Below are 71259 nucleotides of genomic sequence, written 5' to 3' on the forward strand. Positions count from 1 at the left end.
TTCATGAAAGTATCTAATAGCAAAATTGAGCAAGAAAACAGAAGCAGCCATGATTGAGGCATATACCACCTTCCTACACCAGTATGGGTGGTAAGAAAGCTTGGCAATTCCTTACCTGCAAGCCCCAAATGTTTTAAGATGGGTACACAGTGGCCTTGACAATTTCTGGTATTCTTCATCTTTTAGCACCTTGGCAGTCAAACCAGGCAGTTCTGGGGGAACTTCAGCTTCTGCCTGCTGCAAATAGCGGAGGATCCCAAGTGCATCACACTCGTTGTTTTCTCTTAACAGAACGACTGACTTTGCCTTTGTGATCTCTTGGTCTACAGAAGAATCCTAAAACAAATACACACGTATTTTTAACAGCTTCTGTGTATCCACTACTTTGTGATCAAATGCACTATTAACCTGGCAACGCTTTGTCAAACCTTTATCGCATTACAGAAGTTGTCAGGCATGCTGTGTACACGATGAGCAAAGATTCTTGGAGAAGGAAAACTGAAATGTGTCACAGAAGTGGCATCTGTAGCTTCCAAAGACTGCATGCATTCATCTGTTAAAGCTAAGCACACGGTTTATACACACTTGTAAGTGTACTACTCGAAGCATATGAAGTGTGACATCACTTTAACAGTGGCTGTTTCCATCTCTCCATCCACTGATTTAAGAAGCAAGAAAAAAGGTCCTTCCCAAACCACTTTGTCATGGTTTGCCATGACAGCCTTTTCTGGTGAGGGGGAAGGGGCTGTAAAGATGACTCCTGGAAGAAGCTGCTCGCAGCTCTCCCCAGCTCTGAGCCAGACCCACTGCTGGGGCTGAGCCAATGAGACACCTCCACCATCACTTTGTAACAAGAAGCCTGAAGAGGAGGTTTCTTCCTCCATTCTTCTTTCTTCTGCCCTTTCTTCTTCTGGCTGGTGGTGGTGCAAGGAGTAGGAACAGTGGGAGAAACAACCATGTGGACTCCAAGGTCGGTGATGAAAGAGAGGAGGAGGTGTGCTGGAACAGAGACCTCCCTGCATTCTATGGAGAGAACTGGGGAAGCTGAGATTTGTTTGCATTTCTTTAAAGACCCTACAGCAGCGGTAGAGACTCATTTTGCTAAAGCTGGCCCCAGTCCAGGGGCAGCGATTCACTTCATTAATGGCCCCGAGCCAGGGGCAGTGATTTCCTTCTTTATCACTATGGCCAGAGCAGGCCGTGTCCCGAAGGAGGGACCCAATATCCACAGCTGTAACTGTGGGGAGGAACCATATTGGGATTTATCAAAATGAGACAGAACATAGTTAAAAATGTCATCATGAATGCATTCTGTGTCAGACATTCCTGTCAGCCTTTCTTCTAGCTGGCAGAAGGGCAGGGTTTGGGCTATTTTTAGCAGAAGTAGTTAAATTACAAATTCACAAACCTCCTTTATTCTTAGAAGTCAAGATATTTTAGTTTGTTATATCTTAATAATTAAAAACCCCACTTACCTGTGTAAAATGACGCTCACCTGATGAACCATTTCTGCCTCATCTCCTGAATTAGTGAATGTCAGCACCTTCTGAAGATTACTGTGGGTAAAAGCCAGTATTTTGAGTAACACAGCGGTTCTTTCACTGCCCATACAAGGCTGTACAACCTAAAGGTGGATACAAACCAGAGGGCTGGTAATTCATGTAATCTAGACATGCTTTACTGTGTATTTCTTTTTTTAAGAAGCACGAAGCATTGTTATATGCCAAAGAACATTGGTAAATCGTAAATCTTCTGTTAAACTTATAATGTACAATATAAGGGTGTGAATTTCTGACAGCTTCCAGAAGCAAAATTAAAACCCATCACAATCAAAATCTCACATCAGTATTTTCTTATACGTGTGATTTTTGATGATTTGTCAGTGTTGAAGTTTCTCATTGAAGTACCACTGAAGAAGTTTCACACTCCATAAGCACAGTGCACTACCTCAGATAGTCTTAAACAAAAGCCCCAAAACATGGACATTTGCAGTGCTGCCAAATCACTAGACTTTTCACAAAAAGTGATGTTTTTCCAGTTTCATTTCATGCTCAGAATGTCTGGTCTTAGAGACTTCCCAGCATTCTCAATCCCCAAATGATTATGTTTTGAGTCATTGAAGAATTCAGATCATACTTGTAACATTTTATAAAATTGTTCAGCTCTATACCACACTGACTGGAAGTTCCATGAGAAGACACCTCAGGATATACAGTAGCTTTCTCAAAATATTAGGTCAAATTAATTTCTGCACTGCGTGGCACAGAGCATTTTACTAGCTCTGTCTTTGGAAAACTCACTTGTAGTTCTGCCACTCAATCAACAACCACAAAAACATTCTGAACATTCTGGTCACAAACAATAGCATTTGCAAGTACTTGATACCAAACTCAGACTCATTTGCACTAACAATAAAATACTGGAGAGTGCACCTTCATCTCAGGCTTAAACAAGACCTTCAGCTGGTTCAGTGATTAACTGACACAGGTCTTCCAAGAGTTCCCTCGCTGCACTTGTGGGACGTACAACTGGACAGTCCATTCAGCCCTATAGCACTGCTCATGTATACTGACCTCAATCAGTGCAAACAGCAAAACAGTGTCATGAACAAAGAGTGACACCATCCCCAAACTCTTACCTGTTGCACATTTCCGTAGATGGAAGCTTCTTCAATGGCTGTTACCACATCGCAAGGATCGTTCATGAGCTCCTTTATCTAGTGTGCTGTACGTTTATTCCAATGAGTTCCAACAGCAATAATTTGCTGTGAATACTTCCATTCTTCAGCAATAACGGGTTTCTTGTAACAATCTCATTTAGTAAACACCTATCAAGAAAAAGCAGAAGTCAGTTTCTATCCTCTTATCCTGTTCCAACGAGCACGTAGCAGCAGTAAAAAGCAAACTGTTTCAGCACACTGTTCTTTCCAGTCACAAAAGATGGAAGTCTCAGGAAAAGGAGCAGTTCAAATCTGAAAAAAAAAACCAAACTAAGCCTAGGCAAAAGCAAATCCAAGAGGTCAGAGGCAGACAGCAGACTTGTCAAAAAAAAACCAAACCCAAGTGCACAAATGGTGTGTGTGCAGCATTAAATTACTTCTAACAAGTGAAACCCACTAAGACAGAGCTCACACATTCCTGGTGTACTGCTTACCTAAGTGACGTGCAGTTCAGCTGTGGAACAACAGCAGGATTTTTGGCAAAGCTCTACCACACTTTAAAGTAATATAGAGCTCTGGCACAGTTCTGAGAGATCTTTCTCAACCTGCCACTAAACTTACCCCTAGCTGCAATAACATACCCTTTCTGCAACAATGCTTTAGAAGAGCTACAATCAAATCTTTATCAAATAGCTCAAACATTTTCAAATGACCATTTTCCACTGAAAGAGCATCTTTGTTTTTCCTATTCAAGACAGATGTTTTTGAGAAACTGAGAACTACCTCTCCCACAAGTTTAATGTTATATCCACACTCCATCTCAGTGAGTCCAATAGCAAAACAGAAAGAGCAGTCTGAAGAGAAAACAGCAATAGCCCACTGGATAAAGAAGACATATCATCTAATTTATGACTTGATATTTGCTGCTACAAAGGCACATTTAACAGCTTCACATACAGCAAATTGGGCAACCTATTTCCACTAAGGAATTTCTCTAGCTTATCACAGCTAGAAGCACAGCCCTTTAGTCTTATCACCAATTTTTTAACAGATAATTTTAGAAGGTTAATGATTTAAAAAAAATCTGATACTGATACATCCTGGTCAACATGGAACTTGATGCTGTTCCTCTTATAAGACTGTGATCAGCTCCTTCTTTTATCTGCACTATCATTAAGACCCAAGAACCCAAGCATATGCTTCCAAGACTATTTGATCATTCACTTCTGCCTTTCATTCTACTGTTTAAACAGTGCTGGTAAGAGGAAAAATTAAGTTCCTTACAGACAAGACCTTAAAGCAGATTAAAGACCCCTACACTGAAATCACCGCTACCAAATGGAACAAAAAGAAAAGTCAACTGCTTTGGAAACCATCCACAGTAAAAGACAACAGCATATGGAGCAGTAGCTTAGACCAGGGCAAGACAGGGCTCACTGATTAAAGAAAAAAACAAGGTAAAGTCTGCTTTGACTGATTACAACTCCACTTCTCCAATACTTCATTCTGCCAGAAGTATAAAAATGTGGGGTTTTCAAACTTCATTTTCTTTTCAACTCTCCCACTGGGGTTCAGGAAGGTGTTTGTTTTCAGTGGGTGACACTTGCTTTCAAGACACTTGCACAATTGAATAGTATTTTACCATCTGAACATGTAAGCTATTTACCTGTTCAGGAGCATCAGAGAACAGCACCTCAACCTCATCAAGAACAAGATGGCAAAGATTACGAAACAGCGTGTGACGTTCAGACAGTCTCAGGAGGCAATATGGTGCAGGCACTATTACCTCACCTACAAGTCGGTAAAGGACAACTGTTAACATTAATTTACATTCCACATCATGACACACTAGTTTTATGAAGAAGGTCTCAACTGCATTTCAGATGCATCATCTTGAAGTTATGGGAAGGGTTTTTTTGGTTGGTTTTGGTGGTAAGGTGTTTTTGTTTGGATATTTGTGTGTGTTTGGATTTTTGGTTGGGGTTTTTTGTTTTGTTTTGTTTTAAATAGGGACCATATAACTCCATGTTCTGACTTCTAGTCAACAGTCACTTTCAGTTCGCTTCTATTTCTTTACCCCTGTGTGTCCTTAAGATCTGAGTAGGCAAAACTGTGTTTCTGAAACACTGAAAAGTCTTTGTTAACAGGTTTACAGAGCAGGATGTCATTTCATTTCCCAACAGGACCATGGTAGAACCAGATCGACAGAAGGTAAATATTTAAACACATTCAAGCATAGCCTTTAGAAGTTTGGTTTTAACAACAAAATAAAGCCAATATTGTATCTTCCATATCTACACATGTATGTAAAAATACACACATGTAAAAATAAAACCACTATTGTAAAACCTGCCTCTAAATCAGGAACATCTATGATGAATCTTCATTCAGCACGAACCTCAGCAAACCCCTCCCACTCATTTGACTCAAAAAAGTGGTTATGAGACTTGCAAAAACACAGATCATTTTAACAGCTTTAATACTATTTACTGTTCAATAGCATTAATGAACTTTCATGCATCACTAGAGTTACAGCATCTAAGAAACAAAATGATCACTTGATAGGAAAAAGTAAAACTTCATTTCTTACAGTTTTGTGCAACTAAGACAGCCTACATTGCTTTCAAGTGTCATTCAGACGACAGAAGTATTCTTACATCCTCGGATTTTCACACTTTTAGCTGCTTCTTTGTTCTGCCCAAGTATTAACAACATTGGATGAAGCTGTCTGGAGCATCTCTGGTATGTTTTCAGTAGCTCAAAAACAAGTTGTGCCTTCTTCCACCCAGGACACAAGATAAGTGCTAGTGGCTAGGTGTGCATGTACAAAACAGTTACAGTAGAGCATGAGACAACTGTTTAGAATCTTAGTCATTGTACTATTTCAGAATTTAGGGCAAAACTAAAATCCGCAAAACAGGCCTTTCAATGCTTCAAACAGAAGCTTTTAACACCATATCACCTCTTCAATGCAGATGGTACAGGCCCGAGGAACCGTGCACCAAGCTGGAGACAAATGGATGTGCAGCAACACACGGTGAAAGGTCCAAAAGTTTCATAGAAGCAGAAACATCTTGTCTTACTTGGAGCTGTGTGAGCCATTTTCAGTGCTCCCTTACAGCCTCAGTAAGTCTATGTTTCTGTGATCTAATGCATTAGAAAATGAATGACAATGTTTTAAAAATCAAACCAGACATTTCCATTTCACTATGTAACAGCCCCTTAAAAATCAAGCTTCATTGAGTATCAAAGTGATGTGACATTAACCACTTGTTAGATATTACTTGATAAATAAGTTACAGACTCCCACACTCATGCAGTCCATCTCTGTCAATGTCTAAGCACATGGCCTAAATAACCTGGGAAGCATCATGAAGATATTCTAAGACTACATCAGATGCACCCATTCTCAACATGCACTACCTTTTGGATCATTCATTGACATTTGCACCTTAGAACACAAAACCTGCAGTACTCTAATATATACATCCTCCACTCCTGTTTCTCAAGGTTTGTAGCAACTGCTCGACTGCAAAAGTGTAAGAATTGGTGGAATATACAAGAAAGGACTATTTCCCTGATATGAGATGGCAACTACATCACATCCTTGAGCTATTGGTGGCCAACAGTAAGATTCAGTGGAGTTAGGGCCTAAAACTTTTTTCCCAAGTTCCTCCAGAAAGAGAAATAAAGAGTTCTACCTGAAAATCGTGTGCTTGAAACACCAACAAGGCAACACAAAGCACTGAGCAATTTAAAAGCCTTTGACCCACTGCATAATACATTTCCTTAACACACAATATGATAAGAGTTCTTCTGGGATGAGGACTTAAATTCTTACATCTAATTCAAATGCCATCATTTGTAGCAGTGGTTGATGGATCAGATGAAACTGTACAATTCTACAGTCTCTCTGAAGCATAATTTACTCAACCGTATGAACAACCTCCTACACATTCCTCAATCAAAATTAGCTACTATAGTATTTAGTATCTGAAAGTTAAGGTATGATACTAGTCTTAAAAATACTAAATGTAATGTATTACGTTAGCATTACCCTTTCCAGATCTTCAAGAAGTGGTGCTGTTTCCAGAATTGATGGTGGCTTCATTTTCTTGCCAAGAAAGACAAAGTTTCTTTCTTCAAGATTTTGAAAACTCTGAAACCATATGAAATAGATGACAAAGGCAATACTTAGTAGATGGGTTTGAGCTTACATCCAACTTAAAAACTATTTTTTTTGAGAAGAATTAGCCAAAGAAATGTAAACACAAATGAAGTACAACTCACACACACGTCACACAGAACAGTGCTGAGACTCCTACTGTCCCCTGACTTGGCCATTGCCTCTGTTTCTTGCTTTTTTTCTTTTTGTCTCTTCCCCTGCATTTTTTTTTGCCCTTCATATTTTCACAGAGGCACCATCAACTTTGCTGGCTTGCTGACCTTTGGTCTGGTCTTGTTGCTGATGTGGCTGCATTCAGTCCCTGATGTCCCTCCACAGAGTCCCTCCACAAAGACCACTCTTGTAGCCTCGACACTACCCACATCTTCCACATATATGACACACGTTTGCAGAGGTTAAATGGAAGTTATATCCTGGAATTACCTGTTGCTCATTTTCAGTTCTATGTGTCTTCAAAGGATCAGAATTTAAGCACTGCTGAAGCCTGAGAAATATACAAATATTAAATTCAATGTAAATGCAAAAGGAAAGTGTAATCGATAAATATCACCAATATTTCTAAAATGGCACGAAACAGTTCACCTACAAAATATCTCTGATGTATCACCTGTGCCAACAAAACCCCTCAAATATGAAAGAAGAAATCAAAAAGTACCATTTTGGATGTAAAATTTACTATTAATTTTTAGGTATCTGAAAATAACCCGAAGGTTTTTTTAACCAAGACAATTGGTGGGTTCCTCAACTTCAGAAGAAAATCAGATGGGACTGCTGGAAAAAGGTTTCTTAAAGTTGCAAAAACATAAAACAATGTATCTTTGCAACAGTTAAAACTTGAATTAAAAACACCCCTCAGGTTGTTTACATATGCAGCAAGTGATTTGCAGCATAATAAAAGCCTTGCACAAGTCAACTCAGTCAGATTTCATTCAGCTGGAAAACTTTATTAATCACACTAAGAATAAAAGAAGGCAACTGAATATGCTGAGTGTGCAGAAATGTACTGCCTCATCACAGCCTTGTTTAGAAAGAATTGCTATTTTTACTGTGGTCTGGATAAGTATCAGCAGCTTCTAATTGCCTCCTTCCCCAATACCATGTGCACATATCTTGTCTTACCCTCTGCCCTTTTAGCTGTCTAAGAAGAGTAACTGGAAACATACTGCAGCTCCTAATTATCTGGCTACACAATTGTTTCAAATATGTAACATATTGTACCATACCTGTCTGTGTGAACTGCTGGATTTTCCTTGAAAGGCAATCCTGGGATTGTTTTGACAATCTCTCAAGAAAAGACAAACCCTTTTCTGGCAGTAAAATACTGTTTAAGAGCAACATTTCAGAAAAAAAAGATTACTGAGATCAAGGTGGTTTTCTTACCTAACCGAATTTTCTTCATTAAGAATCAAGCATGCAACAAGAACATCAACCACACAGGAGAATCAGTTCATGTTCACAGCTCAAGCTATAGCTTCTGGCAGCTCTTTCTTTGAAGAATCTGCCCCTGTATTCCCCCAACAACTACCAAAAGCTGGCCACACAAAACCACTACACATCTTCACAGCACTAGAGCAAGTGAGCACAAAAGGAGACACAACCTGTTCAAAGTCCATCGTTGCAATCTAAAAGACCAAAACCACCAGAACCACAAACTTGAAGGACAACGTTCAACTAGATCAAGAGTTAGTCCCAGATTTGTTACAGAAAAGGACGTGATAGCTGACTACAGTATTCCTAATCTGCCTTACAGATGCTTAACTTAATTCATTCTGACATTTGAATAGAAAATCTAACACTTACAGATGTGGTAGTTTCACTGTCATCTGTGTTGGAGCTTTGTCATGTCTTTTCATGAACAGAACCAGATACAGCAAGATCTAGAAAGACAATTTTAAAAGATGCAGAAACACGTTTGTGATTATCTGAATCTATGAAAGGCCAGTGTTTTTACAGTTGGTTGCAACTGACTTCTTTCTCTGCTTGTCTCATTTTCTAATGGCAAAGAGAACAACCAAAAGACAGTTGTATTTACATAAAGATATGCAAATGAACCGAGTGAACAAGGACAGAGGATATTTATAGTGATTCAAGTCTGTTTTAAACAAGACAACTCACAGAAAACATTCAAGTTACCTCTGTGTAGAGAAATCCCTCTAAACTCAAATCAAACAGTAAGGTATCACTGATCAATGCTACAAGTTATTTCAACAGTATCTAATGCTTTTCAGCATATCAACAAATGACCCTGCAACTCACCCTTTGTCTTATCAAGCACAAAATGCTTTAGAATATTCCTGCATCTGCTGATTTGATTGCTCTTTGTACAGTCTGATACATAGGCATTGTTTGTTAGGATACCTTTTGTTCCACTTGTTGGATTCCAACTGATACAGTAGTTCAATATATCCAGTTAAAGACAAATGATGCACTGCATGAATGATTGCTGCCAACACACACGGTTCCCACTTGTTTCAGGATCTGTTGATACCTTCTGCTGGAGCAGCACTGTCCTCAAATCAAGTGCAGGATTAACAACTTTCATTGGAAGAGAGTCAAGATTTAATGATGTTTGGGTCTCCTGATAATCTGCTGAACTCACTGCATTCTCTTCAGCTTGCTCAAAATGACCAAAGCTGCTTAAGACGAGATCATCATTAATGCATACCTAAAAAAGCCAAGTCTTTGACTGACCAGAATCAACAAGCAAGTCACCATCACATACTGCTTTAGAATTTACTTGAAGCTGGAGACAACAGGAAGACATATGCAGTATGTACAAATGCTTTCTGAAGAGTACTCATTCCAGGGCAGGAAAGTTGGTCATATCTTCCTCTATGTTCTCCAAACAGGTGTTACTTACCAGTTTCATGCTTTTGCCTAAAATTCTGTGCTCAGTTTTCTATCAGCTTTAAACATTTTTAGAAAAACTATCTTAGTTTTATGTCCCTTTGATTCAGAGTGCATCCAAACCTGGCAGGAAAAAACAATATTCAACTTCAAAGTTCTTACTGGCTCAGAGAGAAGTGACACTTGCCAACTGTGATTCTGAACAGAGAAGGTATTCAAATTAAGATGTAATCCAAGTTATTGTCTACAGTGAAGACCACAGCTCTAATGTTAAAAGTCTTGGTAAAATACTCCAAATGGCAGCAGTTTTCAAACACATTTATTTTTGTCTACTACGCAGCTGCTTAAGTCTGACAGTAGCTGCAGCAGAGATTTAGCAGGAGTTACGCACTTTGGTAAGTGCAACGAGCTTTCTTCCTTTCTCCCAACTGTTTGGGAACTCAGCCTTATGCACATATGAACTTGTATTTATTTTCATAACACCATGCAACTGCCTTCTTGAAATATCTTTAAGTGTATCACAAAGAAGGACAAGAGTACAGTAAATTCACATAGTTGTTCATCTGAAGTACTTGGGGGACTTCATTTGCTTGTCAATACCTTCCAAAGCGGTTCACAAGTTTCCACCTCACAGAATTCATTCCAAAGTTCACAAACAACAGATTTAGAAAATAAATCTTCTAATAAGTTCATGATTGCACTTCTACTGTATATGGCAAATTACAAAATTCACTTGCAAATAACACTCTTCGGTCTTAAATTTGTCACAAAGTTATAACTTCTATAGCAGAGTGCACAAAGAGGTTTGTAGAGATAAAAATATCTTACCTTTTCAGCTTTTATTGTCACATAAAGGAAAACATCAGATGTGGTATCTTCTACAGCACATACTTTGGCTGTCGTCTGGGTAGCTGCTAAACAGAGTTATAAATACAGGAACAAGGAAAAAGATTAAACCCATACAAAATTATCAGTATTTGTCACTTCCACCTTTTGACACAGACAGAAACAGAAATCACAATTAGATGTGTACATGATCTCTTTAGAGAAGCTACTACAACTGTCGTAACTTTTAAATGAAATATGAAAGTAACAGGGCAATAAGAAGGGTTACAAAAATATTCTCCTTAGTCTTTGAAGGAAAATTGAGAGACAAAACAGATTAATGACTTCCACACACAAACTAGTCCTAGTTCTACACTAAAAATCTTTGTCAGAGTCTAAAAGATGAGCTATTCTGTAGTACAAATGCATACTTCCCAAGCTTGACCTTTACCCTTCTTGAAAGAAGTTTTATTTGTACATGTGTATAGCTTAGTTAGGCTCTTCATCCAAGCAAACACAGCTGATGAAGTCCACGAGTCAACTGTGAAGCACTGCTTCTGCAGACACTAAGGATGTGCCAGCAATGAAAAAAAATTATCACTGCTTACGGTACAGTCTGGGAAAGGAAATTCAGTGTTATTACTGCTTCTATAGGAACCTTTCCCTTTACTCTGCATGGTGACACACAGCTGGGTGTGGGGAAAAAATAAGTAAATCACGAGAAGCATTGCTTACTGGTTACCTTGGGGAGTTGATCAGCCTAAAGACCCTTTCTCATTTTCATAAACTCATCCTCTCCTCCCCAAATACAAGTATAGAAAACTCCACATAAAAGGTAAGTAAATGGGCAGGCAGTTTTTCAGGCAGAAGAATATAACTCAAGATTAGGATACCTCAGTGAAGAGCTGCTTTTCTAGTAAGACCAAAAGCTATCACAGAAAGACTGGATGACCCACTGAAACTTCAAGTATGGGAAAAGACAAGAAGAGATTAAAGAGAAAGCAGTTCTGGACAATAAAGTGACTGCTTAGAGCTCAATCTATTTTTTAACTTGTGTAACAAAGATACTCCTCTTCTGAGCTGCTGCTTACATCCTCGTCAAACAACAACTGACAGGGTAAATCCGTAAGCCAGATTGTGACGTCTCCATACAAAACTACAACAATACATTTGTGATGCTGAATCAAAGATTCAGGTCAAATAGACAGAAAGGCTTCATTGTTCAAAACAACTGTCACATGAGTCCTACGTTATTTAGCCCATCCAAGAGCCAGATACCCTCTAGTCAACTGTCAAAATTGATGCAGCATGGAAGCCCACAGTACTCAACATGCAGCTCCACAAGTGTTTTTGCCTTAGTCCACACAGAAACCACTAATGTAGCTTCTTTCTGTATTTTTAACATACAACATTCTTAAATAAATACAAAATACAAGTACTACAATTCTCCAACGGTTTCTTTTTCCCAAAACAGAAATACCAATGGCCATTTTGGCAGCACGTTTTATTTACCTTTGAGAAGGTTTAGAAAATACTGAGTAGCAGCATTATCCCATCTTTTAGCTGCTCTAGGAAAATAAACACAACCAACCATCCTACCTCAACAAAAACTAACAACTTTGGAAAAAGCTTTGGATACATGTCAAGAGATTACTTCAAGTCATGATAAATCTTAAGAAAGGCACCAATGAGACATAACAAAGGATTAAAACAGGTCAATAATAAAACTGGAATCACTAAGGAAGAAACATTCATTAATCACTAATCAGTTCTGTTTAAGAACTGCTCTTCTGAAACAGGTTTTGTAACCCCATTTCCTACCTTCTTCTTGAAACACAGTCTCTTCTAAAAATAAATGATGTAACTAGACTTCATGCTTAGGAAACTTACTAACACATTTATTAAACTCTACTTACACTGTTCCTGCAGTACTTCCACAGAAGTTGACATGCAGTGTCACTGGCTGTGTGCGATACAGTCTACATTTCTTTGCTCTATATGGGATCCACATGAATGCTTCCAGTGCCACCTGAATGCTTAAAAACAAAGCAGAAATAATCTCCTGTTACAAAGTAGATTTTATTCTTCAAAAGTCATTGGTCTCATATACATTCTTCCATTGTCTGGTGTCTGACAATACAGTTCTTCCAGAAGTTTAGCTCCCACTGTCATACATCCTGGAACCATCATTTTTCTCTCCAAGAGAGGTGCTACCAGGAACAATTAATCTATAGATTCGCTCCAGGTATGAACATACTTCCTATTTAGAATTGTAGAATCATAGAGTGGCAGGGTTGGAAGGGACCTTTAGACATCATCTAGTCCAACCCCCCTGCAGAAGCAGCTTCACCTAGATCAGACTAGACTTTACCTAGGCTTTACTTAGACTTTTTATGGTATCCTAGTCTTCTTAGACTAGACTTTACTTAAAGTCTTTCTGATCTTTTGCCATAAAATCTGAAGCATTTTCATGGCATTTAGCCCTCATACTACTACTACATATAGCACCTGGCACCATTTATTCCCCTCTACAATAATTACTGCTGTGAGAAACCAGGTATCATTAATACCAGCAAGAAGCAATCCTGATAAATACACTAATGTGCATTTGTACTCACTTTCCCAGAAATAACTTATTCTTTGTAAAGCTATCACCAGAGTGTTAATTTACCTTTTACACTTGATTTCACCTGAGACATTTCACAACCAGCAAAACACCTTGTGCAGCAAGATTTTAAGATCCAGATATCTATCAATTCTGTTTAAATCTTTCTTTCGCAATTAAAAAACCCCTCAGATTTACTTCTGGTTGAACATATTTTAAACTTGGGGCATTGTCAACCTGGTTTCCAATACATCCAATTTAAAAAACATTGTTTAACTTGAGATTTATTTTAAAATAAGCTTCATTTTGCAGAACATCGAAAAAAATGGTAAAGCTTCTTGTACTCACAGTTGCATACTTTATTAGAGGAACTAACTTTAAATGTAGCTAAAAACTCAGAACAGTTATTCTGCAAACCGTATTTCTCAAGATTTCAGAAACTGCAGGTTCACAGTGGTTTTATTTACAACTAGGAACCTGTAAAAACTCTTTTTCTTTGCAGTATGTCAAGACAGACTGACAGCTCTTAGCAAACAAGCCAGTAAACTGCAGTGGGGAAAAGATCCACAGAACAAGACTGGTTTGCATGCACACTTGCAATGGCCTGTTACATGGCTAGAAGTTTCTCGTGGACTCGAGCCACACCTCAATTAAACCAAAGCCTTGCTACTACCAATCTTAAGAAGCCTTCAGCAGTATTTGTATGCATCAACTAATGAAAAACTGTCAAAATAATCCAAACACACACTTATCTGACTTAACAAAAATATATTTGGCATAATCCACAAGGAAACATTGTGTTTGACAATGATCTGTACAGCGTGTGATTGACTTAACTGCTCTACACCAGCACTTGTGCTCTCCACTGAAAACCACACAAACCTGAAAGAGAAAGAACAAGACCGTACGTTCTTCTAAATGGAGTGAATTACACTCAGGTTTGTTTAGAAGCGAGACTACAGTACTGATTATACGGCCTCAACTTGCTTTTAAAACACAGGCATTACAACTTATGCAGTTCTGAAGGTTACAGATAGGAAGACACAACTCACACTGATACCATGAGCTGGTTTTATACATGACAATTTTGTTTTGTAAAAGCATCCTGGATCCTTCAGCCCCAAACCAATGCAAAGACTCTTGCTATCTACACAACAGAACGGTGCTTTTACCTGTCCTTCTTCTACCGTGACTGGTTTTACCTCATCCACATCTTTGTAAGGTGTGTGGTAGAGCTGATTCATTGCAGCAGTCAGGTTTTTATATTCTATTTCATCGACTCTGTAAGGCTCACATCCTTCCATAGGAACCCAGAAGCAACCCGGACTTTCAACCTAGGGCAAGGAGTAGATAACAAAACCAGGTAATATTAGACTTAAAAACATCCCTTTATTTGAGCAGAAGCTATCTGAGCAGCAAATCTAAAACCGAAACTTAATCTTTTAGTGAGGCCCGTTAAAAAGTACTGGGGCTGGATACTGAGCATACAGAATGTCAACAAGCAAAACAGCTTTCAACTTCAAGTCATTAGGTCATTAAATGACTTCTCAGCTTTCGAGTTTCTTCAGCACTGTAATTAATGGCACATACAATCTAAAAGGTATTGCTATTATCTAAACAGTTTGTTAAACCAAACACTGTGTAAAGTTCAGAGACATAAGGCTTCCCTATTGTTTTCAAGAACTATGTATGAAAACACAGAACACACAACAAACCCCATCAATGGGCTTTTCTTCATGCTCAAGAGTCTACAGGACAGTTGCTTTCTTTATAATAGAGTCATAGCTTTCTGCTTAGCCTTTGTAACCAGTTTTATCCCAGTCTCTCCTCTGATCTGGGTCTCCTGCTCTTAGGGGTTAATCCCAGTTCAACACCACACAGCTGCTTCCTAACTCTCCTGCAGTGGGATGATTAACAGAACTGGAAGGATTAAAGTGAGAAAACTCCTAGGTTGATGGGTGAAATAGGTAAACAAGGGGCAAAACAAAAGCTAGGTGTAGAAGCAAAGCAAAATGAGGAATACATCGTTTCCCATTGGTTGCCAGATGTTTATGCATCTCCTGGAAGGCTTCAGGGTGTATTAACACTGACTTGGGAACGTCTCTACTTATTGAATTTGGCTTCCCCTTTTCTCCTCCTTCCCCACAGGTTTTATTGCTGAGAACAACATCCTATGGTACGGAACGTCCCTTGGGCAGTTGGGGTTAGCTATCCTAGCTATATTCTGGGAAAGGGACTTTTCCCTGATGCCTTGTGGAACTGAGTAGAATCTAGCACTATACTGCACTGTATTTAAGATTACGTTGCACAGCTTCCAGTTTCGATTTTAGCTGCATCCCTACTGACCACTGTTGAGATTAAACAAGTATAAACACCTCTAACACATAAAAAGAGATACCAGCACATCTATGTGAGAAACAAAACAAGCTTCCTCGTGAAAGACTCGGGTCAGACTCTGCAGGGAAGCACTTGTATGAAGCGTTCTTGCAAGAGCGGTGTCCTAGCCAGCAGCACACCTGACAGGTACAACATTCGGCTCCTTATTCCCTATCCAGGGGCCCTCCCTTGTTTCCCCACTGATCAGGTACTCCAAGGTTTACAACTTCTCCAGGCACCTACAATCCCCTCAGGGGATGGCTGGTTTTTGTACATTATGACCCATTCCCCACAGGCCTGAGATTTAAAACTCTAGTTAACACTACAAACAAGCAGGTAACTGTCCTATGGCCAGTGCACTGATTTACACCACACAGACACAGACAGCAGTCGAAACTCCTTGTCTTAAGTTCTAATTCTGCAAAAGCAACATCAATATCTTACACCTGGGGCATCATGGCAAGGGGACGTCTCCTCCCCCCCCAAAAAACACCACCCCCCAAGCCACGAGGCAAAAAGCAAAGGGCACAAACCTCCCCAAATGACCCAAGACGCCCCCAAATGAACCCCAACCCCTCCAAATGAGCCTAAAATCCCCCCAAATGAGCCCAAAACCCGCCTAAATGAACCTGAAACCTCCTCAAATGACCCAAAACCCCCCGAAATGGCCCCAAAAGCCCCCACGAGCCCAAAACCTCCCCAAATGATCCCAAAACTCCCCTAAATGGCCCCATACTCCCCCCAAATAACCCAAAACTCCCCCAAATGAGCCCAAGACCCCCCTAAATGAGTCTGAAACCTCCTCAAATAACCCAAAACCCCCCAAAATGGCCCCAAAAGCCCCCCACATGAGCCCAAAACCTCCCCAAATGACCCCAACTCCCTCCAAATGAGCCCCAAAACCCCCCAAATGATCCCAAAACCCCTCAAAATGGCCCCAGCTCCCTCCAAATGACTCAAAACTCCCCCAAATGAGCCCAAGACCCCCCCAAATGAGCCCAAAATCCCCCCAAATGAGGCCCAAACCCCCCTAAATGAACCTGAAACCTTATCAAATGACCCAAAACCCCCCAAAATGGTCCCAAAAGCCCCCCACATGAGCCCAAAACCTCCCCACATGACCCCAACTCCCACCAAATGAGACCCAAAACTCCCCAAATGATCCCAAAACCCCTCAAAATGGCCCCAACCCCCTCCAAATGACCCAAAACACCCCCAAATGAGCCCAAGACCCCCCCCAAATGAGGCCCAAACCTCCCTAAATGAGCTTGAAACCTCCTCAAATGGCCCAAAACCCCCCAAAATGGTCCCAAAAGCCACCCACATGAGCCCAAAACCTCCCCAAATGACCCCAACTACCACCAAATGAGACCCAAAACTCCCCAAATGATCCCAAAACCCCTCAAAATGGCCCCAACTCCCTCCAAGACTCAAATTCCCCCAAATGAGCCTAAGACCCCTCCAAATGAGCCCAAGACCCCCCCAAATGAGATCAAGACCCCCCCAAATGAGATCAAGACCCCCCCAAATCCCCCCAAATGAGGCCCAAACCCCCCTAAATGAACCTTAAACGTCCTATGATGACCCAAAACACCCCAAAATTGTCCCAAAACCCGCCCACATGAGAACAAAACCTCCCCAAATGACCCCAGCTCCCTCCAAATGAGCCCCAAAAGCCCCCAAATGATCCCAAAACCCCTCAAAATGGCCCCAACTCCCTCCAAATGACCCAAAACTCCCCCAAATGAGCCCAAGACCCCCCCAAATGAGCCCCATACCCCCCCAAATGAGCCCAAATGAGGCCCAAACCCCCCTAAATGAACCTGAAACCTCCTCAAATGACCCAAAACACCCCAAAACGGTCCCAAAAGCCCCCCACGAGTCCAAAACCTCCCCAAATGACCCCAACTCCCTCCAAATGAGCCCCAAAACCCCCCAAATGATCCCAAAACCCCTCAAAATGGCCCCAACCCCCTCCAAATGACGCAAAACTACTGCAAATGAGCCCAAAATGCCCCAAATGACCCCAGAGCCCCCACATGGACCAAAACTCCCCCAAATCAACCTAAATGAGCCCAAAACCCCCCATAATAACCCCAAACTGCCTCAAACGACTCCAAATCCCCACAAACGACCCACACTCCCCCCTAACCTCCCCCAAATAATCCCCAACCCCCCAAACGACCCCAAATCCCCCCAGGCCCCCCAAGTGACCCCATATCCCCCCAAACCACCCCAAGCCCTCCCAAATGACCCCAAAACCCCTCCAAATGATCCCAAAGCCCCCTAAATAACCTCAATCCCCCCCAAAGGACTCCAACCCCCCAAGTGACCCCATATCCCCTCAATCGACCCTAAAACCCCCCAAACCCCCACAGACCCCCTCAAACGTCCCCAGACCACCCCAAACAACCCCAGATCACCCCCCAAACGCCCCCAAGACCGCCCCAACTCACCTCCCCCCTCTCTCCATGAGTTTCTGCTTCCCTGTGGCACCTCAGACCCCGCCCCGGATGATGGGGGGCTGTCCCTGATACCCCCCAAAGACGTAGGGAGGGTGGAGGAGGGGAAAAGAGCGTGGGGGATGGTCAAGCCGAAGCCCACCCACTTTTTGGGGGGGTAGGTGGGGTTTAGGGGGGCTCCATCCCCCTGATGGTGCAATAACTCCCCCTCCCGCCCCCAAAATGTCCCTCGGGGTAAGCTGGGAGGGGAATTGGGGCGGGGAGGGTCTCCCCATGATCTCAGACCCCCCTCAAATGACCTCAAAATCCCCCAAAATAAGCCCAAAACCCACCCAAATGGACGCCGCCCTGTTGTACGGACGCCGTTACGGTGAAGGGGGCGGGTGCTGTGAGGGCGCCGCCATGTTGGGTGAGGACAGAGGCGGCCGCCATTTTGTGCCGAGCGCGCGTTTTCCCGCTTCCGCCCGGCTGAGGGGAGGGAGGAGGCGGAGAAAAAGCGGCTTTTGACGCCAAAAGCGAGGGCGAGGAACAGCGGGGAGGGGCACGGGGAGGAGGAGGGACGCGAGAGGGAGTCGGAGAAACGTGTTGGGAGCCGCGGCGCTGGCAGGATCGCGGAGAGAATGCTTTAAATTGCTCCATTTTACCCCAAAAAGCGGCGGGTTGTTGACCTTAGAGGGACCGTTTTGCCCTCAGAGATTAAATTTCCCCTCACACCTTCGTTTTATACCTCAAATGATTCCCATTTTCGCCCTCAAAGCGGCGGTTTTGCCCTAAACCCGTGGTTTTTGCCTCAGAAAGGCGCTTTTCCCGCCTCAAAGGGATTTTTCCGCTCTCAGATTAACTTAATTTGCCTCAAAGCAGCTATTTTCCAAAAAAAAAGCTGTTTTTCCCCATAGAACAGCGATTTTCCTGCCTTAAAGGGATTTTTTTCCCCCCTCAGATGAACTCAGTTTTCCTCAAAGCAGCGATTTTCACCCAAAAAAGCGGTTTTTCCCCTCAAAGAGGCACTTTTCCCACCTCAAAAGGATTCCTCCCCCCTCAGATGAACTTAATTTGTCTCAAGACTGTGATTTTTACCCTAAAAGATAGGTTTTTTTCCCCTCAAAATGTGACTTTTCCCCCACATAAAGTGGCTTTTTCCCTCACACAAAGCCTGGGATCAACTTCATTTGCCTCAAAACAGGGATTTTCACCACAAAAAGCAGTTTTTCCCCTCAGGCAATTTTCCCTCCTTAAAGGGACTTTTCTCCCCTCATATTAACTCAGTTTGCCTCAAAGCAGTGATTTCCCCGGTAAAAAACTGATTTTAACCTTAAAAGGCACTTTTCCCCCTCAGATGAGCTAATTTTGCCTCAAAGCAGTAATTCCCCCCCACCAAAAAGCAGTTTTTACCCTCAAAAAGGCAATTTTCCCGCCTCAAAAGGATTTCTCTCCCCTCGGATGAACTTAATTTGCCTCAAAGCAGTGATTTTTACCCTAAACCAGAGTTTTTTTCCCCTCAAAATGTGACTTTCCCCCACACAAACTGGATTTTTTTTTTCTCACACAAAGCCTGGGATCAACTTCATTTGCCTCAAATCAGCTATTTTCACCCCAAAAAGCAGATTTTTTCGTCAGAAAGGTGCTTTTCCGGCTTCAAAGGGATTTTTCCCTCCTCAGGTGAGTCTAATCTGCCTCAAAGCAGCAATTTTCACCCCAAAAATCATTTTTCCCCCCTCAGAAAGGAACTTTTCCTCCTCAGATGAGCCTAATTTGCCTCAAAGCAGCGATTTTCACCCCAGAAAAGCAGTTTATCCCTTCAGAATTGTGCTTTTCCCGTCTCAAAGGGACTTTTCACCCTTGAGATGAACTTAATTTACCTCAAAGCAACGTTTTTTACCCTTAAACAGAGCTTTTTCCCCTCAAAATGTGACTTTCCCTTACATAAAGTGTCTTTTTCCTTCCTATAAAGCCTGGGATCAACTTCATTTGCCACAAAGCAGCAATTTTCACCCCAAAAAAGCAATTTTTCCCCTCAAAAAGGTGCTTTTCCTGCCTCAAAGGGATTTCTCCCCCCGTCAGATGAACTTAATTTACCTCAAAGCAGTGATTTTTCCCCCAAAAAGCACTTCTCCCCCTCAAAACATGACTGCCCCCCTCACAAAGTGGCTTTTTCCCCTCACACAAAGCCTCGGATCAACTCAGTTTTCCTCAAAGCAGCGATTTTCACCCAAAAAGCGGTTTTCCCTCTCAGAAAGGCGCTTTTCCTGCCTCAGAGGGATTTTTCCCCTCTCAGATCAACTTAGTTTACCTCAAAGAAGTGATTCTTACCCCAAAACAGTTTTTTCCCCTCAAAAAATGTGAGGCAGCCGGAGCCTGGCAACCAGCTGGGCCTGTGGGGTTTGGCCTCACAGGGGGCTGCGGCCTGAGGGAGCCTCTGGGTCAGGCACAAGCAGCTCTGTCCATGTCCTGTCTGTTCTCTGCCTGGGAGCTGTGTGTTGTCTCGGTGCCCCACAGAGAGCACAGACACACTGAGGCACAGACAGTGCTGCTGGGTGGGGGAAATGAGCCATCAGTGCCCTTGGCTGGCCGTGGGGGGCTGAGAGCTTGAGCAAGGGCGAGACACGGAGTGGTGTGAGGGGGATCCCTCTGCTCTCAGCAGGGGCTGGGGCTGTGCAGGCTCACAGGGGACGGGCAGAAAGGGGCAGGAACAGGGCACTGGGCACCAGGCAGGGGCACAGCCCGGCTGCCCTGGCTCTGCTCTCACCCACAGCCCATCCTCTGGCCTCGCAGCCCTCGCTCTGTGCTCCCTCAGGGCAGCAGAAATGCTGAGGGCTTCTGACATCCAAGAACACTCCCTGTTGTGGTGACGGGAAGGAGCTGGACAAAGCCCAGAACCCCAGAAGTGCCCCATGCCCAGAGGCAGCAGATGTCCAACAGCATCTCCATCACCCGCTTCCTCCTCCTGCCCTTTGCAGACAGGCGGCAGCTGCAGCTCTGCACTTTGGGCTCTTGCTGAGCATCTCCCTGGGCATCTCCTTGTGCATCACCCTGGCTGCCCTCCTGGCCAACGGCCTCATCATCAGCGCTGTGGCCCGTGACCACCACCTCCACAGCTCCATCTGCTTTACCAACAGCAAGGCCAGTTAGGCTGGTGCATTCAGTAGCCTTAATTCCCGCTGAACAGCATTCTCAACAGTGTGTTTTAAAGAGGCCATCGATACATCATAGTGGGGGGCAGACTTCTCCTCTGCCGTATCTGCAACTGACGCAACGGCAGCCACAACTTCACACGGGACACTTTGTGATGGAAAAGCTTCTCTAACGTTCCCTTGGCTTCCAGGGGTGTTTTTGGACAATGTCTGACCTACAGGGAGGTGAGAAAAAAGCACATCAGAACACCAGCAGGAAACGTCAGCAAGTTCCTCATGAACAGGAGAAAGCCCCTAATCCTGGACGCTGACAGAGCTGCGGCAGTGGGCATGTCGCACACGTACCTCATCTCCCGTCAAGCTCCACAGCTGAATCAGGGGCAGCCCCATGGTGATGTGAAACACAGGGAAACATCAGCATGAGGCCGTTCTGGTCTGAGTCATGGAGAATGTAAGGCTGAACATTCCCTACAGTTCAGCTACTCCATCTTGGGGCGGGCTGGAGCGAATGTCGCTACTGCCAGCAGGCAGCTGGGACACCGCGCAGGCCACTTTGCTCTAGTCGCCGCAGCCCGTGCCCTGGCTGGGATTAGTGATGCCCTTGAGCGCTGCATCAAACCAAAGGAAGCTGACAGACTGTCCCAGGTGAGCCCTGGGTCTGCTGGACAAGCGGACACCGTGGGCTCTCAGCCCAGGCAGGGGCCCTTCCTCCCTGCCCACATCAGGAACAGGAGGGAGCGCTCATCCCTTCCCAGCCACAGTCCTGAGCGGTGCTGGGGCTACAGCAGGAAGATCTCAGGACCCAGATGTCTCCACGGGATCCAGGCAATCAGCCCTGCCTCTGGGCTCGGGGCTGCCCCGGGGCTCAGGGCCTGAGGGCTCCTGTGGCCACAGCAGGCGGGTGGGACCCTCAGCATGGGGCTGCTGGGCCTCAGGCGCAGGCTGTGTGCAGGGGCAGGAGGGGCTGGGTGCTGCCCGTGGCGCTTTGGGCCCTGAGCGCAGGGGCAGCTCCCGGCTGCGCTCGCAGCTGCCGCCGCTGCCCCGTCCCTCTCCCGCCCCAGCGCCCGCCCGCACCGATGGAGCCCGAGGCCACGCACGGGCTGCAGCATGAGGGACACTGTGTGTGGCTGTGGGCACAGTCCCTGCTGTGACCAGCACTCCCGAGTGTGCTGAGCTTGGAGAGAAGCTCCACACTCAGCCCAGAGCTGGGGGAGGCCATTGGAAGTGTGCAGGGGGTGTAGGTTGGTGCTTTAACTGGGGCACCAAGCCCATTTCTAACGCCAGCAGAGCCAGCTGCAGCTGCCCCAGGGTGTGAAATCCTGGTCCAACATCCATCCCGAGTTCTGCTTTGATGGTGATGGGGTGTAGCAAGAAACATTTTTGCCCCAGTGCAAAGACTGGTGGTGATCTGCAAAGTAGCCACTGTGATGGGGGCCCAGTCAGCTGGTGTCTGGGAATTCAGGTTCTGGTTAGTCCCACCAGTGAGTGGTGGATGGTGGCACGTAGTGAGAAATCACGCTGAAGTGCAGTTTCTCACCAAAGAAAAAAGGGGTAACTCTTCTCTTGCTCCTTTTCCAATCTACTGAGTTATGTTGTGCTGCTGGCAGCAGTGAAGCTGACACTAATAAAACACACCAGAAAGACACTGGAATCCTTGCTTATTATGTCTCCAGTTGTTGAAAACCAGAAGGAAATGTCACGGTGTAAACTGAACAGCTCCCCTCAGTGACTCACTAGATGGCTCAGGAGATGAAAATCAGTCCTTGCTAAAAGCCGTTGTCCATTCTTACCCACAGTGGAAGGATTCCAGCAGGCTCTGGGGATAAACTGTCTCCATGCAGAAGGTGATTCCTATTCCTAGTTCTGTGCATAAGGAAGTGGGATCAAGTCTTTTGAAGCTTCATGCTCTGTAGACCCCTCACTCAGCACCCGGGAGCCGACCCGACCAATCACTCCGGACCGGCAGCCGAAAAGTGGGACCCCATCAGAGAGCTCCTTCGGCTGCTCCCCAGCTGGGTACTGGGCATGACGTCAGGATGGGATCGAATTCCTGCTGGCCAGCCTGGGTCAGCTGCCCAGGCTGTCGCCCTTCCTGGCTCCCCACGGGAATTCACTCTCTCCCAGCCCAAACCAGGGCACTTTCACACGTGGAAAAACAGGCTGTTATAAATAAAGTCGTGTTTTTGAGTCAATCAATCAATTTTATTAAAGTCAACAAATTAAAGCAAGCTGTAATTAGGCAAAACAGCGCTGGGTGACCGGGGGAAGCTCAGCTCCGCCAGCGGCACACCGCTCAACTTTCCGTATGTGCTTGTATATGTTATCCACTCGTTCACGCGCTGGGACACCCTGACGAGTTGGCTCCTGGTTGGCCAGTCGACAGTGTCCACGCGCTGTCCACACGCATCTGCCAGCTCCAGGTTGGTGGAAGATGTTACTGGGTGTCGCTGGGCGTTCCTGCCTCTGGAGTTCTGTTATCTGTTGCACCATCCGGGCGCTGGCTTAACTACTATTACAAGGTTTTACCAAACATAATCAAACTTGCACAAACGCAGTTACTGCTTACAACAATATGCATAATAGAATTGAATCCTACTCCATTTGTTCAACAAGAACAATTTTGACCACCACTTATTACAGGGCTTTTTGCTTTTTCTTTTGCATTTAATTTTGATGAACACTGTCAGTAACTCTCCATTTCAAAGGTTCTGCACTTCTGCAGCACGGGTGCAGAGGCCAATGAACTGTCAAACACAACAGGAAACACATAAAATCTTACAAAGTCCAACAACACTGTGTCCAAAGACACTGCTACAGCTACAGCATCTACTGACTACTGCCTAAGCACTACTGCTGAGAACCTCCAGTGAAGGAGAGGGGCAGGACCCAGCCGTGCTCAGAGTCCTGCTGCTTAAGCCACTTTTCCCTGCAGAGACTGCAGGAGCTGCTGGATCCAATTAACGAAATCCAGCAGCTTCTGGAGTGGGAATGAGCAGGACTCAGTCACTGCTGCTGTTGCCAGGGCTGAGCCTTGTGATGGCCTCTTTGGCCGGGCGAGTGTCGCAGCACTTCCTCCTGAGCGAATCCGTGACTGCACCCAGTTGAAGAAGTGCTGGGTGGAGGTGTAGACCCCAGGCTGCTTTGGTCTGGCACAGCCTTTCCCCCAGCTGGTCAGGCCCACGAGCCAGAAGAAGTTGTCGTGTGGAGCTCTGCAGACAAGCGGGCCCCCGCTGTCACCCTGCAGCACAGGACAGAGGATGTGGGGGGTGCTGGGAAGCCCCAGAAGGGTAAGGGGGGTGTTGGGGAGCCCCAGCAGGGTCAGGGGGGTGTTGGGGAGCCCCAGCAGTGTGAGAGGGGTGTTGGGAAGCCCCAGCAGCATCAGGGGGGTGTTGGGGAGCCCCAGCAGTGTGAGGGGGGTGTTGGGGAGCCCCAGCAGCATCAGGGGGGTGTTGGGAAGCCCCAGCATAGTGAGGGTGGTGTTGGGGAGCCCCAGCAGTGTGAGGGGGGTGTTGGGAAGCCCCAGCATAGTGAGGGTGGTGTTGGGGAGTCCCAGCATAGTGAGGAGGGTCTTGGGAAACCCCAGCAGTCTGAGGGGGTGTTGGGGAGTCCCGGCATGGTGAGGGGGGTGTTGGGGAGCCCCAGCAGGGTCAGGGGGGTGTTGGGGAGCCCCAGCAGTGTGAGGGGGGTGTTGGGGAGCCCCAGAAGTGTGAGGGGGTGTTGGGGAGCCTCAGCAAGGTCAGGAGGGTGTTGGGGAGCCCCAGCAGGGTCAGGGGGGTGTTGGGGAGCCCCAGCAGTGTGAGGGGGGTGTTGGGGAGCCCCAGAAGTGTGAGGGGGGTGTTGGGGAGCCCCAGCAGGGTCAGGGGGGTGTTGGGGAGCCCCAGCAGCCCCACGTGGGCCAGGGCTGCGGGTGCTGCCGGGGCTGGCCCGTGGCTGCTCCTACCTGGCAGGTGTCGATGCCGCCCCGCGGGTAGCCAGCACACAGGTTGTAGCTGTGCACGGCCCCTCCGTACCACTCTCTGCTGTTGCAGAGCTTGACATTGATGAGGTGGACCTTGGCCTCCTGCAGCACGTCGGATATTTCTGCAGCTGTGAGCATGGCAAAGAATTAGCCCCCAGCAGCTTTGGGCCACTTCCCCTCCCCTGTCTGGGCAGAGCCCTTCCCTGAGCCTTGGCTTTGCACCTTGCCAAAGAGGCACTTGACCCTTGTCTGATTTTAGGCCATGGCTCAGAATCATAGAATCCCAGATGGTGGGGTTGGAAGGGACCTCTAAACATCATCTAGTCTGACCCCTCTGCTCAAGCAGATTCCTCTAGATCAGGTCACACAGGAACGTGTCCAGGAGGGTTTGGAAGACCTCCAAGGACGGAGCCTCCACGCCCTCCCTGGGCAGCCTGGGCCAGGGCTCAAAAAACCATCCCAGGTCCTGCAGCCTTTCCTCATGGAAAGTCCCCTCAGCATCGTGGCAGCCTGAGGTAGCTCAGGCCCCTGCCTGCAGCCTGAGCCCGGCCCTCGGGCAGCCCGAGCCGTCTCCCCAGGCTCGCCCCAGGCACACAGGCGCTTTCCCGGGGGCACTCACAGCCTTCCGTGGTGTAGCCCCAGCCAGCGACGCGGCAGTCTGTGAGCTGCGACACCACCACGTCGGAGAAGTGAGTCACACAGGCCAGCTGCACGTAGTCGCTGCACTGCACGGGCTCGTCCAGCTCCAGCAGGGCGATGTCGTTCTCAGAGGTGTCGCTGCGGTAGCTCTCGTGGATCAGCAGCCGCTTGCTCTTGCGCACTTGGGCCTCGGGGCCCAGCGCAGACAGCCGGGTGGCCCCGATCACCATGCGCCACGTCGGGACGTTCCTGGGGGGCAGATGGGGAGCAGAGGGCTCAGAGGGAGCCCAGCAGTTCCCTGCCTCCAGCTCGCCGACGGAGAGGCCAGGTGCCCCGCGAGCCCCGGGCTGCAGGAACGGCACCAGCCCAGCCTGTGCCGAGCACGGGACGGGAACTCTGCCAGTGCTGGGGGCGCGGCCCTGCCCTGCTCCTGCTCACCTGTACTTGTCAAAGCAGTGTCCTGCGGTGAGGACCCACCGGGGATGGATGAGGGAGCCTCCGCAGATGTGCCCGCTGCCCACTGCCCAGGGATGCTGGATGCTGACGATCCAGGGCCAGGCTCCCGGGGAGGCATCGCTGCCGCCCACGACGCGCAACGGCCCATGGTGCTCAGCCAAGGGCCGGGTCCCGCAGCTTCTCCTGTCACCAGAAAGTCACGAGTGTCCTGCTGGAGGGCTGGCTGCTGCTGGGGCTGCAGGGCAGCCGTCTGCCCTCCCCACCGGGCAGCGCACGGACAGCGGGGCCGGGGAACCCTGCGCCCCGGCTTCTGCCTTCGCCCCGCAGATGAGTGGTGCCAGCAGCCCGGCTCCCAGCTCCTGGGCTTTGGGAAGCTGTGGCTTTGCCATGGGGAACCAATGAAGCCCATCATATCGAATCATACAGTCACAGAATGGTGGGGGGTTGGAAGGGACCTGTAGACATCATCCAGTCCAACCCCCCTGCAGAGGCAGCTCCCACCTAGATCAGGTCACACAGGAGGGTCTTGAAGCCCTCCAAGGAAGGAGCCTCCACACCCTCCCTGGGCAGCGTGGGCCAGGGCTCCCTCACCTCACAGAAAAAACTGCTGCCCCAACCTCCTGACACCCACCCTTTCGATGTTTGTAACTATTTATAAGATGCCTCCTCAGTCTCCTCTTTTCTGCCCAAGCTCCCTCCCAGAGCCACTTACCCACAGCTTTGCACTGAGGCACTCACAGGCCAGCAGCACAGGCCCAGCAGGATGAGGACAATCAGAACTTTCATCACTCTGGCAGCACGTGGCAGCTCCAAGAGCCAAGGGCACGTCGCAGCTCCAAGAGCCAAGGGCACGTCACCCCCAGCGCTGTGTCTGATGCCCGTAGTGCTGATAGTGCCTGGAAAGCCTCGGCCTCGGCGCTGATGTCACAGAGCTGCTGGTTCCAGGGGGATTCTGTGTGGGGCACCACGAGGGATCCAAGCTGGGGGGATGCAGATGCAGGGATGGACACCTGAGGTCACACCACACTCCACAGGACTCCAGCTGACTGCCTTTCCCAAGGCCCTTTGCAAAGACTGCACGGCAGGTCACCCTCTCTGAAGAGGACCTGCTGCTTGCCCGTGGCTGGCACGAGCCCCGCGGCTCTCCAGCCCTCCCTTGCCCACCCTGCGTGCAGCAGTGGCCGACTGTCGGCCACTACCTGAAGAACTTTGTCCCTCTGTCCCTCTCCCTACAGCAGCAGTCAGGGGGAGCTTCCCATCACTGCAGGCTGAGCCCAATGCCTCACACTACCCTGACCCCCTCTGCTCACCTACCCGAGGGACTGGCAAAGAAATGGGAATCAGCTGAGAGCAACTCTCCCCATAGCCCTGGCCAGCCTGGAGAGCTGCAAGAGCTCAGCCAGAGATCGGGAGCAGCCTCTGCCTTCATCCCCTCTGGACCTGCTCTTCTCTGTCCCGAAAGTTCCATCATCATTACCTTTGAAAGAGGACAGGAATGGAAGAGAAGCCAGCACCAAACAAGGAGAAAATCAGGAGCGTGAGGAGCGAGTGAAGGAGCCGCCTTCCCTCGAGGGCAGCTCAGCCCAACTGACCTTCTCTGTCCCGCTGTGAGGCTTTATAGCCCCTGGCCAGCTGAGGTCACAAACGCTGGGTGGGTTCTGGAACACTCCCCTTGTGACATCAGCACGGCCCAAAGTGCTCCCCCTCCACAGGTGACCACACACAGCGCTCCCCCTCCTTTGCCACGGCCTCGGGAATCAGCAGTGGCAGGAATTGAGAGGTGAACCCCGGGCTCATGGGAGAGCATCGTTCACACCTGAAGGAAACGTGTCACACTGGAGAGGGTTCCAGGGAGGAGTGCAGCTGGTGTGTGAGGGATCCACGGTTCGCTGGGCAACCTGCACGGAGCCTGGCATGGAGCAGAGACTGTGGGCAGCTTCTATGGCTTAGTGCAGAAGAAGGGAACTGCACATGGAACTGATAAGCTGTAGGCTTGTCACCCTGGGCCCAGTCTGACCAAATGCTGTCCTTTGGGTGAGCTTTGCTCATTCCAATACCAAAACACAGCTCCATCCCAAAGGCCACCGAGGAGCGACCACCCCTCACTGAGCGTGTGCTCTGCATTTGCCTTAACCTGTGCCTTCAAAAGCGGAGCAGGAGACTTTGACAGCAAGGACAGTCAAGGTCTGTGTGACCAGAGCCACTCAAGCTCCACCTTGAAGGGAAAAATACTACAAAAAGGCTTAGGAAAGGGGGCTGTGAAGTGAAGACACCCTTGCGAGTAAGTCAGGGAAGACTCCATCACTGACTGCCTCTGACTGCTGAGATCTGCCCGTAGTTGAAGCTCTCTCCCCGCTGGGGAAGCCTTTGGCTCAGCTCTGGTTGTACTGAACGCTCACTGGCAAAGCTCAGAGTGGCTTTTCTGACCTCACCCCGCGTTATTCCTGCTCTCAACATCTGCGGGTGCTTTGGCAGACAGGGCTCCCCGGCAGCCCACCAGCAGCTGCAGATGCTGCTGCTTCCATCAGCTGCACCGTTGGTTAAGCTGGGTGTACAAGTGTCTCAGTGGGCAGCAGCAGGCTGCGAGTGTGGCCGTGTGAGCCCCTGCAGCCGGCTGAGCCGCGTGTGCCGGGCACTGCTGGTACAGCCGTAACCGTGACAGCTCAGAGCACCTGGACGTGACCAGAGCAACAGCGTCACGTTGGGCATCGCCCAGAACCTAAACCCAGCCACCCCCAGCCCCTCTGACATCTGAGGACAAGCTGGAACACGAGGCTTCTGCCACATTCCTTTACCCTTTAGCGCAGCACATGCTCAAGGGACCCGGAGTTATCAAGGATGCTCCTGGCTGTTTTGCTCTGTGTGCTCAGCAGATGGCACATCCCTGCGTGGGCAGCACAGGCCTGTGATGGACTCGGAGGCAGCCGCCAGACACGCTCACCATTCCTGCCCTGCCCTGGGAGAGATCACAGTGGGAAATGGCAGCAATCCCTGATGTACAGGTGACAGCAGCAGGTCGCAGGTCTTTGCCTTCTCTCTCTCCTACTGTTAGGACCAAGCTCCACGGTGCTGAGTCCCCCCTCTCCTGCCTCTGCCCAGAGACTGAGTTGGAGATGCCCCAGATGGTGCAAGAGTGAGTTTGCTCCATGGTTCCGTCTCTGTTCCCATGTACTGCCTGTGTCAGCTCACACAGCGATCGGGAAACGAGTGAGCCCTTGCTCCTCAGAGAAGCAAGGAGGGATGTCAGGAGCTTCATGAATGCCAGTCCTGTTTGACTGCTCTGATCTCCTTCTGTGAGCTCCAGCACGCTGCCCTGCCCAGGCCCTGCAGCACAGCCCCAACGAGCCCTCAGGGAGGCGACTGCTGCTGGGAAAAGGCAGCTGGTCGTAACTCTGGCTGTACAGCCCTGCTGACACTGTCCCTGCAGCTGTCCCCACTCTCACACTGCCTCACAACCACTGTCCTCTCCGTTGACTTTCCTCCCCAAGCACAGAGAGGCTGCAGACACCCAGCTCAGGCAGTGCCGTGTGCGTCACAGGCATTTACAGTGGGGTGGGAGCAGACATCATCCTCACCCCAATCAGTCCAAGCAAGGCTGCCTTCCTAATCAATGCAATGATTGAAAAGCTGTATCCTGAGGAACGGAGACCCCGACAGACAAAACCTAAACTTGACTTGGAGATGAGGTGAGCTGAAGCTGTCAAACGTCAGCTAAAAGCTACAGTGCGTTGGAGGCCCCATTTCTGGCAACGCTGAGCCAGGCAGCTGGTGTGCTGGGTCAAGCTCAGCCCCAGCATCTGCCCCAGCACCCCTTCTGCTGAGCTCCAGCTGCAGCCTCTCGCCCTGCAGCAGACTGAAACTCTCTGGGACATGGGCTGTCCATCCCTTCTCTGTTTCTGCACCGCCGACCCCAGGAGCCCTGTCACCCTTGTCAAGCTGTGACAGAGGTGCAGACACACAGTGCAGAGGAACAACAGACAGCACAGGGTAACTCCACCTGGGTGTCCCTTCCAGCCCTACCATTCTATGATTCTGTGATCTGCAGCATCACTGCCCTCTTGGCAGGATCAAATTGGCCAGTCCACACTGCTTACAGAACAAACCCATTCTTGCTACTCTCAATTAGCTCTGAGAGCAGCACTCCCAAAGGCAGTAGCAAACATTCCCTTTTGCTGAAGGCTGCAAGAACAAGGTTGCTGCTGACTTTGAGCTGCATGTCATGAAGGTGTTGAGCTAGATCTTTGCCAGGCCAGGAGTGTTTCTGCACTGGGGCTCTCCCAGGAGAAACACCCTCTTTGTAGAGAAATGGAGAGAAGAGGCAATCACAAAAGGACAGGTGGAGATTGCCAACACACCAACTGTAACCCAAAAGTACTTCAGACAGCTGCTCAGTCACAGTTTTGCCTGGCAAATGATTTGGAATAGTTCTCCACACAGTGCTCTGTATTACACCTTGGTAGTTTAGACTTGGCTCTGCAGATGAATTACCAGCCTGGCTAAGAGCTCCAGCTGCACTGTGCCTCACCACTACGACCTTGTCAGGCCTGGATGTTGGCTCACACACATAGGAACTGGACTGACCCCAAAACCACAACCTGGGCCCTGCAGCACCGATGAGCCAAGTTAGTTCAGGTGGAAGCACATTTCTGAGCCGTGCTCCTTTCTCCAAGACTACATGTCCCAGTCAGAGATAAACTCAAACAGGCTGTGCAAGCATCCCAAGAACTCCATCCTATGAATACATCAGGCACTTCTGACTTGGCTGAATCTTACCTCCTTGTTTTAATTGTGGTAACTCCCCTCTCCTTTCCTGAGCCATAAAGAAGAGCCAGAATGGCTGCTACAGTGAGTAAAAGTTATTAATTAGCTGTAGAAGTTGGCTTCTTCATTGTGTCACCAAACAGACTGGTGGGTACAAGTAAAGCAAAGTCCAGGTTGCTCTCAAAATCGTGGAAAGAAAGCTGAGTGACGCTGACTCAATGGCACCTTGTAGCAAATGCTTTCCATTCATGGCTGTTCATGGGAGCAGAAAAAAACCCACCTGAGATTTCCTGCAGAAGCTCAATGGAACACAAACAAAACACTCCCAACAGAGCTGACTGAAATTCCCCAAGGTTAGGAGGAGAAGCAGCACTGCAAATGTCATGTCGAAAAGACACGAACAGTGATCATGAGGAAAAGATGCAACAAGGAACAACAGGAAAGTTGTAAAGATCACTTATGAAAATAAACTCCTGATGCCTCTTATGGTCGTGTTTACCATGTGTCCCCCATCTCCCTTCCCCAAATGCACAGCTGGATTCCACACACCACACAGGAGAGTCACTGGGCTGCTGGGATCAGTCACAGACGTGACTGAGGGAAACGAAGGCATCCGAAGGAAGGGATTTGAGCAAGGGAACCCAACACAGACAAAACCATCCCCTGTGTTGCTTTCACCAGCAAATAGAAATCATCTTCTCTTTCTTTAGCGTGGTGGGAACAGCAGCTCAGCAGCTGCACCTCAGGGCACCACAGCCAGGGTCCCTACCTGGGTGTGTGAACTTGCCCGTCTGCAGCTCAGCAGCGGGTTTGTAGGCACAAATGTGACATGGACCAGCCAGCTTGAATAAAGATGGTAGGGACAAGTTAATGCAGCTGGCAAGCTACTTCCAATTATCAGAAACAGCTGCTGCAAGGTAATCAATTGGGCCCTGGGTGATCACAGGGGTGCAAGAAGCATCTGAGGAAGTAGCTGGCAAAGGAAGAGTTTGAGTCAACACTGTTGGTGGCATTACATTGCCTGTGTGTCTCTGCATGTGCATTACCTGGCTTCTCTACATCTTTGGATGAATATTGCTTGCACCGTTACAACAGGCCTGGAGCATCTTTCTGAGCAAGTAGAGGCTCAACTCAACCACCTCCCCACCTGCATCTGCCAGCAGCTCTCTGCATGATCCACGTCCTTCTGGGCTGTGTGCAACAGCTGAAGCCTCAAAAGCTGCACTGCCCAAACCGCTCCAGCAGTTCAACCCCACGCTGCAGCCTCGGGACCCAGAAGCCAAAGACCTGCCCCGAAGGGCTTGGGGAGGCCACTGGGGAGGCAGGAGGGCTGGCAGCAGCTGCCAGAGCTCCCAAAGCACAGCCAAGCCCCAGCTGTGTGTCCCCCAGGTCCCCTCACCCAGCCCCAGGCCCCCAGCACGGCTCCAGCGGCTGCCCCCTGCTCACCATCGCAGGTTCGTGGCAGAGAGCGCTGAGGGCTCTGAGCACCAGGCACCGCATCACGCTGCTCTCACTCCCCAGGGACCAGGCAGGGGAGTGACAGCCCTGCAGCCAATCAGAGGCGGAACAGAGACACACAAGGGCAGCATCTGCCCAGCTCCTGCTTGTGCCCTCCAAGGGGAGGCCTTGGAACCTGAAAACAAGGGCGTTTACCCAACAAGGTGTTTTAGAAAGCTAAAACAAGGCTTTGGATGCTAAAAACTGAGGTTGAGACCCGAGAATGAGGGATTGAAAGCTGAAAATGAACAGGGTAAAGCTAAAAAGAAGAACTTGGGCCACAAAGTGAGACTTTGGAATCAAAAACTGGAGGACTGTGCTCCAAGCAATAAGGTTACAAATGGCAAAAAGGAGGCTTTGGAAGCTAAAAATGAGCATCTGGGCCACAAAACGAGCCTTTTGAGGTTAAAATTGAGTGTTTGGAAGCAAAGACATGAGGGTTTGAGCACAAAAATGAGACTGAAAAGAAAGGTGATGGTTTGGACCTAGAAGAGGATGATTTGAAATCTAAACCCAAGGTCTGGAATGTGACAATCAGGCTTTGGGAATTACAGTTTGGGTCACCAAGTGAGGTTTGAAAGATTTACATGGGGGCTTAGTTCTGAAAATAAGGCATTGGAAGCTAAAAAGGAGGGTTTGGGCCCCCAGAGGAAGGTTTGGAAGCAAAAACTCTCACTTCAGATGGTGAAAATGAGGATTTGTTCCCAAAAGTACAACTTTGGAAGCTAAAAATGAGGGTTTGGATGCAAACCAGGAGATCTTGGGCCCCAGAGCGAGGACTGAGGCAGCCAAGTTCTAACTTCCCAGCCCTTTAGGTGTGGGAGCTGCCCTCAGTCGTGTGCAGTTCGTTTGCTCAGCCCAGATGAACAAATGCAGGGTGCAGGCCAGAGAGATGGGGTGGGCACTGAGGCACACAAGGAAGAACCCAGCCACAGCTTTCCTACCTCTGTCAGACAACCATGGAATTGTTGTGGTTGGAAAAGGCCTCTCAGATGATGGAGTCCAAGCCCTCACCTCACACTGCCAGGCCCATCGCTGAACCACATCCCTCAGCGCTTCATCTGCACGACTTGTGAATATCTCCAGGGATGGGGACTGCACCAGCTCCCTGGGCAGCCTGTCCCAGTGCTTCAGAACCCTCTGAGTGACAAAATTCTTTCTCATGTCCAACCTGAACCTGCCCTGGTGCAGCTCAAACCCGTTTCCTCGTGATCTGTTATTGGGTACTGGAGAGAAGCACTCGACCCCCACCTCACTACAACCCCCTTCAGGCAGCTGTAGAGAGTGATCCTGTCTCCTCTCAGCCTCCTCTGGGTTCAACATCCCCAGCTCCCTGAGCCTCTCCTCATCAGACCTGTTCTCATGACCCTTCCCCAGCTTCGCTGTAACTCTGACACCCAGCTGAAGCCACGGTGCAGTTGCTGGCAGCAACAGGTTCCCCAGGTGCTGGTGGGCTGCTGGGGATGGACACAGCGTCTGCCAAAGCTGGTGCAGATGTTGAGGCTGCGAATAGTGCAGCAGGAGATCAGAGAAGCGACTGTGCAGGGGGATTTCTGAGCTTCCCCAGCCAGCCCTTGGCACAAGCAGCTCTGAGCCAGAGGCATCCCTGTGCAGAGAGGTGCAGAGAGTCAGAGGCAGCCTGAGCTGGAACCTTCCCTGACTGATTCACGATGGTGTCTTCCCCAACAGCCGCTTTCTTAAGCCATTTTATAGTCTCTTTCCCTTTGAGGTGGGGCTGGAGTGACTCTGGTCACACAGACCTTCATCTGGATTGCTGTGTAATGCTCTCACTTTGCTTTTAAAGGTGTGGGGTGAGGAGAATGCAGAGCACACGCTCAGTGAGGGCTGGTGACACCTTGGAGCTGTGTGGGCTTTGGGATGGAGCTGTGTTTCGGTGCTATAACCAGAGTCTAATGAGCAAAGTTCACCCAAAACCCAGCGTTTTTTCAGACAATGACAGACTGTTGGCCCAGGTGTCAAATGGATTGCAGATGTTACAGAAACCTCAGAGCACAGAAGCGTCATTCAGCCAGAAATCTGCAAGAACACATTTGTAAGTGTTTGGTGTCTGAAATATTGGCGTTAGGAACTTGTTCCCTTGTGGCAGCACAAGCTTCAGGACATTGCTGATCTTATAGAGCCACAAGAAGCCGTCACTGCAGCACATCTCACTCCTGTTGTCATCTGGCAAGAGCAGAACTTATCTTGGACCAATCACAGTGAGAGAAGTGAATCAGCAACTGCTCAAGCCTGTCCTGATGTCTGGACAAACACCAGGAAGCCAAAGGTGAAGAATACACTGTGAGGAAGACTCAGACCTTCATCCTCAACGGCCCCTGAGGCCCAGTGAAGGAGGCGTGAGGGAGCTGTGGCCTGGACAGACTGAGGCAGGACAATGGGGGGAACTCATGCAGAAGTGCAATGAACATGCAGATCTAGTCTGGGACACGTGGAAAGTTTTGCTCTAAGCAGGGCACACACTTGGTGGAGCCATCCCCTGTGTGCCCAGCGCTGCCAGAAAGAATCCCTGCTTGACAGTCACATTGGCTATTGAGTCCTGATTGGCACTTTCCTGGCATCACAAACATCAGAGAGGATTTCTTGCTCCCCAGCTGCCTCCTCCCTGCAGCCCTGCTCAGTGTCAGACTTTCCCTGACAGTGTGAGCAGTGCTGTGCCTTCAGTAGAAGTTGAAGTTCTAAAGTATTGCCAGGAATGATTCCAGAGGCCATCCCAGGGCAGGGGCAGCGCTGTGGCCGTCACCAAGGGAGACAGAGAACGTTGGGCACTGCTGATGTCAGGGGCTGTTCCAGACCCCACCCGGCGTTTGTGACCTCACCTGGCCAGAGTCTATAAAGCCTCCCAGCGGGACAGCCAGAGCCAGTTGGGCTGAGCTGCCCTCGGGACAACTTGACTCCTTCCCTCGCTACTCGCCTTCGTGATTTCTTCCAGACATTTCTCCGTTACTGCTCACTTCTCCTCAACTTCCATCCTCTTCCAAAGGTAAGGATGACCCAAACTCTCAGGACAGGGAAGAGGATGTAGACAGGGATGACAGGAGAGGCTGCTCTGCACCTCCCAGTCCATTTCCATGCTGAGCCCTTCCACCTCCAGAGCCTGGCCAAGGCTATGGGTAGTGTTGCTGTCTGGTGATTCTTCTGTTGACCACAAGATGAGGCTTTGGAAGCTAAAAGCAATGCTTTGGGCCCAGCTCTGGTTTAGAGCACAGAGCTGGTAGAGCAGAGCTGTGAATGGAAGGAGCAGCCGGAAACCTGCTCCTAGCAATAGCTCAAGCAATTCCTGTTCCCTTGCCTGGGACTACAGCTTGGCTGCAGCTTGTGGTTTTGGTGTGGTGGTTCAGCCCTGTCTGGGTGCCAGGTGCCCACCAAGTCGCTCTATCCCTCCCCCTCCTCAGCTGGACAGGGGAGAGAGAAAACAAGAGGTTTGTGAGGCAAGGTAAGGACAGGGAGGTCCCTCAGCAATTAATGTCTGGGGCAAAACAGACTCAGTGTGGGGAGAAAAGGTTTGATTTATTAATGAACCATTCAAACTGAGCAGGGAGAGGAGATCTCCTCCTCTGGAGGTCTTCAAAAGCCACCTGGACATGTTCATAGAATCATAGAATCACAGAATGGTGGGGGCTGGAAGGGACCTTTAGAGATCAACCAGTGCAACCCCACTGCTTTGACAGCCAGTGTGTGTCTGTGCGAAATGTTCCACAACCAGTGTGTGAGTGTGTGTGCAAAGGTTTGATCCGTTTTAGCCCTGCTCAGTGTCAGACTTTTCCTGACAGTGTGAACAATGCTGTGCCTCCAGCAGAAGTTCTAAATTATGGCCAGTAGTGATTCCAGAGGCCATCCCAGGGGAGGGGCAGTGTTGTGGCTGTCACCAAGGGAGAGGGAGACCTTTGGGCAGTGCTGATGTCACACAGGGGCTGTTCCAGACCCCACCCGGCGTTGTGACCTCACCTGGCCAGGGGCTGTGGAGCCTCCCAGCGGGACAGCCAGAGCCAGTTGGGCTGAGCTGCCCTCGGGAGGACTCAGCTCCATCTGTAGCTACTTGCATTTGTGCTTTCTTCAACGACTGCTTGTTTGCTGCCCACTTCTCCTCAACTTCCATTCACTTCCAAAGGTAAGGATGAACCAAATCTGCTCCTCCAGTTCGATCTCTAGGCTGAGCTCTTGCCCCTGCCTAGGCTGGCCATGGCTATGGGAAGTGTTGCTCTGTTCTAGTTTAGATTGTGATCTAAAAAGGAGGCTACAGAGGAGGGTTTGTGCCCAAACAGGAGGGTTTGGAAGCTCGAGATGGTAGAGCAGAGCTGTGAGTTTCAGGAGCAGCTGGAAAACTGCTCCCGGAAATACCTCAGGGCATTTGTGCCACTTTTGCCTTCCTGTTTCTTTTCCTGTGTCTATTTGAACATGCTGTCTGTGTCTCCTGCTAGATCCTGCTGAGGCTGTGTGCAATGTCTCTGCGCTTCTGCAGCGTGATGCCATACGTCGTGCCCGGAGCGCTGGCACTGCTGGGCTGCTGGTGGCTCTATTCCTCCCGAAAAGCGCAGGCCAGAGACCGTGAGGAACCGGCCACAGCTGCTGAGGAAGCGCTGGAGGAAGGCGGCACAGAGAAGGAATCGTGGCCCCAGATAGAAGCCTGTGTCCCTCAGGGACTCTCTTCCTCATTGGAAGAGGAATGCCCAGAGACTGAGCTTCCAGAAGTGTCAACACCACCAGTTGTGCCGAGCACCCAGGAGGATGACAAAGACAGAGAAGAGCCAACAGGATGTGCAGGGGAAAGCAGCGTCCCTGCTGCTGTTTCTGTCCCCGTGCAGAGCACAGAGTGTCCCGGCAGCGCTGCAGCCAGCCCCGCACAGGGCTCAGGCTCAGGCGCCGACGCAGAGCAGCGGCCGGCAGCAGCGCCGGCAGCGCCAGGAGCCGGGCAGAAGCCGAGCTATGCCCAGATAGCTGCTGCGCTGCCGCCATCCCCGCAGGATGAGTGCCAGACAGTGACCCGAAAGAAGCGCGGCCAAAGAGGAAAATCCAAGGTGGTTGTCTGGGCAATAGAGGTGCCAAAGGTAAGCAGCCACTGTCCTGCTCGTGCCTCCTGCCCTGCCCTACAGAGACACTTTCAGCTGCCATGGGGACCCAACAGGAATGAAGAAGAGGTGCAGAGATGGAAAGAAGAGGCATGTTAGGGCTGCACCCAGGGCTGGTGGTTGGAGTCCTTCTCCAGCACCTTCCACCCTGATCTGTCAGGGTGATGCTCTGAAAGCCCTCAGAAGGCTTTGAGGGTTCACAGCTCCTAAGAGGAGGGGATGAATTGTGGTGCTTTCCACTGTGCAGGAGGGTCAGGCTCCCGCTGCCTGTCCAAACCCACCCTGCAAATGAGCTGCAGGAACCAGGAAGATGGGCAAAAGAAGCCCCAGGGCTCAGTGGTGTTTGATCTACATTTCTCTCCTTGACTCTTGCTTTCTTGTCTTTCATCAAGGATACAGTCAGATACTTGATTGGCAAGCAAGGACAGTTTATTAACAGCTTGAGGAGAGAGTCTGGGGCCACAATTTCTCTGTCAGCGCTCCCTGATGTTGATGACTACGAAGTCTGTCACATCAAAGGTAAGAGGAATGCCTCTTTGTTCAGAGTCTAGAGCGTAGCTTGGGGGCTTTAATTAGACTAGAAATGGATTCAGTGGCTTGGCAAGACCACGGCGTTTACCCATGTGTTCTGCTCAGGGCTGTTCCAGCAGAGGGATGTGGCAAGTGGCCCGGGCCTGGGCACGTGCAGCCTCTGTTGTAGGGCTGGGAATGCATTTGAGCAGCTTTGGCTGCTGGAGCTGAAGCAGCCCCTTTTGCAGGATCCCTTTGGGCTTGAAGCAGCAGATAGGGGATGCTTCTCAGCATCTTGTCTGGGAAAGATGTTGGAGCAATTGGGGCTGAAAAGTGCCTGTCAGTGAGTTGGGTCTATGCTGGAGGCCAAAGCCATTCCAAGTGGGGCCTGGGGCTCTGAGTTGCTCACGTTGGTTGGATATCAGGGTCTGTGTCCAATCTGTTCCAACTGAACTTGTCAGTGCAGCTCAGGAGGCTTCTGGCAGCTGGGTTGCTTCCCATGGCAGGGCTGGAGGTGTCCTCAGCCTACCTGTGCTGCTGACCTTGGGTGGGATTCTTGTCTTCCAGGCCTCTCCCATGAAGTTGAAGGAGCGCTGAGCCTGATTGGCAGGAGGTTCAAACACCTGTGTCTTGACAACATCTACCATCTGCATCCCCCTGCACCGGTGACACGTCCTTCTGTCCCTAGGACTGCAAAGTCCCAGACGCCTCAAGTGCATGCAGCAGAGAAAAAGAAGAGGAAATAGTAGGAAATTGTAGTAAATAGTAGTAATTGTAGTAAAAACACTACAAAATAAAGTCTAATGTTGCCAAAGAAAAACACGGGAAACAAAGGAAACTTGACAGAAAGTGAAGTACAGAAACTTGAGGGAAAGCCAGAGCCCCAGGCAGCTGCTGCCACCTGGACACAGGCTCTGCTGCCCAGGGGGGCCCCTAGTGCAGGGCTTTGCAGATGGCCAGAGAGTGGCTGTAGCACATGATGGGGAGAAGATAACGCTGTCCTGAAATGAAAAGGAGAGTCCTCAATGTGTGGGCAGCACATCCCAAGTAGGAGATGTCCCAATTGTCCCAGTAGGAATTGGCCATAGCTTTGGGGACAGTGGTGAAAGTGTCCCCAGAAGGGCAGCCAGTCCAAATGCCAGCCCATCTGAGTGGGAACCACAAGTCGTCAGGTTCTCTGTTGGGGGCAACTGGTGAGAGCAGTGGGGGGAGTGTTTGTGTTTTGGGCAAAACAGACTCCAAGTGCTTGACTGAGAGAGGAAAGTAGGAAAGTTTATTCTACAAGAAATAGGAAGGTGGGAGCTCTCGTCATTCGTGTGCAGTCAGTCTGCTCAGCCCAGACTCAAATAAAGGCTGCCCTGGGACCCCTCTACAGCAGTAGGATGGACACCTTGTGACTGGGTTTGTGGTGCCAGCTTTGACGTGAACAAACCATTCTTCAAAGCTGGCCATGGTCAGGGAATCACGGAATCACAGAATGGTGGGGTTGGAAGGGAGCTTTAGAGATCATCTAGTCCAACCCCCCTGCTAAAGCAGGTCCATCTCCATCAGGTCACACAGGAACGTGTCCATGTAGGTTCTGAGAGCTCCAAGGAAGGAGCCTCCACTCCCTGGGGAGCCTGTGCCAGGGCTCCCTCACCCTTCCTCTAAAGCAGCTTTTCCTTCACTGAAACTACTTCTGTTCCAGCCATTGTCCATGACCCCTGGTGCTCTCACTGGGCACTACCATCCCACCCCATCCCCTTGCCATGCAACTGTCAAAGTGCCAAAGTGCCGAGCTGCTGGCTTCAATCTTCTTCCTACGGCGTGTCCCCCCTGGCCAAGCCCCAGTGCCAGGGACACCCAGCCCAGGGCTGCGTCATGGGCTCGTCTTTATTGCAGGAGCCGTGGTGGCGCCGCTGCGGCGGCATCCTACAGGGACCAAAGGGAAACCCCCTGAAACAGGAACAGAAAGGATTGTGCAGGGCACCCGTGTTTTCTTTCTAATCTGCTCAGGAGAGACTGAAAAAGCCCAGATGCAGCCAAGAGAGATTCAGGGGACAGGGTGGACACTGAGGGACACCCGAAAGCCCCCAGCCCCAGGTTTCTCACACTTTTCAGCGGTTCCATGGCAGCCTGTCTGCCAACAAACGTCTGCCTTCATCCTACTCTTGCTGTAGGAGCTCTCCTCATTCGTGTGCATTCAGTCTGCTCAGCCCAGACTGAAAAACGGCTGCCCTGGGACCCCTCTACAGGAGTGGGATACCTGAGGCTGAGGCCTTTCTGCTGTCCCTCGGGATCTATCCTATCTCTTTCTCAGCTGCAGCCTGGCTTTTTCAGGCTGGGTTAAGCAGACTCCCTGCATACCATTGAGGAGAGCTCCCACAGCAGTAGGGCTGGGAAGGTCGAAGTTTGCTGGCTGACAGGCAACCCTGGGGCCTCTCTTAAGGAGATGAAAACCTGAGGCTGGGACCTTTCTTGTGTCTCTCCCTACCAAGCACATCTTTCTCAGCTGCAACTTTCTTGGCTTTTGGGCTCATGTGATGGTTTTGCCCTGACTGGCTGCCTGGTGCCTACCAAGTTGTTCTACCACTCCCTGTGCAATGATGACTGGAAAGAATTGAGGAAGAATGTAGCAATGACACTTCTCTGGCAGAGATGGCATTGTATCAGAGGGACACGCAGCAGTGCCAGGCTCGTTTCTTTGAGGCTGAGCGGCCGGTTGAGGGTATCTGGGGGTTCCTGGAGCACGGGGAGCAGAGCAGTAGGGAGGAGTCCTGCCAGGAGCCAGCAGGTCTCACAAGAGGATGCTCCTGGTGAGTGTTGGAGCCGCTGCAACCACAGGGGTTTAAACATTCCCCAGGGAGCTCAGTGACCAGGATGGACAAACAGAGCCTGGGCATCAGCCAGGGCCTGGCACAGCAGCTTGTGCGGCAGGTGGCACAGGCAGGGCGAGCAGGGAGGACGGGCAGGCAACGATTTCAGTCCAGCATCTGACACCATCTCCCACAGCATCCTGGCCGCAAAACTGAGACAGTGTGGGCTGGATGATCAGGTGGTGAGGTGGGTTGTGAACTGGTTGAAGGGAAGAAGGCAGAGAGTGGTGATCAACAGGTCAGGATCTAGTTGGAGGCCTGTGACTCCCGCAGGGGTCGGTGCTGGCACCAGTACTGTTCAGTCTCTTCATTAATGACCTTGCTGAGGGAACAGAGGCACTGTCAGCAAGTTTGCTGATGATACTAAACTAAGGGCAGTAGCTGCCAGCCCAGAGGCTGTGCTGCCATTCAACCAGACCTGGACAGGCTGGAGGGTCAGGCAGAGAGAAATCTAATGAAGTTCAACAAGGGCAAGTGCAGAGTCTCGCATCTGGGCAAGAACAACCCCATGTACCAGTACAGGTTGGGGAATGAACTCGGAGAGAAGTGTAGGGGAAAGGGTGCTGAGGGTGCCAGTGGGCATCAGGATGAGCATGAACCAGCAATGGGCCCTCGTGGCCAAGAATTCCAATGGCGTGTTGGGGTGGATTAGAAGGGCTGTGGGCAGTAGTTGGAGAGAGGTTCTGCTCCCCCTCTCCTCTGCCCTTGTGAGACCACATCTGGAATATTGTATCTGGTCTGGGCCCCTCAGTTCCAGAAGGACAGGGAGCTGCTGGAGAGAGTTCAGCACAGGGCCACAAAGATGATGAAGGGAGTAGAGCATCTCCCTTGTGACGAAAGGCTGAGGGAGCTGGGTGTCTTCAGCTTGGAGAAGAGGAGACTGAGAGGTGACCACAGGAATGTTTACAAATCCATCAAGGGTGGGTGTCAGGAGGATGGAGCCAAGCTGTGCTCAGTGATGACCAACGATAGGACAAGGGGCAATGGCTACAAACCGGAAGAGAAGAGGTTCCAAAGAAACACAAGGAAAAACTTCTTCCCTGTTGAGGTGAGGGAGCACTGGAAGGGGCTGCCCAGATGGGCTGTGGAGGCTCCTTCTCTGGAGACATTCCAAACCCACCTGAACAAGTTCCTGTGTAACCTACTCTAGTTAGCCCTGCTCTGGCAGGGCAGTTGGACTGGATGAGCTTTCGAGGTCCCTTCCAACCCTTAAGATTCCGTGTAACTACAAATAAGTGTGAGGCACTGGTGGCAAGGGACTTGGATGAGCAAGCTCCAGAAAGGGAAACCCCAGCAAACAATTCACCACCAGCTGCTCCACCAGCAACAGGTAATGGGCACCGTAGCAAGAAGCGACGGGTGCTCATGATGGGTGACTCATTACTAAGAGGCATTGGGTGGTGGTTTAGCCCAGTGCCCACCAAGTCCAAAGTGGACAGGAGAGAGAGAGAGAGATAACAAATGGCTTGTGAGTTCAGATAAGGATGGAGAGATCACTCAGCAATGAGCATCACAGGCAGAACAGAAACAACTTGGGGAGAAAAAGGTGTGATTTATTAAAGGAACAATAAGAGCAGGGAGGTGAGAAATGAAACCATCTTAAAAAAACCTCCTCCCACCCCTCCTCTTCCCAGGACTCTCCTTCCTTCCCCACCCAGCAGCGCAGGGGATGGGGAGTGGGAGTTGGGGTCACTTCATTACAGATGCACTTTGATGCTGCTGCTTCTCAGGGGGAGGCCTCCTGACACTTCCCACTGCTGCACTGTGGGCTCCCTCCCACGGGAGACAGCTCCTCCCCAACTGCTCCAGCGTGGCTCCTTCCTGTGGGCTGCAGCTCCTCATCAACTGCTCCAGCCTGGGGCCTGCCACAGGGGCAGCTCCTCACACCCTGCCCCAGCGAGGGTCACGCAGCAGGAGAGCAGCCCTTCAGGGACAGACTGCTCCAGCCTGGATCCATCACAGGGTCACAAGTCCTGACAGCAAACAGACTGTGTCGTGGTGTCTTTTCCCTGCGGTCCCTGTAGGATGCCCTGTGGTCAGCACCATCGTTGCGCTGGAGCCCACGCGCAGCCCGGCAGGTGCAGCCCTGGTGACGTCAGTGCTGAGAGAAGGTGCCCGAGAGCGTGGATGGGCCAGAGAAGGTGGCGCTGTCACAAAGGGCCCGGCCCCAGCAGCCCTATAAAAGCGGGCCGGGGGCAGGGAGCCGGCAGCGCGGGCAGCGGCTGAGCAGCACGCTCGGGCAGCGGCAGCATGGCCCGGGCCCGGAGCCGCAGAGCGCGCAGCAGGAGCCGCAGCAGGAGCCGCAGCAGGAGCCGCCGCTCCCGGGGCCCACGCCGAGCCAAGAGAGCCCGCAGGGCCGGGCAGCCCAGGCGCCCGCGGCCCGTGAGGAGCCGCCGCCGCCGCGGGACGCGCAGCCGCCGCCGTGGCGGAGCCCGGCCGGCTCTGATCCGCCGCGCAGCCGCTGGGCCTGAGCCTCCCGGCTGCCGCCAGCACCGCTGCTGTGCCGCCGCAGCAGCGCCGCCACGGCTCCTTCAATAAAGACGAGCCCATGACGCAGCCCTGGGCTGGGTGTCCTTGGCGCTGGGGCTGGGCCAGGGGGGGACACGGCCTAGGGAAGAAGACTGAAGCCGGCAGCTCGGCACTTTGGCACCTTGACAGTGTCATGGCAAGGGGATGGGGCGGGATGGGAGTGCCCAGGGAGAGCACCAGGGCTGATGGACAAGAGCTGCAACACAAGTAGTCTCACCGAAGGAAAAGCCTCTTTAGAGGAAGGCTGAGGGAGCCCTGGCACAGGCTGCCCCAGGAGCCTGTGGAGGCTCCTGCTCTGCAGGTTCTCAGGTCCGGCCTGGACACCTTCCCGTGTGACCTGATCTAGTTGGGAGCTTTAGCAGAAGGCTTGCCTAGATCATCTCTAGAGGTCCCTTCCAGCTCCTACCACTCTGTGATTCTGTCATAGCTCCCACATCACAGGAGCTGGCAAGGGAGCACTTTGCTGGCTGACAGGCTCCCCTGGGACCTCTCTAGAGGAGTAGGAGAGCTGTGGCTGGGGACTTTCTTCTGATCTGGGGCTGTTTAGTCTGGAGGAGACTGAGGGGGGATCTCATTGACAGTTACAAACGTCTACATGGTGGGTGTCAGGAGGCTGGGGTTTCCCTTTTTTTCCTGTTGTAGGCAGTGACAGGACAAGAGGTCATGGAAAGAAGCTGGAACAACAAAAGTTCCATTGCAATGTAAGGAAAACAATGTTTCCCTGTGAGGTGAGGGAGCCCTGGCCCAGGCTGCCATGGGAGGGTGTGGAGACTCCTTCCTTGGAGCTCTCTCAACCTATATGGACACGTTCCTGTGGGACATGACAGAGATGGACCTGCTTTAGCAGGGGGGTTGGACTAGATGATCTCTAAAGCTCCCTTCCAACCCCACCATTCTGTGATTCCGTGATTCCCTGACCATGGCCAGCTTTGAAGAATGGCTTGTTCACGTCAAAGCTGGCACCACAAACCCAGTCACAAGGTGTCCATCCTACTGCTGTAGAGGGGTCCCAGGGCAGCCTTTATTTGAGTCTGGGCTGAGCAGACTGACTGCACACGAATGACGAGAGCTCCCACCTTCATATTTGGTGATCATTTTACTGCCATTTTGCTGGGGCCTCTGCCATCCTAACGAGGGTGGGGGTAGATTGGGGAACCGAGCGAGAGACTGTCGTTCTGCTGTTGGGCTGGTTGGGCCAATCCACGACAAACACACCCCAGTGTTACACACACCCCCACTGCTCTCACCATTTGCCCCAGCAGAGAACACTAGACCTGACGACTTGTAGTTCCCACTCAGATGGGCTGGCATTTGGACCTTCATCTGTACCTAGAGCAGAGAGCAGGTATTAGGTATTAGGAAAGCAGAACAGGCTGTGGAGATCAGCTGCAAGGCAAGGCCACAGAAGTGGACTGATTAGCCCCATGTTTACATATGACCTGCTCCTTTCAACACCTTTTCTCTCTGTTTTCCCAACTCTGTCCTCCAGAAACCACCTGATCTCACCCTTTGCCTTGGTTTGGTCCTTTCCTACACATCCCATGGCAAGATCCGCGAGGCAGCAGCACCCATCCTGAGTTGCCATGGCCGTGCTGGGAAGCTCTCCCCTTGCCCTCCTCGGTGAATCTTTCACACAGACGTGTTGGAACTGTTTTTCATTCCTCTTTTCAATGATTTCTCAGGAAACACAGCAATTCCCCTCCTACACCTGGCAATTCTGTCTTTTTAAGAAAGCACTGAAAGCCATTCAGAGCTCCAGACCAGCCCCAGGACATTTCCCAGTGCACATATTCAAGCAGGGGCTGTATGAAAGGGAAGGATCCTGTTCTAACAGTCTTCACCTCTGGGTTGTCTGGCTGGGCAATGGGACATAGAAACTCGTCTCATTTGAAGAGCAGACAAATCCCTCATTTGTGCCACTGAGAGGAGGATAAAGCAGGGAGTGTCAGGACTCAGCACACTTTGGCTTGCAGACAGAGTCAGGGTCACTTCCTCAGCCTCATTACGATTGGTCTGATATTCTGATTGTTGTGATCCTGTTCCCTTTGCTTCTCTGGAGCAGGAGTTGTGTCCTGTTTCTCCAGGACAGCTCCATCTCAAGGGTGAGACAGAGAAGAGTCTGCAGAAGTGCCCTTTGCAACAGGACTGTCCTGCTTGACTTACAGCCCAGATGCTTTTTGAGGAGTTACTTGTGTGTGAAGTCATCTTCAAGGCAGCATGAGGGAAAACACAGGGCAGAGAGGAAAAAGACTAATGGGCACTGCAGCTCTCCTGACTGCACTAAGGCACGGAGAGAGGAACCTTTCCAAGTCCTGTGCCAAGATATCACTGAAAATTGGAGGAATAGTGAGGATAGTGAGTTCTATCCGAAAAAAGAGCACCCCTGACACAGAAAAGCTGACTCCTCAGCAGCACAGGAGCAGAGCTCCTGCCCCTCACAGCCAACACACACAACAGCAGAGAAATGCATTCCATTGGGAGAGTGATTACCTGAAGAATGGAGTGGCTTTGCTCAGAGGAGTCTGTCTTCTATTTTCCCTGCACTTTGCTGGTTTTAAAAGTCTCTCCTTCAAAGGAACAGCAAATGCCCAACAGCAGCTCCATCAGCCAGTTCCTGCTCCTGCCCTTTGCATACACGGGGGAGCTGCAGCTGCTGCCCTTTGGGCTGTGCCTGGGCATCTCCCTGGCTGCCCTCCTGGCCAACGGCCTCGTCATCAGCGCCGTAGCCTGTGACCACCCCCTCCCCACTCCCATGGACTTCCTCCTCAGCCTCTCCCTCTCGGACCTGGGTGTCACCTTCACCTCTGTCCCCAAAGCTATGGCCAATTCCCACTGGGACAATTGGGACATCTCCTACTTGGGATGTGCTGCCCACACATTGAGGACTCTCCTTTTCATTTCAGGACAGTGTTATCTTCTCCCCATCATGTGCTACGGCCGCTCCCTGGCCATCTGCCAAGCCCTGCACTAGGGGCCCCCCTGGGCAGCAGAGCCTGTGTCCAGGTGGCAGCAGCTGCCTGGGGCTCTGGCTTTCCCTCAAGTTTCTGTACTTTACTTTATGTCAAGTTTCCTTTGTTTCCCGTGTTTTTCTTTGGCAACATTAGACTTTATTTTGTAGTGTTTTTACTACAATTACTACTATTTACTACAATTTACTACTATTTCCTCTTCTTTTTATCTCCTGCAAGCGCTTGAGGCGTCTGGGACTTTGCAGTTCTAGGGACAGAAGGACGTGTCACCGGTGCAGGGGGATGCAGATGGTAGATGTTGTCGAGATACAGGTGTTTGAACCTCCTGCCAATCAGGCTCAGCGCTCCTTCAACTTCATGGGAGAGGCCTGGAAGACAAGAATCCCACCCAAGGTCAGCAGCACAGGTAGGCTGAGGACACCTCCAGCCCTGCCATGGGAAGCAACCCAGCTGCCAGAAGCCTCCTGAGCTGCACTGACAAGTTCACACAGACCCTGATATCCAACCAACGTGAGCAGCTCAGAGCCCCAGGCCCCACTTGGAATGCCTTTGGCCTCCAGCAGGGACCCAACTCACTGACAGACACGTTTCTGTGTTCTGTGTTCAATTACTCCAACATCTTTCCCAGACAAGATGCTGAGAAGCATCCCCTATCTGCTGCTTCAAGCACAAAGGGATCCTGCAAAAGGGGCTTGTTCAGCTCCAGCAGCCAAAGCTGCTCAAATGCATTCCCAGCCCTACAACAGAGGCTGCACGTGCCCAGGTCCAGGCCACTTGCCACATCCCTCTGCTGGAACAGCCCTGAGCAGAACACTTGGGTAAAAGCCGTGGCCTTGCCAAGCCACTGAATCCATTTCTAGTCTAATTAAAGCCCCCAAGCTACTTTCTAGACTCTGAACAAAGAGGCAATCCTCTTACCTTTGATGTGACAGACTTCGTAGTCATCGACATCAGGGAGCGCTGAGAGAGAAATTGTGGCCCCAGACTCTCTCCTCAAGCTGTTAATAAACTGTCCTTGCTTGCCAATCAAGTATCTGACTGTATCCTTGATGAAAGACAAGAAAGCAAGAGTCAAGGAGAGAAATGTAGATCAAACACCACTGAGCCCTGGGGCTTCTTTTGCCCATCTTCCTGGTTCCTGCAGCTCATTTGCAGGGTGGGTTTGGACAGGCAGCTGGAGTGTGACCCTCCTGCACAGTGGAAAGCACCACAATTCATCCCCTCCTCTTAGGAGCTGTGAACCCTCAAAGCCTTCTGAGGGCTTTCACAGCATCACCCTGACAGATCAGGGTGGAAGGTGCTGGAGAAGGACTCCAACCACCAGCCCTGGGTGCAGCCCTAACATGCCTCTTCTTTCCATCTCTGCACCTCTTCTTCATTCCTGTTGGGTCCCCACGGCAGCTGAAAGTGTCTCTGTAGGGCAGGGCAGGAGGCACGAGCAGGACAGTGGCTGCTTACCTTTGGCACCTCTATTGCCCAGACAACCACCTTGGATTTTCCTCTTTGGCCGCACTTCTTTAGGGTCACTGTCTGCCACTCGGGACCGTCTGTGTCCTCCGAGTGCTTGTCAGAGCCATTTACACCTGCAAGACAGGCACACAGGTCAGCATTCAGACAGCCCACACAGTGCAGCTGCCACACAGCAGGCCAGGCAATGAGATCCTTTCCTAGAGAGGTGACACTGAGCACTTGCTACGCATTCCATGGGGATGCTCCTCCATCAGGTTCCCCAGGATGTCACGAAGGGTCAAGTCCCATCACACACCCTTGATGCCTGGGGAGAAACCAGCCCACCTCTGGGAATGCAACAGGAGGAGGCCCGAGCTCAGCAGCAGCCCCTCAAACCCAGTGACCCTTTCCCCAGCAGCAGAGGCAAGACAGTCCAAGAAGTGCTGAGCAAACGCTGCCCCAAGTGGAACAGCAGCCGTTTGTGTCGGTGCCCCAGCCCAGCCAGGTGCCCAGCAGCCTGGCACATCCCTTACCTGCCGCGCCACGCGCATGGCTGCCCACCGCCAGCAGCCCCGCAGCATCCCTGCTGGCAGCCGTGCGCTCAGCCGCTGCCGCCGCCTCCGCCAGCCCCCGCTCAGGGGCAGCAGCGCCGGCCGCCTGCGGAGGGGCATCAGCTGGGGCGGCTGCAGCCGGGCAGAGCCCAGCGGGCACATCCCGCCCGGCACCCGGCAGCGCTGCCTCAGCCCGGGGCTCTGCCTGCGGGGATGGCGGCAGCGCAGCAGCTATCTGGGCATAGCTCGGCTTCTGCCCGGCTCCTGACGCTGCCGGCGCTGCTGCCGGCCGCTGCTCTGCGTTGGCGCCTGAGCCTGAGCCCTGTGCGGGGCTGGCTGCAGCGCTGCCGGGACACTCTGTGCTCTGCACGGGGACAGAAACAGCAGCAGGGACGCTGCTTTCCCCTGCACATCCTGTTGGCTCGTCTCTGTCTTTGTCATCCTCCTGGGTGCTCGGCACAACTGGTGGTGTTGACACTTCTGGAAGCTCGGTCTCTGGGCATTCCTCTTCCAATGAGGAAGAGAGTCCCTGAGGGACACAGGCTTCTATCTGGGGCCACGATTCCTTCTCTGTGCCTCCTTCCTCCAGCGCTTCCTCAGCAGCTGTGGCCGGGTCCTCACGGTCTCTGGCCTGCACTTTTCGGGAGGAATAGAGCCACCAGCAGCCCAGCAGTGCCAGCGCTCCGGGCACGACGTAAGGGATCACGCTGCAGAAGCGCAGAGACATTGCACACAGCCTCAGCAGGATCTAGCAGGAGACACAGACAGCACGTTCAAATAGACACAGGGAACGAAACAGGAAGGCAAAAGTGGCACAAATGCCTTGACGTATTTCCAGGAGCAGTTTTCCAGCTGCTCCTAAAACTCAAAGCTCTGCTCTACCATCTCGAGCTTCCAAACCCTCCTGTTTGGGCACAAACCTTCCTCTGTAGCCTCCTTTTTGGGCCACAATCTAAACTAGAACAGAGCAACACTTCCCATAGCTACGGCCAGCCTAGGCAGGGGCAAGAGCTCAGCCTAGAGATCGAACTGGAGGTGCAGATTTGGTTCATCCTTACCTTTGGAAGTGAATGGAAGTTGAGGAGAAGTGGGCAGTAAACAAGCAGTCGTTGAAAAATGCACAAAGGCAAGTAGCTACAGATGGAGCTGAGTCCTCCCGAGGGCAGCTCAGCCCAACTGGCTCTGGCTGTCCCGCTGGGAGGCTCCACAGCCCCTGGCCAGGTGAGGTCACAACGCCGGGTGGGGTCTGGAACAGCCCCTGTGTGACATCAGCACTGCCCAAAGGTCTCCCTCTCCCTTGGTGACGGCCACAGCGCTGCCCCTCCCCTGGGATGGCCTCTGGAATCACTACTGGCCGTAATTTAGAACTTCTGCTAGAGGCACAGCATTGTTCACACTGTTAGGAAAAGTCTGACACTGAGCAGGGCTAAAAAGGATAAAACCTTTGCACACACACTCACACACTGGTTGTGGAACATTTCCCACAGACACACACTGGCTGTCAAAGCAGTGGGGTTGCACTGGATGATCTCTAAAGGTCCCTTCCAGCCCCCACCATTCTGTGATTCTATGATTCTATGAACATGTCCAGGTGGCTTTTGAAGACCTCCAGAGGAGGAGATCTCCTCTCCCTGCTCAGTTTGAAGGGTTCATTAATAAATCAAACCTTTTCTCCCCAAGCTGAGTCTGTTTTGCCCCAGACACTTATTGCTGAGGGATCCCCCTGTCCTTACCTTGCCACACAAACCTCTTGTTTTATTTCTCTCTCCCCTGTCCAGCTGAGGAGGGGGAGGGATAGAGCGACTTGGTGGGCACCTGGCACCCAGCCAGGGCTGAACCACCACACCAAAACCACAAGCTGCAGCCAAGCTGTAGTCCCAGGCAAGGGAACAGGAATTGCTTGAGCTATTGCTAGGAGCAGGTTTCCGGCTGCTCCTTCCATTCACAGCTCTGCTCTACCAGCTCTGTGCTCTAAACCAGAGCTGGGCCCAAAGCATTGCTTTTAGCTTCCAAAGCCTCATCTTGTGGTCAACAGAAGAATCACCAGACAGCAACACTACCCATAGCCTTGGCCAGGCTCTGGAGGTGGAAGAGCTCAGCATGGAAATGGACTGGGAGGTGCAGAGCAGCCTCTCCTGTCAGCCCTGTCTACATCCTCTTCCCTGTCCTGAGAGTTTGGGTCATTCTTACCTTTGGAAGAAAACGGGAGTTGAGAACTGGGCAGCAACGGGGAAATGTTTGGAGGAAAGCACGAAGGCAAGGAGCAAGGGAAGGAGCCGAGTTGTCCCGAGGGCAGCTCAGCCCAACTGGCTCTGGCTGTCCCGCTGGGAGGCTTTATAGACTCTGGCCAGGTGAGGTCACAAACGCCGGGTGGGGTCTGGAACAGCCCCTGACATCAGCAGTGCCCAACGTTCTCTGTCTCCCTTGGTGACGGCCACAGCGCTGCCCCTGCCCTGGGATGGCCTCTGGAATCATTCCTGGCAATACTTTAGAACTTCAGCTTCTACTAAAGGCACAGCACTGCTCACACTGTCAGGGAAAGTCTGACACTGAGCAGGGCTGCAGGGAGGAGGCAGCTGGGGAGCAAGAAATCCTCTCTGATGTTTGTGATGCCAGGAAAGTGCCAATCAGGACTCAATAGCCAATGTGACTGTCAAGCAGGGATTCTTTCTGGCAGCGCTGGGCACACAGGGGATGGCTCCACCAAGTGTGTGCCCTGCTTAGAGCAAAACTTTCCACGTGTCCCAGACTAGATCTGCATGTTCATTGCACTTCTTCATGAGTTCCTCCCATTGTCCTGCCTCAGTCTGCCCAGGCCACAGCTCCCTCACGCCTCCTTCGCTGGGCCTCAGGGGCCATTGAGGATGAAGGTCTGAGTCTTCCTCACAGTGTATTCTTCACCTTTGGCTTCCTGGTGTTTGTCCAGACATCAGGACAGGCTTGAGCAGTTGCTGATTCACTTCTCTCACTGTGATTGGTCCAAGATAAGTTCTGCTCTTGCCAGATGACAACAGGAGTGAGATGTGCTGCAGTGACGGCTTCTTGTGGCTCTATAAGATCAGCAATGTCCTGAAGCTTGTGCTGCCACAAGGGAACAAGTTCCTAACGCCAATATTTCAGATACCAAACACTTACAAATGTGTTCCTGCAGATTTCTGGCTGAATGACGCTTCTGTGCTCTGAGGCTTCTGTAACATCTGCAATTCATTTGACACCTGGGCCAACAGCCTGCCATTGTCTGAAAAAACGCTGGGTTTTGGGTGATCTTTGCTCATTAGACTCTCATTATAACACCTAAACACAGCTCCTTCCCAAAGCCCACACAGCTCCAAGGTGCCACTCAGCATGTGCTCTGCACTCTCCTTACCCCACACTTTTAAAAGCAAAGTGAGAGCATTACACAGCAATCCAGATGAAGGTCTGTGTGACCAGAGTCACTCCAGCCCCACCTCGAAGGGAAAGAGATTGTAAAAATGGCTTAAGAAAGGGGGCTATTGGGGAAGACACCATCATGAATCAGTCAGGGAAGGTTCCATCTCAGGCTGCCTCTGATTCCTGAGAGCAGCTGATGGCTGCACCTCTCTCCCCTCAGAGGGACGCCTCTGGCTCAGAGCTGGTTGTGCCAAGGGCTGGCTGGGGAAGCTCAGAAATCCCTCTGCACAGTCACTTCTCTGATCTCCTGATGCACTATTCGCAGCCTCAACATCTGCACGAGCTTGGACTCCATCATCTGAGAGGCCTTTTCCAACCATAACAATCCCATGGTTCTATGACAGAGGTAGGAAAGCTGCGGCTGGGTTCTTCCTTGTGTGCCTCAGTGCCCACCCCATCTCTCTGGCCTGCACCCTGCATTTGTTCATCTGGGCTGAGCAGACGAAGTACACACGACTGAGGGCAGCTCCCACACCTAAAGGGCTGGGAAGGTAGAACTTGGCTGGCTCGGTCCTCAGTCTGGGGCCCAAGACCACCTGGTTGGCATCCAAAACCTCATTTTTAGCTTCCAAAGTTGTACTTTTGGGAACAAATCCTCATTTTCACCATCCAAAGCAAAAGGCTTTGCTTCCAAACCCTCCTCTGGGGGACCAAACCCTTCTTTTTTAGCTTCCAATGCCTTATTTTGAGGCCTAGGCCACCACGTAAATCTTTCAAACCTCACTTGGTGACCCAAACCCTAATTTTTGCTCCCAAAGCCCTACTGTCACATTCCAAACCTTGGGTTTAGATTTCAAATCATCCTCTTCTAGGTCCAAACCATCACCTTTCTTTTCAAAGTCTCATTTTTGTGCACAAACCCTCATTTCTTAGCTTCCAAACACTCAATTTTAACCTCAAAAGGCTCGTTTTGTGGCTCAGAAGCTCATTTTGAGCTTCCAAAGCCTCCTTTTTGCCATTTGTAACCTTATTGCTTGGAGCACAGTCCTCCAGTTTTTGATTCCAAAGTCTCACTTTGTGGCCCAAGTTCTTCTGTTTAGCTTTAACCTGTTCCTTTTCAGCTTTCAGTCCCTCATTCTCGGGTCTCAACCTCAGTTATCAGCATCCAAAGCCTCGTTTTAGCTTTCTAACACACCTTGTTGGGTAAACCCCCTCCTTTTGAGCTGCCAAGGCCTCCCCTTGGAGGGCACAAGCAGGAGCTGGGCAGATGCTGCCCTTGTGTGTCTCTGTGCCTGTGCGGCAGCTCCGTGCCGCATCCCCTCACACCCCAGGCTGCACATGGGCAGTGCCTGGGGGTACCCAGGGAGGGCCTTGGGTGGCCGCCCCTGTGTCAGCGTGTGCCCGGCACCCCGTGTCCCGTCCCTGCCCACCACACAGCACACACCGGCCCCAGCCTCTCGCCCCCCGCCCTGCAGGGAGCCCTCAGCGCTGAGAAGGGCCCCTGAGCTCAGCCTTCTCCTCTGCAGGGCCGCAGCCTCTGCTGCCCACAGCCATGTGCCGGCCCCTCAGCACTCGGCCCCTCGGGGCCTGTGTCCAGCAGCTCCCGTCTCTCTGGCCCTGCCTCTGCCTCTGCCTGTGGCTCAGGGGCTTTGCAGCACAGGGCGGGAGGGGCCAGAGCCCGCCCTGAGGCGCCGCCGCCTCTGATTGGCTGCGGGGCTGTCACTGCCCTGCCTGGTCCCGCCCGCCCTGAGGCGCCGCTGCCTCTGATTGGCTGCGAGGCTGTCACTGCCCTGCCTGGTCCCGCCCTCCCTGAGGCGCCGCCGCCTCTGATTGGCCGCCGCTCACACGTCAATCAGGGCTGTGCCCGCCTGCTGCGCTGCCATTGGCTGCCCCGGGGCTGGGCGCTGAGGGAGCCTCTGGCTCAGGCCACAGCAGCTCTGGCTGGGATCTCTGTGCTGTGTCAGCGCCCCACAGAGAGCACAGACACACTGAGGCACAGACAGTGCTGCTGGGCGGGGAAAGGAGCCCTCAGTGCCCTTGGCTGGCCCAGCAATGAACAGGGACGGCTGGCAGCCCAGGGCTACAGCTCCCACATGGCCCAGGAGCCAACAGCCAGTGCCCCAGGCCTATAGCTGCCACACGCCCCGGGGCCTCCTTCCTGGTGCCTGACCCTGCAGGGACACCAGCCCCTGGCCAGGCCCCACTGACCCTGCAGCCCCATGGCCGCCTCCCCAGGGCTGCACAGGCCCAGCCCCAGGAGGAGCCAAAGGAGGAGGAGCAGGAAAATACAAGGGAGGAGCAGGGCAGAGGGACAGAGCAGGAAAGGGATGGAGCTTAAGGAGACAGGGAGTGCAGGAGGAAAAAGAGCAACAAGCAGCAGCAGAGAGGGACAGAGAGAGGATTGGAAGGGCAGAAAGGAGGATGGGGGGATACACAGACACAGGCAGGGAGACGGAGTGGGACAGGGGGGCAGAGAGACAGAAAAGGCAGCAGAACAGTGGAGTGACAGAGAAATGGGACAGGGATTAGGACAGAGAGACAAGGGAAAGGAGAGAGAAAGGGAGAGTCAGGGGCAGAAGGCAGGGACAGAGAAGAGAAGGAAGGGAAAGCATCCAGAGAGAGCGAGGAACAGAGGGATGTGGATCAGCAGAAGGAGGCACAGGAGGGTGGAACAGCGATGGCCTGAGAGAGTCAGAGGACGAGCTAAAAGGGGATGGGAAGAAGGATGGAGGCCCGGAGAGAAGAGAGAAGCTCCAGCCAGCTGAGCAAGAGAGATGAGCAGGAAAGTGGGGACAGGCCGTGGGAGAGAGGGAAAATAAGGCCAGGAATAACAACATGGTGATAGAAAAAGGCAAAGGACACGGATCAGGAGAGGAGAAAAAATAGCAACAGGATGTAGGACACACAGGGAGGGGTTAGAAAATACAGACAAGGAGTCCTACAGAGAAAGAGAAAGAGAAAGAAAAAACAGTGGTGGGGTAAAGACAGAGAGGGAGGAGGTGAAAGATGAGGGCAGGGAGCCAGACTGAGTGATGGGGAGAGACCAAAGCTAGCAATTATGGACAACTGCCCTCATTCCCTGAGCACTGGCCAGGAACTGCATTAGCAGGAGCCTCCAGAAGTGTGGTGCCTGCAGCAGGCCTGTCCTGGGCCCAGCCCTGCACCCTGAGAGTGCTGCCGACCAGCACCTTGTCCAGTGGCCAGCCCTGGGGAAGGGAAATCACCCAGCTGTTTCTCTGGGATTTTTTGTGATGGTTTTGCTTTCAAAAAGCAACTGTCTATGTTCTAAATACCAGTTGCAAGGAAAAGGGAAGCAGGCTTCCCAGGTGGGACACCTTTAATGCCTGAACCAGGTACCAGACTTCAGAGATTTCATAGAATCATGGAATAGAATCAGAGAATGGTGGGGTTGGAAGGGACCTTTAGAGATCATCCAGCCCAACCCCACGGCAGAAGCAGCTCCCACCTAGATCAGGTCACACAGGAACGTGTCCAGGTGGGCCTTGAAGCCCTCCAAGGAAGGAGCCTCCACAGCCTCCCTGGGCAGCCTGGGCCAGGGCTCCCTCACCTCATAGTAAAAGACTTTTTTCTTGTGTTTCAATGGAACTTTTTGTGTTCCAGTTTTGTCCCATCACCCCTTGTCTTGTTGCTAGCTACAACAGAGAAAAGGGATGTCCCAACCTCCTGACACCCACCCTTTAGATATTTGTCAATGTTAATAAGGTCTCCCCTCAGTCTCCTCTTCTCCAGACTAAACAGCCCCAGGTCCATCAGCCTTTCCTCATATAAAACATGCTCCAGTCCCCTGATCATCTCTGTGGCCCTGCACTGGCGTCTCTCTGGCAGTTCTCTGTCCCTCCAGCTGGGGAGCCCAGAACTGGACACAGGACTCCAGATGAGGCCTCACCAGGGCAGAGCAGAGGGGGAGAAGAACCTCCCTTGATCTGCTGCCCACACTCTTCCTCATGCCCCAAGAATGCCATTGGCTTCTTGCTCACGAGGGCACGTTGCTGGCTCATGGTCAGTTTATTTTCAGCCAGCACTCCCAGGTACTTCTCCTGGAGCTGCTCTCCAGCAGGTCACCCCCAGCCTGTCCTGGTGCAGGGGGTTGTTCCTTCCCAGATGCAGGACTCTGCCCTTGTCCTTGTTGAACCTCAGCAGGTTCCTCTCTGCCCAACTCTCCAGCCGGTCGAAATCCCGCTGAATGGCAGCACAGCCTCTGGGGAATCAGCCAGTGCTCCCAGTTTGGTGCCAGCAGGGAACTTGCTGAAGGTCTGTCTGTCCCCTCATCCAGGTGATTGATGAAGATGTTGGTCCCAGGGCAGCCTTTTTTCAGTCTAGACTGAGCAGACTGAATGCACACGAATGAGGAGAGCTCCTACACCAAGAGTAGGATGAAGGCAGAAGTTTGCTGGCAGACAGGCTGCCATGGAACCTCTGAAAAGTGTGAGAAACCTGGGGCTGGGGGCTTTCGGGTGTCCCTCAGTGTCCACCATGTCCCCTGAATCTCTCTTGGCTGCATCTGGGCTTTTTCAGTCTCTCCTGAGCAGCTTAGAAAAAAACCACGGGTGCCCTGCACAATCCTTTCTGTTCCTGTTTCAGGGGGTTTCCCTTTGGTCCCTGTAGGATGCCGCCACAGCGGCGCCGCCACAGCTCCTGCAATAAAGACGAGCCCATGACGCAGCCCTGGGCTGGGTGTCCCTGGCACTGGGGCTTGGCCAGGGGGGACACGCCGTAGGAAGAAGATTGAAGCCAGCAGCTCGGCACTTTGGCACTTTGACAGTTGGATGGCAAGGGGATGGGGCGGGATGGTAGTGCCCAGTGAGAGCACCAGGGGTCATGGACAATGGCTGGAACAGAAGTTTCAGTGAAGGAAAAGCTGCTTTAGAGGAAGGGTGAGGGAGCCCTGGCACAGGCTGCCCAGGGAGGGTGTGGAGGCTCCTTCCTTGGAGCTCTCAGAACCTACATGGACATGTTCCTGTGTGACCTGATGGAGATGGACCTGCTTTAGCAGGGGGGTTGGACTAGATGATCGCTAAAGCTCCCTTCCAACCCCACCATTCTGTGATTCTGTGATTCCCTGACCATGGCCAGCTTTGAAGAATGGTTTGTTCACGTCAAAGCTGGCACCACAAACCCAGTCACAAGGTGTCCATCCTACTGCTGTACAAAGGTCCCAGGGCAGCCTTTATTTGAGTCTGGGCTGAGCAGACTGACTGCACACGAATGACGAGAGCTCCCACCTTCCTATTTCTTGTAGAATAAACTTTCCTACTTTCCTCTCTCAGTCAAGCACTTGGAGTCTGTTTTGCCCAAAACACAAACACTCCCCCCACTGCTCTCACCATTTGCCCCCAACAGAGAACCTGACGACTTGTGGTTCCCACTCAGATGGGCTGGCATTTGGGCTGGCTGCCCTTCTGGGGACACTTTCACCACTGTCCCCAAAGCCATGGCCAATTCCTACTGGGACGATTGGGACATGTACTACTTGGGATGTGCTGCCCACACATTGAGGAGTCTCCTTTTTATTTCAGGACAGTGTTATCTTCTCCCCATCATGTGCTACAGCCACTCTCTGGCCATCTGCAAAGCCCTGCACTAGGGGCCCCCCTGGGCAGCAGAGCCTGTGTCCAGGTGGCAGCAGCTGCCTGGGGCTCTGGCTTTCCCTCAAGTCTCTGTACTTCACTTTCTGTCAAGTTTCCTTTGTTTCCCGTGTTTTTCTTTGGCAATATTAGACTTTATTTTGTAGTGTATTTACTACAATTACTACTATTTACTACAATTTACTACTATTTCCTCTTCTTTTTCTCTGCTGCAAGCGCTTGAGGCATCTGGGACTTTGCAGTCCTAGGGACAGAAGGACGTGTCACCGGTGCAGGGGGATGCAGATGGTAGATGTTGTCAAGACACAGGTGTTTGAACCTCCTGCCAATCAGGCTCAGCGCTCCTTCAACTTCATGGGAGAGGCCTGGAAGACAAGAATCCCACCCAAGGTCAGCAGCACAGGTAGGCTGAGGACACCTCCAGCCCTGCCATGGGAAGCAACCCAGCTGCCAGAAGCCTCCTGAGCTGCACTGACAAGTTCACACAGACCCTGATATCCAACCAACGTGAGCAGCTCAGAGCCCCAGGCCCCACTTGGAATGGCTTTGGCCTCCAGCAGGGACCCAACTCACTGACAGACACTTTTCAGCCCCAATTGCTCCAACCTCGTTCCCAGACAAGATACTGAGAAGCATCCCCTATCTGCTGCTTCAAGCCCAAAGGGATCCTGCAAAAGGGGCTGCTTCAGCTCCAGCAGCCAAAGCTGCTCAAATGCATTCCCAGCCCTACAACAGAGGCTGCACGTGCCCAGGCCCAGGCCACTTGCCACATCCCTCTGCTGGAACAGCCCTGAGCAGAACACATGGGTAAACGCCATGGACTTGCCAAGCCACTGAATCCATTTCTAGTCTAATTAAAGCCCCCAAGCTACGCTCTAGACTCTGAACAAAGACGCATTCCTCTTACCTTTGATGTGACAGACTTCATAGTCTTCGACATCAGGGACAGCTGAGAGAGAAATTGTGGCCCCAGACTCGCTCCTCAAGCTGTTAATAAACTGTCCTTGCTTGCCAATCAAGCGTGAGACTGTATCCTTGATGAAAGACAAGAAAGCAAGAGTCAAGGAGAGAAATGTAGATCAAACACCACTGAGCCCTGGGGCTTCTTTTGCCCATCTTCCTGGTTCCTGCAGCTCATTTGGAGGGTGAGTTTGGACAGGCAGCGGGAGCGTGACCCTCCTGTACAGGGGAAAGCACCACAATTCATCCCCTGCTCTTAGGAGCTGTGAACCCTCAAAGCCTTCTGAGGGCTTTCAGAGCATCACCCTGACAGATCAGGGTGGAAGGTGCTGGAGAAGGACTCCAACCACCAGCCCTGGGTGTAGCCCTAACATGCCTCTTCTTTCCATCTCTGCACCTCTTCTTCATTCCTGTTGGGTCCCCACGGCTGCTGAAAGTGTCTCTGTAGGGCAGGGCAGGAGGCACGAGCAGGACTGTGGCTGCTTACCTTTGGCACCTCTATTGCCCAGACAACCACCTTGGATTTTCCTCTTTGGCCACGCTTTGGGGTCACTCTCTGCCACTCGGGACCGTCTGTGTCCTCCGAGTGCTTGTCAGAGCCATTTACACCTGCAAGACAGGCACACAGGTCAGCATTCAGACAGCCCACACAGTGCAGCTGCCACACAGCAGGCCAGGCAATGAGATCCTTTCCTAGAGAGGTGACACTGAGCACTTGCTACGCATTCCATGGGGATGCTCCTCCATCAGGTTCCCCAGGATGTCACGAAGGGTCAAGTCCCATCACACACCCTTGATGCCTGGGGAGAAACCAGCCCACCTCTGGGAATGCAACAGGAGGAGGCCCGAGTTCAGCAGCAGACCCTCAAACCCAGTGACCCTTTCCCCAGCAGCAGAGGCAAGACAGTCCAAGAAGTGCTGAGCAAACGCTGCCCCAAGTGGAGCAGCAGCCGTTTGTGTCGGTGCCCCAGCCCAGCCAGGTGCCCAGCAGCCCGGAACATCCCTTACCTGCCGCGCCACGCGCATGGCTGCCCGCCGCCAGCAGCCCCGCAGCATCCCTGCTGGCAGCCGTGCGCTCAGCCGCTGCCGCCGCCTCCGCCAGCCCCCGCTCAGGGGCAGCAGCGCCGGCCGCCTGCGGAGGGGCATCAGCTGGGGCGGCTGCAGCCGGGCAGAGCCCAGCGGGCACATCCCGCGCGGCACCCGGCAGCGCTGCCTCAGCCCGGGGCTCTGCCTGCGGGGATGGCGGCAGCGCAGCAGCTATCTGGGCATAGCTCGGCTTCTGCCCGGCTCCTGGCGCTGCCGGCGCTGCTGACGGCCGCTGCTCTGCGTCGGCGCCTGAGCCTGAGCCCTGTGCGGGGCTGGCTGCAGCGCTGCCGGGACACTCTGTGCTCTGCACGGGGACAGAAACAGCAGCAGGGACGCTGCTTTCCCCTGCACATCCTGCTGGCTCTTCTCTGTCTTTGTCATCCTCCTGGGTGCTCGGCACAACTGGTGGTGTTGACACTTCTGGAAGCTCAGTCTCTGGGCATTCCTCTTCCAATGAGGAAGAGAGTCCCTGAGGGACACAGGCTTCTATCTGGGGCCACGATTCCTTCTCTGTGCCGCCTTCCTCCAGCGCTTCCTCAGCAGCTGTGGCCGGTTCCTCACGGTCTCTGGCCTGCGCTTTTCGGGAGGAATAGAGCCACCAGCAGCCCAGCAGTGCCAGCGCTCCGGGCACGACGTATGGGATCACACTGCAGAAGCGCAGAGACATTGCACACAGCCTCAGCAGGATCTAGCAGGAGACACAGACAGCACGTTCAAATAGACACAGGGAACGAAACAGGAAGGCAAAAGTGGCACAAATGCCTTGAGGTATTTCCAGGAGCAGTTTTCCAGCTGCTCCTAAAACTCACAGCTCTGCTCTACCATCTCGAGCTTCCAAACCCTCCTGTTTGGGCACAAACCTTCCTCTGTAGCCTCCTTTTTGGGCCACAATCTAAACTAGAACAGAGCAACACTTCCCATAGCTACGGCCAGCCTAGGCAGGGGCAAGAGCTCAGCCTAGAGATCGAACTGGAGGTGCAGATTTGGTTCATCCTTACCTTTGGAAGTGAATGGAAGTTGAGGAGAAGTGGGCAGTAAACAAGCAGTCGTTGAAAAATGCACAAAGGCAAGTAGCTACAGATGGAACTGAGTCCTCCCGAGGGCAGCTCAGCCCAACTGGCTCTGGCTGTCCCGCTGGGAGGCTCCACAGCCCCTGGCCAGGTGAGGTCACAACGCCGGGTGGGGTCTGGAACAGCCCCTGTGTGACATCAGCACTGCCCAAAGGTCTCCCTCTCCCTTGGTGACGGCCACAGCGCTGCCCCTCCCCTGGGATGGGCTCTGGAATCACTACTGGCCATAATTTAGAACTTCTGCTGGAGGCACAGCATTGTTCACACTGTCAGGAAAAGTCTGACACTGAGCAGGGCTAAAAAGGATAAAACCTTTGCACACACACTCACACACTGGTTGTGGAACATTTCCCACAGACACACACTGGCTGTCAAAGCAGTGGGGTTGCACTGGATGATCTCTAAAGGTCCCTTCCAGCCCCCACCATTCTGTGATTCTATGATTCTATGAACATGTCCAGGTGGCTTTTGAAGACCTCCAGAGGAGGAGATCTCCTCTCCCTGCTCAGTTTGAAGGGTTCATTAATAAATCAAACCTTTTCTCCCCAAGCTGAGTCTGTTTTGCCCCAGACACTAATTGCTGAGGGATCCCCCTGTCCTTACCTTGCCTCACAAACCTCTTGTTTTATTTCTCTCTCCCCTGTCCAGCTGAGGAGGGGGAGGGATAGAGTGACTTGGTGGGCACCTGGCACCCAGCCAGGGCTGAACCACCACACCAAAACCACAAGCTGCAGCCAAGCTGTAGTCCCAGGCAAGGGAAGAGGAATTGCTTGAGCTATTGCTAGGAGCAGGTTTCCGGCTGCTCCTTCCATTCACAGCTCTGCTCTACCAGCTCTGTGCTCTAAACCCTCATGTTTGGGCCCAAAGCATTGCTTTTAGCTAAAGCTTTAGCTTTAGCCTTATCTTGTGGTCAACAGAAGAATCACCAGACAGCAACACTACCCATAGCCTTGGCCAGGCTCTGGAGGTGGAAGAGCTCAGCATGGAAATGGACTGGGAGGTGTGAGCAGCCTCTCCTGTCATCCCTGTGTACATCCTCTTCCCTGTCCTGAGAGTTTGGGTCATTCTTACCTTTGGAAGAAAACGGGAGTTGAGAACTGGGCAGCAACGGGGAAATGTTTGGAGGAAAGCACGAAGGCAAGGAGCAAGGGAAGGAGCCGAGTTGTCCCGAGTGTCAGAGACCAGCTCTTTCCAGGACGATGAAGGACAGGCGGACCACTGCTCTTAGGGCAAGTGATAGTTTATTACTTCTTCATAGGCTCTTTTATAGTCATTACATATCGCAAAGATCATCGGTTCACATCAACAAACAATATGAATATGTGCAGTTTCTATATGCTACAAAACAATCAAGTATTATTTTACAAAATTTATGATGTTGTTTACCACATACCTTTAATGCATGTTCCGTGACTACAAGACATCTGGTACTGTTACTATCGCTTACTCTAAACACAGAATGTGCTTGGTAAAACCAGGGCTTTGTTCTCATGAAACCAACCCTTTCAGACAGGTTCCTACGCTTCAAGGAGCCAACCCTTTCAGGCAGGTTCCTACGCTTCAAGGAGCCAACCCTTTCAGGCAGGTTCCCAGAAACGATTAACCCTTACCAAGCAAATCCTTTCGAGGGCCATTCTACCCTTTCAGGCAGAGTGGTCTCATCATTTCACCCTTTTTCTTTTTATTCAGTATGTATTGTAGCAGGAACATGTTGTGTAGTCATTAGTTGTAATTTTTTAATTTTTATACTTGATTGTTTTAACATATCATATATTGTACGGAACATGCAAGGCAACGCTACAATCAATACCACTATACATAAAGCTGCTCCTATAAGGCCATAGATTCCTTTATAAAATGAAGATAGTGATGGAAAAGAAGCCTTTAATATGCTAACAAAATCGTGAGCACGTTGGGCAAGAGGTAATTGGAATTTTTCTACATTTTGTAAGGAGAGAATTTCTCCATGCAATTGTTTTAGGTTAATTGAAGAGTTAGCATTATTCCATATTCCTGACAAATGTTTTTGTATCTTAGGCCAATCATAACAAGATTGGTTCCATTGAACTGGTGTCACACAGATGGCTTTATATGCCGCATGACATGACAGTGATTCTTTGATGGCTAAAGCTTGAATTTCTTGACCCATAAGATTAACTGTGTCATATAACGCATTTAATTTTCTTTCAATCTTATCATCCCATAATGCTTGTTCTTTCAAAGTATCAATCATAGTTTCAGAAATGTTGTTTATATATTGCGCAGTTTGAATGCTAGTAGTTAAAGATATGGCAGCCATGGTAGTAACTGATATGGCAGTTATTATCGCGAGAACTCCTGCTATTATCATACCTACAATTCGTTTTTGACGCATAAGTGCTTGAGTCACAATAGTTAGTACTTCAGAGCCTTCATCAGCATACCAATCATGTGTTAAATTGACGCGTAAAAACACATATGGTGGTTGTTTTAACATAACAAAATTCAAAATAGAAGAGTTAACACAATTAGATAAAACACAATTTGTACAATTTACAGAGTGATCTGTTGTATTTATAATTAGTGTAAATCCACTCAAAAATACATAAGGTTCTGGTACACATGCTTGAAACCAAATCTCAGTATTATTAGTAATTCGATGCATTGTAATACCAGATAAGGATGGTTGCCAAGTTATATTGGCTGCTCGAAAAACAGCTCGATCCATCGCTCCTACTGCTTTCCAAATTTGAGTAAATAGAGTAATGTTATTCATTGTCCATATTCCTTGATACAATCCAGCAAGTCGTTGCGAAGGACGCCAGTCACATAGATTGGTCATATTATTACAAGTAAGATTAAGCGCGTGACATAATTTCCAATCAGGGAGTGATGTGCTTATTCTTTTTCGATTACAAAGAGGAATGTTAGCAGGAAAATGTGCTGGATATATTACACTAAAATTTGGATATAACATTTGAGCAGACCAATGTGTTCCATTATAGTTTTGGAAATCATTCCGGGCTAATTGGGTAACCATAATACATCCATCGGTATCGTTTTTACTGAAACATATTGGTTTAGTAGTGGAATCAAACAAACCAGAATAATTGTATGGTACAGAGAATCTAACAAGATGAGACAAATCTTCTGGTCCTAAAAAACTAGTGTCATTTGTATAAACCGGAATGTCAACCGGTTCGTTCCATGTTACAGGATGAAGTAAAGGAGGAAATGTAACAAATGCCCAATATTGTGTCGCAGAAACTCCCTTGTTTAACATCCATATTATGCTAAGCCAGTAGGCAAAGATTTGCAATGATGACCAGTAATCAAGATTTTGTTGTTGTTGTCGAAGTTGTCGTGGTGTCAGCATTAGGCGTTGAAACCTCTTTCGGAACTTGCCTTTCTTTGTTTTTGGCATGTCGAACACAGCGTTCCGGAATCCACCGAGGTACAGGCTCATCTGTTGGGAAAATACAAACATACCCTCTTCCCCATAATAAAACTGGGTCAGGGCCTCTCATAGATCCATCGATAGGATCTTTCCACAACACTGCAGGTTTCTGCTGAGCTGAGGATTGCCAATGACGATCAGCAGCTGAAAGGCCAGCTGCATCGAGAGTAAAAAAGTTTAAAACAAAAAGAGCATGATTTAACAAAGATAAAGGAGTGTCCTTAATCCCCCATGTCCCCGTTTTTAATTTCTTTAGTTGTGTTTTCAGAGTAAGATTAAAGTGTTCAATCATGCCTTGACCCTGTGGATTATAAGGAATCCCTGTTTTATGTATGATAGAAAAATGAGCACAAAATTTTGCAAATTTAGCACTAGTATATGCTGGGCCATTGTCTGTCTTGATAGTCTTTGGTATACCTAATATTGAAAAGCAGTGTAATAAGTGTGAGATCACTTGTGCGGCTGATTCTCCCGATAAAGGAGTAGCTACTGCAAAATGAGAAAAAGTATCAAGGGTTACATGGATATAAGAGAGGCGGCCAAAAGAAGGATAATGAGTAACATCCATCTGCCAGAGATCATTAGGTAAAAGACCTCGAGGATTAACTCCATAATGAGGAATTGGTAAAAAAGAAACACACGAAGAACATGTTCGAACAATTTCTCTGGCTTGTTCTCGAGAGATATGGCACATACGTTGTAGAGTAGCTGCAGGTAAGTGATGCAGAGAGTGCAAACGCTGGGCTTCTGCAACAGTAGCAACAGTAAAACGAGTTAACAAATCAGCCTGATTGTTGCCGTGACTCAAAGGTCCAGGTAATTTAGAGTGACTACGAATGTGTCCTACAAAAAGAGGTGCATCTCTTATTATTAAGAGAGATTGAATCAAACCAAAATATCGTTGTATAAAAGAAACTTTAGAAGCTATGACAGGAACTGTTTCTAAAAATTGTAATGAAGTGACAATGTAACGACTGTCAGAATAGATATTCAAAGGTTCAGAAAATTTCAACAGTGCTTGATAAATAGCATACAACTCAGTCATTTGTGCAGAAACATTCTCTAATTTCCAAACATAATGATCTGTAGGGGTATACAAAACTGCTTGTCCATTAGATGATCCATCTGTAAAAACAGTCAATGCTCCTGTTATAGGAGCTCCTTTAACAACCCTAGGAAAAGCTAAAGAATGATAGGTAGCAAAACTAAGAATTTTATCAGAAGGAAACTTTTGTGTTATTTCTCCAGGAAAAGCAGCTAAAGCTATAGCAAAATCGTCTACAGTGGCCATCAGCCAAGTAATTTGAGCAGGTGTGTATGGAATTCCAATTACTGCTGGTTCTCTCCCAAGATGAGTAATACATAACTTTCGTCCTTGTTTAATTCGTTCTGCTATCTTTTGAGGGTATGAAACAAGAACTCCTTTTTCAGAGTGAGATCCATGTACCCAACATAGAACACCGTCTTGATACAAGACTCCTGTAGGAGTCATTACTGTAGGCAAGATATATAAAGAGAAAGACTTTGTTATGTCTGCATATTGTAATTGAGCGTTTTCTATGGCTTTTTCAACCAATCGAAGAGCTTGTTTTCCCTCTTCTGTTAACTTGCGAGGAGAAGTAGGATCGGGGTTTCCCTCAAGTATTTTAAAAAGAGGATGCAAATCGGCTGTCGTTAACTTAAGAAAAGATCTGAGCCAATTAATGTCTCCCAAAAGTTTCTGAAAATCATTCAGAGTTGTCAAAGAATTTGTTCGTATGGCAATTTTTTGTGGCATAAAAGATTTAGGATATAGTTGAAACCCCAAATATTGAAAAGGATATGATTTTTGTACTTTTTCTTGTGCTATTTTCAAACCATGTTTAGTTAACATCTGTTCAATATGAGCATAAGCATGTTGCAACTTATCGATAGATGAGGCTGCTAAAAGAATATCATCCATATAATGGATACAAAGAACATCAGGAAATTGTTGTCTAGTCGCTTTTATACTTTCATGAACAAATTTTTGACAAAGAGTAGGACTATTAGCCATTCCTTGGGGCAATACTTTCCATTGATAGCGTTCCATAGGTTCACTAAAATTTATGGATGGTACGCTAAAAGCAAATCGACATTTGTCATCTGGATGTAAGGGGATAGTGTAAAAACAATCTTTTAAGTCAATAATTATTTTTTCAAAATTTTGAGGAATGGCAATAGGACTGGGTATACCAGGTTGTAACGCTCCCATGGTACACATTGTTTTATTAACTTCTCTCAAATCCTGGAGAAGTCACCATTTCCCCGACTTCTTTTTATAACAAAAATAGGTGAGTTCCATGGTGATGTAGAAGGTTCTATGTGACCTAATTGCAATTGTTCAGCTACTAATTGACGAGCAGCTTACAACTTTTCTTTAGTTAAAGGCCATTGATCAACCCAAACAGGTTGATCTGATTTCCAACAGATTTTATCTGCATACATAGTTACTGATAAATTTATCAAACTAACTGCTAGGCGTATAGAGGTATGCACCCATTTGTGTCAAAATGTCTCGGCCCCAGAGGTTAAGAGGTAAGCTTTCTAGTACATATGGTTGAATGGTACCAGAGTGTCCCTCATTATCCATCCAATTTAAAATCTTACAGCTTTGAAGAGGCAAATTTGCAACCCCAATTCCTTTTAGATCAGCTGAAGCATGCTGTAAAGGCCATTCTTTTGGCCATTGTTTTAAAGTCATTACTGATACATCTGCTCCGGTGTCCAAGAGTCCCGTAAAAACTCTATCGTTAATAGTTAACTGAAGTTCAGGTCTCTGATGATTGATGGGCTGTAAAAGATAAACGTCAGTAGATCCAAAACCACCTGTTCCCTGAATGCGGGAATCAGCTTTTCCTATAGACGAAACATAAGGAATTAAAAGCAACTGTGCAATCTTTGTTCCTGCAGGTAGATTAAAGACAGAAGTTTCAGATTGTAACATAACTTTTAACTCTCCTTCATAATCACAATCAATTAGGCCTGGTATAACTCACAATCCTTTCATGCTCAGACTGCTTCGTCCCAAGACCAAACCGCATGTTCCTGCAGGTAACGGGCCATATATCCCTGTTGGGATAGCTTGTGCCCCCATTTCAGGTGTTAATACGAAGTGGGAGGAGGAACACAGGTCCAGTCCGGCACTGTGACTGGTGGCTCGGTGGAGTTGTGAAATTGATTGTTTAGCTGGTGCTCTGAGGTTTGCACCTGCACAGGATACATCCCCTGTTTGTTTGGATGGGCCCGGGGCAAGCCCATTGAGAAGTTTCCCGGCTGTATCAAAGAATTTCCGTTCTTATCATATTTAGATCAGCATTCATTAACCCAGTGATTACCCTTTTTGCATTTCGGACATAAACCTGGATTTTTTCCATTATTATTTGGAATCTTTTTATTAGGACATTGACGTACTTGATGTCCCATTTGACCGCAATGAAAACAACTACCAGGGGGGCCTGCAACTCATCTGTTTTTCTTAAATTGCATTGCTGCCAAAACTTGTTCAACAGGTTTGCCTTGTTGTGCTGCAGCAGTCACAATGCCTTGAATATACCCAGAACTAACATCAGAACATAATTTGATATAGTCATTTAAGGTTGCTTTATTTTTCCAGGGTCTTAAAATAGATTGACAAATATTATTAGCATTTTCAAAGGCTAATTCTTTAACTAAAATCATAGCTGAATCAGTATCTTGTATGAGCCTAGATGAAGTTTGTAACAAACGAGATACAAAATCATGATAAGATTCGTCTGGTCCCTGTCGGACTTTAGTTAATTCTTCCCTAGAAGTTCCATGTCTAGGTAATCCCTTCCAGGCTTTTAAGCCAATTTCTCTAATGGCATCGTATGCTGCGGCAGGATAAGCTAGTTGTTGTGCTAAATCAACATGCGGTCCTGTACCAGCCAACATTTCATGAGTAATTCCTTGCTGGCGAAAATGTGGTTTTTGAGAATAATCATAACAAGAATCTACAAAATCCGTGAGCCATAGCAAATATTCTCCTCCTGTTAGGGTAGCTTTAGCTAAACCTTTCCAGTCCCAAGGAGGAAGGACCTCAGCTGCAATTGTTTCTAAAATAGCAGTAGTATACGGTGCGGTTGCACCATATTGAGCAGCAGCTGTTTTTAATTCTTTAAGATTGGAAAAAGGAATAGCAATATGAGTAGCAATTCTAAGGTTAGCTTGATTAGGATGGGGAGTATATGTTATAGGATATGCATGCAACATCTTAGAAAATCCGCCAACGTCTTCTCCTTGTTGTCTAGCCTGCATCAAAGTTACTTGTAAAGGAGAATGGGGTGACAATTGATGATAAATATCAGGCGGAGGAGGGCGCTTACCAGCTTCTATTGCTGGCAAAACTATAGGTTCTCTTTTTTGGTGTTTTTTAGGCACAAAAGGTGCTTGAACAAAAATCTCATCACTATCGTGGTGATATTGAGCAGCCTCTTTTTCTAATTCAGCTTCCTCATCGGAAGATAATTCTTCAGATAATTCTATAGTTTTCAAGGTACTTTTGCTTTGTTTTAATGGTCGGCATTTTTTACCTCCCATATTTGAGTACATAAGAAAGGGATTTTTAAAATTAGATTCCTGAATATCTTTTTGTTCATTATTGATTATTGCTGGATATTCAGGTGGAGCAGAGGGTTGTGAACCGGGATTAGTAAGAGCAGAAGGTTTTAAACCTGAATCCGCTGAACGAGATCGAGGACGTGTTTGTCGTTGCCATTTATCATATTCAGTATCACCTTGTAAACATTCTTTAATTAAAGTCCATAAAGGAAAAGCATCTATAGGGATCTTATCAGGGCCGTTAGCAGCATAATAGCCTTTAATGTTTTCACCGACCTTATTCCATGTTTCTAAATTAATAGTGCCTTTATTCGGAAACCAAGGACACACAGTGTCTATAAATTCTAAAAATCCACCCACTTGCTTGGTGGTTACAGATATATTTCGACTTTTTAACAATGTCTTAACCATAGCTACAAACAGCTGTCTTTCCGTACTATGTACATGTCCCATATTTTAAATTGTAAATGCTGAATATGAGGGAGCCCTACCGTTGAGTCACGAGGTTCAGTCTGGACCCCCTTGCTTTCTAAGGCACCTTATAGAAAGGGCTTAGGTGCGGCTGGATCCAGACTTAGTCTCAGACTTGGTCAACGGAAAATCTAAGACACAAAAGGGATTTTTGTTTTTATTTTACTGAGATAAATTTCTACTTTCTTATATTTTACACCTTCCTAGTAGTTCTGCCCCCCTTTATTTCCCCTTCTCCTTACCGCGGTTCTGTTGATTCGGAGGCAGCTCACCCTGGTCAAAGGCAACCGAGTTTCCCGGGTTTCGGCACCATTTGTCAGAGACCAGCTCTTTCCAGGACGATGACGGACAGGCGGACCACTGCTCTTAGGGCAAGTGATAGTTTATTACTTCTTCATAGGCTCTTTTATAGTCAGTACATATCGCAAAGATCATCGGTTCACATCAACAAACAATATGAATATGTGCAGTTTCTATATGCTACAAAACAATCAAGTATTATTTTACAAAATTTATGATGTTGTTTACCACATACCTTTAATGCATGTTCCGTGACTACAAGACATCTGGTACTGTTACTATCGCTTACTCTAAACACAGAATGTGCTTGGTAAAACCAGGGCTTTGTTCTCATGAAATCAACCCTTTCAGGCAGGTTCCTACCCTTCAAGGAGCCAACCCTTTCAGGCAGGTTCCCAGAAACGATTAACCCTTACCAGGCAAAATCTCCTCGAGGGCCATTCTACCCTTTCAGGCAGAGTGGTCTCATCACATATTCAGTGGTATACCTTAACAGACACATGTATTTTTTCAATAGGAGCTGAACAGAAAAAGTGTGGTATTGAAGATAGCTCCCACAGGAAAGCAGCTGCAAATGTGACACCATGCTGGCTGATAGACTGCATGGGGACCTACTTACTACTGTAGCTGGGGTCTGCCTTCCTGCTTTCTTGTAGCTCCCATACTCAGCGGTATACCTTAACAGACAAAATGTACTTTATTCAATGGAAGCTGAGGAGAAAAAGTGTGGTATTGAAGATAGCTCCCACAGGAAAGCAGCTGCAAACGTGACACCGTGCTGGCTGATAGACTGCATGGGGACCTACTGACTACTGTAGCTGGGGTCTGCCTTCCTGCTTTCTTGTAGCTCCCATACTCAGTGGTATACCTTAACAGACACATGTATTTTTTCAATGAGTGCTCAGGAGAAAAAGTGTGGTATTGAAGATAGCTCCCACAGGAAAGCAGCTGCAAATGTGACACCGTGCTGGCTGATCGACTGCATGCGAACCTACTGACTACTGTAGCTGGGGTCTTGTCGAGGAGTGGTTAAGGGAGAATGGACACAGATCCCAGGGTATAATGTTAGGCCCGATGGGGCAAGGCAATGTGAGTTCCAGTTATATGAATTTAATGCACAATCAAGACCAGAGTCAGAGCCATGGTTAAAGCAGTTGCTGTCACGCAGACAGCAGGCCGCTTTCTCTTCCTTCAAGGTCGGGCTGTTTTCAGCTAACGAGGTAACAGCCCAAGGTGGAAAACAACTACGGGGGAAAAACAAGATGGGAAAATGTGAGGGAGCTTGCTTATCGCAGAAACCGCAAGTAGGATGAGCATAAGAATGTAATCTATTAGCTGCTGTTGCTGAGCTAGCTTTGAAGCTGCTGTGTATATAAGTTAGAGCCTGCTCTCAATGAAGAAGAAGATTTCTGCTATCACTCACATTGAGTAGGACTGATTTCTTCCCACCCAGCTGAGAATCGGACCCTGGGTTGATCGCCGCTGTTATAAATGAGCACAATGGGCTATTTAAGCCAATTAAAACCAATTTATTAATACAGAAAAGAAAAAGCAAAGCACAGCGCTGGGCGACAGGGGGAGTCACCACTCCACCAACTGCCGCGCCAAGAGTCGTTCCGTTCCTCCTTTTATATTCTCCTGCACGTCACGCCTCCAGCGTCCTTCCGCGCATGTCCACCCAGTTGCTAGGGGTCGTTTTCTGCCTCCGGCTGATCGTTGATGAAGGCCCCAGTAGTCTTCCTTGGTGTCCTCTGCTTAAGTCTGAAACTCGGAACAACTTGTAGTTGATTAGTTCAGTAATGTTTATCTTTTGCGGTTTCTCAGTTTCATAAGCTATCACAAGGTTGCCAACTGTCAGTTACTCATTTACATTATGTTCTTCCCCATTTCTAGTGAAGAAAAAGGTCATGTTCCCATTACAATCCCCCCTTTTTCTATTTCACTCTTTTTGTTCACTGAACCTGGCGAGCTCCTTTCTGCTGAGCTCCAGGTAGTCCTCTGCGTTTT

At 49.7% G+C, this 71259-nt stretch overlaps 1 protein-coding gene across 1 annotated transcript; it reads right to left on the reverse strand.

The window, feature by feature from the left end:
- Positions 1-13963: 13963 nt before the first annotated feature.
- LOC133629212 (acrosin-like) lies at positions 13964-26533 on the reverse strand. Its single transcript, XM_062019871.1, has 8 exons — positions 26424-26533; positions 26127-26327; positions 25669-25937; positions 25032-25177; positions 24189-24329; positions 18330-18428; positions 14295-14456; positions 13964-13987 (listed from the first exon to the last, which is right to left on the reverse strand). The coding sequence occupies exons 1-8, from the start codon at positions 26531-26533 to the stop codon at positions 13964-13966; spliced, it is 1152 nt and encodes a 383-aa protein (XP_061875855.1).
- Between the last annotated feature and the right edge of the window lie 44726 nt (positions 26534-71259).

The sequence above is a fragment of the Colius striatus genome, unplaced genomic scaffold (genome assembly GCF_028858725.1).
Source record: "Colius striatus isolate bColStr4 unplaced genomic scaffold, bColStr4.1.hap1 scaffold_34, whole genome shotgun sequence".
NCBI lineage: Eukaryota > Metazoa > Chordata > Aves > Coliiformes > Coliidae > Colius > Colius striatus.

Excerpts from the sequence above, each read along its gene's own strand:
- LOC133629212 (XM_062019871.1), bottom strand. The coding sequence starts at position 26,533 with ATGGCAAAGCCACAGCTTCCCAAAGCCCAGGAGCTGGGAGCCGGGCTG. Across the intron at positions 24,330-25,031 it reads GCGGCATCGACACCTGCCAG|GGTGACAGCGGGGGCCCGCT; the intron begins GTAGGAGCAGCC and ends CCTGTGCTGCAG. Across the intron at positions 14,457-18,329 it reads CAGCACCCGCCCCCTTCACC|GTTGAAAGTCCGGGTTGCTT; the intron begins GTAACGGCGTCC and ends TCCTTGCCCTAG.